Source organism: Coregonus lavaretus, assembly GCF_964263955.1.
Source record: "Coregonus lavaretus genome assembly, contig: HAP1_SCAFFOLD_47, whole genome shotgun sequence".
Classification (NCBI taxonomy): Eukaryota; Metazoa; Chordata; class Actinopteri; order Salmoniformes; family Salmonidae; genus Coregonus; species Coregonus lavaretus.
Genome location: NW_028161510.1, coordinates 950,028 through 1,022,116, shown reverse-complemented (window position 1 = coordinate 1,022,116; position 72,089 = coordinate 950,028). Strand labels below are relative to the sequence as shown.

Here is a 72,089-nt window from a genome sequence, read left to right as displayed (position 1 = left end):
CAGTGCCTTTAGTAAGTAAGTAAACTGTGATTGGACCAAAGAGTTAATCAATGTGATTTTTCCATAAATAGACAAGTATTTACCTCTCCATGGTTGCAGAATCTTATCTATTTTTGCAAACTTTCTATTGAAATTGATTGTGGTAAGTTCATTTATATTGTTTGAAATGTGAATACCAAGTATGTCTACTTCACCATCCGCCCATATTATTGGTAAACTACAAGGTAGTGTAAACACTGTGTCTTTTAATGATCCAATACGTAATATGACTCGTCATAATTAGGTTTTAGTCCAGAGAGGTTAGAAAAGTAACCAAGCTCTTAAATGAGACCGTTCAGGGATCCAGATTGCGGACTTAAGAAAAAACTTGAGTCATCGTCATACATTGACACTTTTGTTTTTATCCCCTGGGTATCTAAACCCTTGATGTTCTTGTTGGATCTAATTTAAATAGCTAGCATTTCAAATGGCCATAATAAATAGATATGGAGACAACGGACAGCCTTGTTTTACTCCTCAAAACTTTCTGAGAAGTAACTATTATTTACTATTTGACATCTGGGGTTGCTGTACATAACTTTAACCCATTGTATAAGAGATTCACCGAAATGAAAGTATATAAATTCTAGTCGTACTTTATCAAACGCCTTTTCAAAATCTGCTATGAAAACCAGGCGTGGTATCTAAGATGTTTCATAATGTTCAATTGTTTCAAGTAATTGTCGTATATTATCTCTAATATATGGTAAAACCTTTTTTATTCTATGTGGTATGCATTTCGCCAGGATATTCGCATCACAACCTTGAAGTGTAAGAGGCCTCCAGTTATTTTTATGGACTGGATCTTTATACTTACCACCTGGGTCCTGTTTTAGTAGTAATGAAATCAGACCTTCTTGTTGAGTACCTGAGAGTCTACCATTTTTATAGGAGTAATTAAAATATGCTAATAGTGGATCTTTGACTACATAAAAAAAGGTCTGATATACCCCTACTGGTATACCATCAAGCCCTGGGGTTTTCCCAGACTGAAAAGATTTAATTGCCTCAAAAAGTTCATTTTCTGTAAGTTGGCCTTCACCCAGGTCTTTCTGTAAATTTGTTAATTTTACGTTATTATTAGGAAATAAATCCTTACAGTTAAAGAAAACATATGCTTAAAATATTTTGTTTCCTCTTTCAAAATATAATTAGGTGAATCAAGGATGAATCCATCATTTGAAACGAGTTTCTGTAAATTATTTTTGGTAGCATTTCTATGTTGAAGATTCAAAAAACATTTTGTGCATTTTTCCCCATTTTCCATCCAACTTGCTTTATTTTTGTAAAACATTACACTTGATTGTTCTTGAACAAGTACCTCCAAATCGTTTTGTTTTTACTCTAACCTATTTTGTACCTCTATAGTCCAGTTTCCATGACATCTAACTGCGCTGTTATTTCCTCTATATCCTTTACGAGTCTAATCTCTTTTGACCTAAACTGCTTTTGTTTTAATGATGAGTATTGTATTGAATGGCCTCTAAATGTACATTTAAAAGTGCCCCATACAACAAGGAGATCGGCTGTACCTATGTTGTGCAGAAAAAAATGCAATGATGAATTATTTTGTCATAGTTAAGAACAAATTGTCATCCAATAGGCTTTGATTAAATTTCCAATATCCCCGTCCACGTGGAAATTCTGTAAGGGTTATATCGAGGCCAATTAGATGGTGGTCAGATCGCATTCGGTCTCCTATTAATACTTTTCTTTTTACTTTTGATGCCAGCAAGAATGAAACCAGGAAGTAATCAAGACAGCTAGCTTGATTAAGCCTCCTCCATGTACAGTTGAAGTCAGAAGTTTACATACACTTAGGTTGGAGTCATTAAAACTCGTTTTTCAACCACTTTACACATTTCTTGTTAACAAACTATAGTTTTGGCAAGTCGGTTAGGACATCTACTTTGTGCATGACAAGTCATTTTTCAAACAATTGTTTACAGACAGATTATTTCACTTATAATTCACTGTATCACAATTCCAGTGGGTCAAAAGTTTACATACACTAAGTTGACTGTGCCTTTAAACAGCTCGGAAAATTCCTGGCTTTTGAAGCTTCTGATAGGCTAATTGACATCATGTGAGTCAATTTGAGGTGTACCTTCGGATGTATTTCAAGGCCTACCTTCAAACTCAGTGCCTATTTGCTTGACATTTTGGGAAAATCAAAATAAATCAGCCAAGACCTCAGAAAAACAATTGTAGACCTCCACAAGTCTGGTTCATCATTGGGAGCAATTTCCAAATGCCTGAAGGTACCACGTTCATCTGTACGCAAGTATAAACACCATGGGACCACGCAGCCGTCATACCGCTCAGGAAGGAGACACGTTCTGTCTCCTAGAGATGAATGTACTTCGGTGCGAAAAGTGCAAATCAATCCCAGAACAACAGCAAAGGACCTTTGGAGGAAACAGGTTCAAAAGTATCTATATCCACAGTAAAACGAGTCCTATATCGACATAACCTGCTGGAAGATGCCACTGCTCCAAAACCACCATAAAAAGCCAGACTACGGTTTGCAACTGCACATGGGGACAAAGATCATACTTTTTGGAGAAATGTCCTCTGGTCTGATGAAACAAAAATAGAACTGTTTGGCCATAATGACCATCGTTATGTTTGGAGGAAAAAGGGGGACGCTTGCAAGCCGAAGAACACCATCCCAACCGTGAAGCACTGGGGTGGCAGCATCATGCTGTGGGGGTGCTTTGCTGCAGGAGGGACTGGTGCACTTCACAAAATAGATGGCATCATGAGGAAGGACAATTATGTGGATATATTGAAGCAACATCTTAAGACATCAGTCAGGATTAAAGCTTGGTCGCAAATGGGTCTTCCATATGGACAATGACCCAAAGGATACTTCCAAAGTTGTGGCAAAATGGCTTAAGGACAACAAAGTCAAGGTATTGGCCATCACAAAGCCCTGACCTCAAACCTATAGAACATTTGTGGGCAGAACTGAAAAAGCATGTGCGAGCAAGGAGGCCTACAAACCTGACTCAGTTACACCAGCTCTGTCAGGAGGAATGGGCCAAAATTCACCCAACTTATTGTGGGAAGCTTGTGGAAGGCTACCCGAAACGTTTGACCCAAGTTAAACAATTTAAAGGCAATGCTACCAAATACTAATTGAGTGTATGTAAACTTCTGACGCACTGGGAATGTGATGAAAGAAATAAAAGCTGAAATAAATAATTCTCTCTACTATTATTCTGACATTTCACATTCTTAAAATAAAGTGTTGATCCTAACTGACCTAAAACAGGGAATTTTTACTAGGATTAAAATGTCAGGAATTGTGAAAAACTGAGTTGAAATGTATTTGGCTAAGGTGTATGTAAACTTCCGACTTCAACTGTAAATTCCTATCAGCAGAGAGACATATTACATGTAGTCCTCATTATATCCTGTTTTATTCCCACAAAAAAAGGAAGAAGAAGAAAGGAACATAGATTCTAACGGTCGCTAATGACAACCAGTAAAAATGTGTCTTAGGCATCAGTCTACCCATTAAGGAACACCTAAGTTTAACTTACAATAGACTCTGACACAGCCCGGTAGCCAATAAGACATGCAGAGTGAGTAAACCTCTATAACCAACCCTCTCTCCACCAACACACATGTAGTTATTATTCCAGGGTCATTGATCTATCACCTCAGCTGTTTTACACCTATAATCATTAGGATCAAGAATATAAAAGGTGGCGTTAATAGCTTATATAGAATTATAAACTGGGTGGTTCGAGCCCTGAATGCTGACCGGCCCGAGAGGCGTGGTACATCAGACCGTACACCACGTGCACGACAAAGCACCCGTTGTTACTGCTCTAATTATGCCGGCAACCAGCCTACAATAGCATTAAGGCACCTCGGGGGGTTTGTGGCATATCGCCAACACACCACTCCGCGTTGCGTCGTGCGTAAGAACAGCCCCCAGCCGCGGCATATTGGCCACACACCACACCCCCCTCGGGCCTCACCGCTTAAATATATAATATACCTCTCGCTTAGAGAAGTGCTTCCATAAGCCAGTTATTGTGTTGGTTCTACCGTTAACTCTAATCCATTTATGCCAGTGTTAACCAGCCCGCCACACACTAATAAAGACAACAACCCTGTTGACAATACGGAATCCATTTGTCGGTGTATATCGGAACAATAATATGTCCTTTACATTTTTTACATTGAGATTTTTTTTTTTTTTACGTAAAAGGATAATGACACCAATATTTTAGAAACGTATCGGCAGGTTATGTATCGGCAGGTTATGTACAGGCCTACTCCAGTAGAGAACCTAGACAGGTTATGTATTGGCCTACTCCAGTAGAGAACCTAGACAGGTTATGTACAGGCCTACTCCAGTAGAGAACCTAGACAGGTTATGTACAGGCCTACTCCAGTAGAGAACCTAGACAGGTTATGTACAGGCCTACTCCAGTAGAGAACCTAGACAGGTTATGTATTGGCCTACTCCAAAAGAGAACCTAGACAGGTTATGTATTGGCCTACTCCAAAAGAGAACCTAGACAGGTTATGTATTGGCCTACTCCAGTAGAGAACCTGGACAGGTTATGTACAGGCCTACTCCAGTAGAGAACCTAGACAGGTTATGTATTGGCCTACTCCAAAAGAGAACCTAGACAGGTTATGTATTGGCCTACTCCAAAAGAGAACCTAGACAGGTTATGTATTGGCCTACTCCAGTAGAGAACCTAGACAGGTTATGTACAGGCCTACTCCAGTAGAGAACCTAGACAGGTTATGTACAGGCCTACTCCAGTAAAGAAATTGGACAGGTTATGTACAGGCCTACTCCAAAAGAGAACCTAGACAGGTTATGTACAGGCCTACTCCAGTAGAGAACCTAGACAGGTTATGTATTGGCCTACTCCAGTAGAGAACCTAGACAGGTTATGTACAGGCCTACTCCAGTAGAGAACCTAGACAGGTTATGTACAGGCCTACTCCAGTAGAGAACTTGGACAGGTTATGTACAGGCCTACTCCAGTAGAGAACCTAGACAGGTTATGTATTGGCCTACTCCAATAGAGAACCTAGACAGGTTATGTATTGGCCTACTCCAGTAGAGAACCTGGACAGGTTATGTACAGGCCTACTCCAGTAGAGAACCTAGACAGGTTATGCATTGGCCTACTCCAATAGAGAACCTAGACAGGTTATGTACAGGCCTACTCCAGTAGAGAACCTAGACAGGTTATGTACAGGCCTACTCCAGTAGAGAACCTAGACAGGTTATGTATTGGCCTACTCCAGTAGAGAACCTAGACAGGTTATGTATTGGCCTACTCCAGTAGAGAACCTAGACAGGTTATGTATTGGCCTACTCCAGTAGAGAACCTAGACAGGTTATGTATTGGCCTACTCCAGTAGAGAACATAGACAGGTTATGTACAGGCCTACTCCAGTAGAGAACCTAGACAGGTTATGTACAGGCCTACTCCAGTAGAGAACCTAGACAGGTTTTTAACTCTGTAATCCTTTATCCTAGCCCTACATTACATCTATTCATATTTATTACGTTTTATCTTAAAAGCGAATCGTTCTGATTCACATTCGGGAACAAGGGCCGCACTATATAACAGTTTTTAAGTCATAATATACCCGACTTCTACAATTAGGCCATATCATATAAAAAAAAATATATATATATATATATGTGGTATTTCTAACGTACTACCGTGCAACCTGGTCCTCTGCAGCTCAATTGGTAGAGCATGGCGCTTGTAATGCCAGGGTAGTGGGTTCGATCCCCGGGACCACCCATACGTAAAAATATGCACACATGACTGAAAGTCGCTTTGGATAAAAGCGTCTGCTTAATAGCATATTATTATATTATTTAAAACTAAAAAAGGTCTTACCCATCTTCCCCTAAATCAAAAACCTGATGTTAAGTCCATATTGTCCTAAGTTCCATATTGCCTAAATATAAAAAGGATAGGTTCATCATACCCATTCTGCATTACCATAAGTCAAACCTTATTTTAAGTCCACGGTTCCATACTGTATGAATACAAATGAATAATATTTTTAAAAAGAGTCCATCATGCAAAAAAATTTTTTGTGTATCGGGGACTACTTCAGCAGGCGGTAGCTATCAGCCACGTTGTAATCTCCAGTCCTCTATCTCTCACAGCCACGTTGTAATCCTCCAGTCCTCTATCACTCACAGCCACGTTGTCATCCTCCAGTCCTCTATCACTCACAGCCACGTTGTAATCCTCCAGTCCTCTGTCACAGCCACGTTGTAATCCTCCAGTCCTCTATCACTCACAGCCACGTTGTAATCCTCCAGTCCTCTATCACTCACAGCCACATTGTAATCCTCCAGTCCTCTATCACTCACAGCCACGTTGTAATCCTCCAGTCCTCTATCACTCACAGCCACGTTGTAATCTTCCAGTCCTCTATCACTCACAGCCACATTGTAATCCTCCAGTCCTCTATCACTCACAGCCACGTTGTAATCCTCCAGTCCTCTATCACTCACAGCCACGTTGTAATCTTCCAGTCCTCTATCACTCACAGCCACGTTGTAATCATCCAGTCCTCTATCACTCACAGCCATGTTGTAATCTTCCAGTCCTATTTCACTCACAGCCACGTTGTAATCTTCCAGTCCTCCATCTCTCACAACCACGTTGTAATCTTCCAGTACTCTCTCTCTCACAGCCACGTTGTAATCCTCCAGTCCTCTATCACTCACAGCCACGTTGTAATCTTCCAGTCGTCTATCACTCACAGCAACGTTGTAATCCTCCAGTCCTCTATCACTCACAGCAACGTTGTAATCCTCCAGTCCTCCATCACTCACAGCCACGTTGTAATCTTCCAGTACTCTCTCTCTCACAGCCACGTTGTAATCCTCCAGTCCTCTATCACTCACAGCCACGTTGTAATCTTACAGTACTCTCTCTCACAGCCACGTTGTAATCTTCCAGTACTCTCTCTCTCACAGCAACGTTGTAATCCTCCAGTCCTATTTCACTCACAGCCACGTTGTAATCTTCCAGTCCTCCATCTCTCACAGCCACGTTGTAATCTTCCAGTACTCTCTCTCTCACAGCCACGTTGTAATCCTCCAGTCCTCTATCACTCACAGCCACGTTGTAATCTTACAGTACTCTCTCTCACAGCCACGTTGTAATCATCCAGTCCTCTATCACTCACAGCCACGTTGTAATCCTCCAGTCCTCTCTCTCTCACAGCCACGTTGTAATCCTCCAGTCCTCTATCACTCACAGCCACGTTGTAATCTTACAGTACTCTCTCTCACAGCCACGTTGTAATCCTCCAGTCCTCTATCACTCACAGCCACGTTGTAATCTTCCAGTCGTCTATCACTCACAGCAACGTTGTAATCCTCCAGTCCTCTATCACTCACAGCAACGTTGTAATCCTCCAGTCCTCTATCTTCCAGTCCTCTATCTCTCACAGCCACATTGTAATCTTCCAGTCCTCCATCACTCACATCCACGTTGTAATCTTCCAGTCCTCTATCACTCACAGCCACGTTGTAATCTTCCAGTCCTCTATCACTCACAGCCACGTTGTAATCTTCGAGTCCTTCAACATTTGGTTGTTTACATACAATTTATCGACCACTAGACGAACATTCTGCTTCTCTGCTCGGAGCCTTTTGAAAGTGGGGTACAGGGCACGTCGTCGCCACTATTTCATGGGGAAATTGTTCATTAATAGAGAACAGGGTGTTCTTCAGTTCCCTACCCTGTTGTAACAAGGCAATTTTCATTTTGTAGTGAGTTAGCATAGCTACGATCGGACCTTCCATCCCCTCTGCCACCGAAACGGTGAGCCCTTTGAAAATCAATTGTATTCACCTGTTTGTCCGTCATTTTGAGATTATGTTTCATGAACACCTTGACTTTTCCTTCCGTTGACCGATAGTTTTCATCCTCCTTTATTCCCATTATAACAATATTATTCTTCATTCTTCTGCACTTTAGATTAAGTAATGTGGCCTTGTTTCAAAGCCAGTGTTTCATAGGAGTTCCCACATATGCTGAGCACTTGTTGGCTGCTTTTCCTTCCCTCTGCGGTCCGACTCATCCCAAACCATCTCAATTTGGTTGAGGTCGGGGGATTGTGATCAGGTCATCTGATGCAGCACTCCATCACTCTCCTTCTTGGTGAAATAGCCCTTACACAGCCTGGAGGTGTGTTGGGTCATTGTAGTCCCATTAAGTTATATTATATTATATACCCTTTTTGAGTACATTTTGGCACTGGAATAAATGTTTCAAACTAATATCAATGCCACATAGGTACTTTTTTTCACAAAATAGAACAGAATAACATATTCAAGTGTTTGTGGGTGATTCCATGACAAGGTCAACCTGAGCATGCCCAAAGAAAGTTCATTTCCAAACGAAACCAGGTTCCAGGGTTTACAGTAACAAAACAAAAAAATGAAGAGAATAAATAAAATGGGCGCCTGACAAATTGTGTCAGATAGAAGAAAATAATAACATTGCAAAATAATGATTTTTATTCATTAATGGAAATACAAGTCAACGTTAATACATTCAGCCTGCCATGCTTATCGGTCTATAGGTTCATTTGCATCATTTAGTGGAATGAAATTGCAGCGTGTGTATTTTTGTTGGTCATAATGCATCTTATTTATCACATGCGCTCAGCATCCAGAGCCTATGAGTGGAATATCACGTGTCAGACAGCGCCAGCGCTGCTGCTGAGAGCCTGCTTCAGCTCTTTAAACAGCTTGTTGCTGCTGGAGTGGACCGTCTGCTTTTAGAAGCCCAGTCACTGCGCAACAATTCGAAATGCAATCACGTGTTCAAAACAATTTAAAAAAAGACCCACAATTTGTATTTCTCAACTGGTAATTGAAGAGCACCCTCCCATTCGCCATTCAAATTCATGTGGTCCTCTGTAGCTCAATTGGTAGAGCATGGCGCTTTTAACGCCAGGGTAGTGGGTATCGATCCCCGGGACCACCCATACGTAAAAATGCATGCACACATGACTGTAAGTCGCTTTGGATAAAAGCGTCTGCTAAATAGAATATTATTATATTATAGGCAATGGTAGACAGGCTATCAGCGCGTCACTCACCACTATGCAATGTGAGCTGGAGGCAGAACGCATTTAGAAAATATATACTTAACTGTTCGAAACGTTAACGTCATATTATGAGGCATGTCTAAGGGGGGTAAAAAGCTGCTAGCGGTCCGTGGTACCGCGTGACAGAAACTGTGCATCACGCCTCGATCACACCTACAGCGTTTTTTTGCTCTTTGGTACACCAGAAGTACATGAATTTCCCGAGGCAGCACGTTCTATGTGGTGCATACGTTGGATTTATCAAACCGTATGCGTAGAAGGCTGGACAGAAATTTACATTTACATTTTAGTCATTTAGCAGACGCTCTTATCCAGAGCGACTTACAGGAGCAATTAGGGTTAAGTGCCTTGCTCAAGGGCACATCGACAGATTTTTCACCTAGTCAGGTCGGGGATTAGAACCAGCGACCTTTCGGTTACTGGCACAATGCTCTTAACCACTAAGCTACCTGCCGCCCAGAAATGGTAGCGGAAGGTGAACGTTGAAAGTTCTGTTGCACACACACATCCAGATGATGCTGTGTACCATTTTGAGCAATGACGCCGAAGGTTTGATCGAGGCGTTAGTTTTCCAGAATCAATGTTCATTGGCTACTCCCGTTTTAGTAGGGTTTAGCCCTTTGCGCTATTTGAGGAGTTGAGACATAAAAAAGGGTTTGTTAGAGAGGTTAAGTTCTCCTCTATTACAGTAAAATAATGTCTCGATGTGTCTCAGTGTCAATATGACTGTTTCTGTTGGACCAAACCTCTAATAGCATGTTGAAACTGCTTGAGGTCAGAGAGGAAGAAGTGATCTTTAGTCTTTGTTGTTGTGAGTGTCAGGGGGAGGGGCTTGGTGTCAGGAGGAGGGGCTTGGTGTCAGGGGGAGGGGCTTGGTGTCAGGAGGAGGGGCTTGGTGTCAGGGGGAGGGGCTTGGTGTCAGGAGGAGGGGCTTGGTGTAAGGAGGAGGGGCTTGGTGTCAGGGGGAGGGACTTGGTGTCAGGGGGAGGGGCTTGGTGTCAGGGGGAGGGGCTTGGTGTCAGGGGGAGGGGCTTGGTGTCAGGGGGAGGGGCTTGGTGTCTGTGTGTGAGTGGGAAGGTGCTCAGTGAACACAGCACAGAAGGAGGAGGAGCTTGGTGTCAGGAGGAGGGGCTTGGTGTCAGGGGGAGGGGTTTGGTGTCTGTGTGTGAGTGGGAAGGTGCTCAGTGAACACAGCACATAAGGAGGAGGAGCTTGGTGTCAGGAGGAGGGGCTTGGTGTCAGGGGGAGGGGCTTGGTGTCCGGGGGAGGGGCTTGGTGTCAGGAGGGGCTTGGTGTCAGGAGGAGGGGCTTGGTGTCACAGCACAGAAGGAGCGAAGGAGATGAGACCAAAAAGACAAACACTCATGAAAACAGGAAGAAAATAAAAAAAAATCTTGATTCTTGCAATACAGGCATTAGGAACATCGCGCTAAAACATACATTCAAATCAATTGATTTGATACTGTATATAGCTCAGCCCTAATTACAGGTAGCCTGAATTAGGCTTGGGCGGTATACCGTATATATGTGGTCCTTTGTAGCTCAGTTGGTAGAGCGCATGGTGCTTGTAACGCCAGGGTAGTGGGTTCAATTCCCGGGACCACCCATACTTAAAGTGTACGCATGACTGTAAGTCGCTTTGGATAAAAGCATCTGCTAAAATTGCAAATATATACCGTATACCGGGGTATTTGGACAAAGCCACAGGATGGTTTTTCAACATTGTTGAAACTATTTCTTTGAAGTTTCTTTTATCAATTGTAATACTTGTGGCTACTTCTTAAGTAAATACCTCCAGTCAAGTTGTGCAATATGTTAGGAGATAAAGAACATTGTGTTCTTCATTTCACCTGTCACATTATTATGTAGCTTATGGTAGTCCCCAGTGTTTGTTTACAAGAACACAACTATGAGAGACCTTAGCCACTCACTGTCGTGTAGCATGCGCCAGGTCATCTAATTACAGTATGGAATTCAGAACTAAATGTTTGCCAGCTAGATATCTTATAACTATTATGTTAACTGTCTAAAATGTGCTAATTGCTCTGCAGTTGTGCATTTGGTTTGCTAATTTAGTAGCTAGCATTCGCTTGGTGACAGCAAAGAATCCCCACCTGGATCAAGAGCCTTGCAGGCTAATATTCATTTTGTGCGTGCAGCAAATTGTGAGTAGCATTTTTTTGTTACTTGTATAGTTTAGGTCAGAAACTGTACAAAATGTTTGCAATGTGCTCGTTAGCATTTACTTAGCATTCTCTATGAGGATTCCTTAGTACCTGTTAGCATTCTGGTAAGTAACATGCTTTGGATATTTGTAAGATTTAAATACAGTCAACTTCTGCACTTCAATGCTAACTAGCGTTAGCACAATGACTGGTAGTCTATGGGTATCTGCTGAAGTCTATGGGTATCTGCTAGCATATACCCATAGACTTCCAGTCGTTTTGTTAACACTCGTTAGCAATTGCGCTAGCGCTAGTTAGCAACTTCCTTCAAACCACTCGAAGAGACATACAAATGATATACACTAGTTCATCTGACTCTGAGGAAGTAGATAAAGGGCCTCACTGCCAAAATACCAAAGTATCTCTTTAAGGATAATTATTTAAGTGGTTTCACATCAAATGTTTAATTTATATATTGTCTTTCCATTCTGTGAGACATTGGGTTGTCTCCCGAGTGGCGCAGTGGTCTAAGGCACAGCATCGCAGTGCTAGCTGTGCCACTAGAGATCCTGGTTCGAATCCAGGCTCTGTCGTAGCCGGCCGCGACCGGGAGACCCATGGGGCGGCGCACAATTGGCCCAGCGTCGTCCAGGGTAGGGGAGGGAATGACCGGCAGGGATGTAGCTCAATTGGTAGAGCATGGCGTTTGCAATGCCAGGGTTCGATTCCCATGGGGGGCCAGTATAAAAAAAAAAATTATGTATGTACTCACTAACTGTAAGTCGCTCTGGATAAGAGCGTCTGCTAAATGACTAAAATGTAAATGTAAATGTTGTGCAAATGTAATATCCATAACGCTGGAATCTCCCATAACTAAAGTAGAATGACACTTTAAAATCACACATCAGTTCAAAAGAAAGAGATATTCAGGGTAATCGGTTCAACAACTACATCGTTTGTGCCCCTGTTTTTAAGACAGTACTCACCGTTCTTCTCTTCTTCTTCCTCCAATGTGACAGTAATCTCCCCCTCCTCCTCTTTCACTCTTAAAGATTCTTCCTCTTCTGTCACTGTAACTTCTTCCTCCTCTTTCACTGTAACTTCTTCCTCTTTCACTGTAACAGCTTCACCCTCTACTTCTATTTTGACAGTAACAGCCTCCTCTACCTTCTCCTCTTTCACTAGAGCTTCTTTCTCCGTCCAGCAGATATCCTCTTCTTTAGCAGGAAGGGATCGACTTAGTGAGCTCATGGTCAGGGATGTTAGATTGTTAGCTAGCGTTAGCGATTAGCTTAGTGCTAGGCTATCTTAACCAGCCAGCTAGCTAGCTGACTAGGTAAATATTAAATGGAGTAACTAGTAAATAAGCAACTAGTGTTTAAAACACTGAGGTTAATACACCCGAATCTTTCGGTTTTATGTTGGCTAGCGAGTTACCGAGGTGGTTGAATCAGTAGCTGTGTTGTTGTTGAAGAAGAAGCGTCCCGTCCCGTCCACCAGATTTTACGTCACGCAAGAAGCGCCAGCTGAAAGACTCACATCGCCATCTGCTGACTGGAGTGGGTAACACAGTTTAGGAAAATATTCACTACATTGTTTATTCTGGCAAACAACGTCATAACAATAGTGGTCTAAGGCACTGCATCGCAGTGCTAGCTGTGCCACTAGAGGTCCTGGTTCGAATCCAGGCTCTGTCATAGCCGGCCGCGACCGGGAGACCATTGGGGCAGCGCACAATTGGCCCAGCGTCGTCCAGGGTAAGGGAGGGAATGGCCTGCAGGGATATAGCTCAGTTGGTAGAGCATGGCGTTTGCAACAGCAGGGTTGTGGGTTGGTTCCCACGGGGGGTATGAAAAAAAATATGTATGCACTCACTAACTGTAAGTCGCTCTGGATAAGAGCGTCTGCTAAATGACTAAAATGTAAATGTAAATATAGCACCTAGCATCAAACTAAATTGACCAAGGTCAGTGTGCGTTCCGAGACGTTAGGCGTTTCTTTCTCACCAAGTAATTTTTTATGACGCATTTCACACCAATTGCGAAATAACGTTAGCTAGTTGGCTAATGTTAGGGCTAAGGGTTATGGTTAGGGGTTAGGTTAAAGGGTTAGGGTAATGGTTAGTAAACATGCTAAGTAGTTGCAAAGTAGCTAAAAAGTAGTAAGTAGTGCAAAGTTGCTAATTAGCTAACAGTTATTTATATTTTTTCACTGTCCCCTCCTCTTCTTCCTTTTTCATTCTGAAAGCTTCTTTCTCTGCTTTCACTATAAAATCCTCCTCTTCTTCTAAGACAATGTTCAGCCCCAGAGCTTCTTTCTCCGTCCAGCAGACCTCCTCTTCTTTAGCAGGGGGGAAGTAGCTTAGTGAGCTCATGGTCCTCTGTAGCTCAATTGGTAGAGCATGGTGCTTGTAACGCCAGGGTAGTGGGATCGATCCCCGGGACCACTCATATGTAAAAATGTATGCACACATGACTGTAAGTCGCTTTGGATAAAAGCGTCTGCTAAATTGCATATTATATATGGTCGGGATGTTAGCTAGTTAGTTAGCTGGTTAGAATGAGCGACTAGCCCCAGTCAAGGTAAATATGAAATAATACTTCGTAACTAGTAAATACACAGACAGTGTGTTTAATGTTACTGAGGAGTGGCTTCTGTCTGGCCACTCTACCATAAAGGCCTTATTGGTGGAGTGCTGCAGAGATGGTTGTCCTTCTGGAAGGTTCTCCCATCTCCACAGAACTCTAGAGCTCTGTCAGGGTGACCATCGGGTTCTTAGTCACCTCCCTGACCAAGGCCCTTCTCCCCCGATTCCTCAGTTTGGCTGGGTGGCCAGCTCTAGGAAAAGTCTTGGTGGTTTCAAACTTCTTCCATTTAAGAATGATGGAGGCCACTGTGTTCTTGGGGACCTTCACTGCTGCAGAAATATTTTGGTACCCTTCCCCAGATCTGTGCCTCGACACAATCCTGTCTCGAAGCTCTACGGACAATTCCTTCGACCTCATGGCTTGATTCTTGCTCTGACATGCACTGTCAACCGTGGGGACCTTATATAGACAGGTGTGTGCCTTTCCAAATCGTGTCCAATCAATTGAATGTACCACAGGTGGACTCCAATCAAGTTGTAGAAACAGCTCAAGGATGATCAATGGAAACAGGATGCACCTCAGCTCAATTTCAAGTCTTATAGCAAAGGGTCTGAATACTTATGTAAATAAGGTATTTCTGTTGTTTTTTTACAAAAAAAATAAAAAAAACTTTGCTATGAGACTTCGCTTTGTCATTATGTGGTATTTTGTGTAGATTACTGAGGAATTTTATTTATTTAATACATTTTAGAATAAGGCTGTAACGTTAGAAAATGTGGAAAAAGTAAAGGGGTCTGAATACTTTCCGAAGGCACTGTACATGGATGATCAGGGCTTTTATTCAGGAACGTTTCTTGGGCTACTTTGATGTGTCAAGTGGGCAAGGTGTGCAGTCTGTGATTGGCTTTGTGAATTCTAAGATGTCTGAGTTTAACTTCATGGAGAAACGTGTTGCCCAAACCTGTGATGGCACTGCTGTAATAGAATTACAGCTAAGTCCCCTCCTGTTCCCTGATTAAGAGGTGATGACCACTCCACTACCAGATTCAACTCTCTCCTGACATGAACTGCAGCCACGTCTCATGTGCCCTCTCATCCACTGGCACATTGAATGTTTCCTCTCCAGGCACTGTAAATAGCCCCCTCTAATTAGGGTATGTAGAGTCAATCAGATACACAAACATAATCTCATTATTACACATTCATGTGATTTTAATCCTTGCTTGGACAAATGGCTCAGACACGCCCATATATTTGCGAACTGAATCTGCGAACGTATTCTTATTATTTTGTCTAACTGTGTTGAGTTCTTGTTTTTTGTCTTCAAATCCTGTCCAAATCCAGGGGAAGAGTTGAGGTCTTCTCCAACACCATTCATCCATGATGAGCCTGTCCTGCACTGAAGCCTCTGAACACCTCAACTCATGCCTCATTCAATCACTCTCTTCCCAACACCGTAAGTATCCCTCTCATTCCCATTCCCCATAATATTCTACTAGAAATGTTTTTATTAACTGCTTTAGGTTAAAATAATGAGTCTTTGAAGATTTTTGAAACAGGCTTTGTCTTCAACACCTATACCACGGGTCTCCTAAATTGTTCATGTCACCAGCCTCCACTGTCCCACGGCCCAGCCAGGGGCAATCCCACGGTAACGGAATTACGCTTTGACTCAGTTTCTTCTTTCTTTTCTACTTGTATTCCAAACAAAAACAAAACATTGATTTAAAAGTTTACCAAACATACAACTAACTCTATAAACAAGGACTACTTTTAACATTTTACAAAAAACGAAATGAATGAAAGAATTGTGCAGATGGAAACTTTGGTAACAGAATTACAGTACGTCTGTTACATATATGGGTTCCTGATCTGTACTACACAGAAATGCATAATGATATTCATATGAATGTCATTCTCCTCATGTTTCACAGCACAGCAGGGTAGAGTTCAGTGCAGTGCAGTGGTGTCCTATTGAGTATAGTTCATTATAGTATAGTACATTACAACAAACTCTACTCTACTCCCTGTTCTGTTCTGTTCTATCCAAACTTGTGAAACATACATGAACCCTACCCCTAAACTGGGTTCATATCCTGTACCCAATCCTACCTCTAAACTGGGTTCATATCCTGTACCCAACCCTAACCGGGTTCATATCCTGCACCCAACCCTATAACTAAACCGGGTTCATATCCTGTACCCAACCCTACCCCAGGTTAATATCCTGTACCCAACCCTAACCGGGTTCATATCCTGCACCCAACCCTATAACTAAACTGGGTTCATATCCTGTACCCAATCCTACCCCTAAACTGGGTTCATATCCTGTACCCAACCCTACTCCTAAACCAGGTTCATATCTTGTACCCAACCATACCCCTAAACCGGGTTCATATCCTGTACCCAACCCTACCCCATAAACTGGGCTAATATCCTGTACCCATCCTACCCCTAAACTGGGTTCATATCTTGTCCCTAACCATACCCCTAAACCGGGTTCATATCCTGTACCCAACCCTACAACTAAACCGGATTCATATCCTGTACCCAACCCTTCCCCTAAACTGGGTTCATATCCTGTACCCAACCCTAACCGGGTTCATATCCTGCACCCAACCCTATAACTAAACCGGGTTCATATCCTGTACCCAACCCTACCCCTAAACTGGGTTAATATCTTGTACCCAACCATACCCCTAAACCGGGTTCATATCCTGTACCCAACCCTACAACTAAACTGGGTTCATATCCTGTACCCAACCCTAACCGGGTTCATATCCTGCACCCAACCCTATAACTAAACCGGGTTCATATCCTGTACCCAACCCTACCCCAGGCTAATAGCCTGTACCCAACCCTACCCCTAAACTGGGTTCATATCTTGTACCCAACCATACCTCTAAACCGGGTTCATATCCTGCACCCAACCCTATAACTAAACTGGGTTCATATTCTGTACCCAACCCTACCCCCTCTTTATTTTTTTATTATCTTCTGTACATCTTTTTAAACCAAATAAAGTTTGTTTTAATTAAGTCAAGCTGAGGATGACAAGAAACTGAACTACAATGCCCCCCACCCTTGTCCCTTGTCCAACCCCAAACCTCATCTGGAAACTAAGAAGGGGGATAGAAGAGGGAATGAAGGCCTGAGCTCTCCCTACAACTCCCAAAGTTCTTTGTCTCTCTCAGGAAAATACATTATTACAAATACATTTTGGAGTTATATTAAAAAAGAAACACAAAGACTGCGTGGGGGCTTTAAAGCCACATTCTCTAATATACATATCCATCGCACATGTAAAAAATAGAGCATATGCTTAACAACTTTTAATGCTTAACAACATATAGCGCTCGATTAACAACATATAGCACTCGATTAACAACATATAGCACTAGATTAACAACATATAATGCTCGATTAACAACATATAGCACTAGATTAACAATATATAGCACTAGATTAACAATATATAGCACTCGATTAACAACATATATCACTAGATTAACAATATATAGCACTCGATTAACAACATATAGTACTCGATTAACAACACATAGCACTCGATTAACAATATATAGCACTCGATTAACAACATATAGCACTAGATTAACAACATATAATGCTCGATTAACAACATATAGCACTAGATTAACAATATATAGCACTAGATTAACAATATATAGCACTCGATTAACAACATATATCACTAGATTAACAATATATAGCACTCGATTAACAACATATAGTACTCGATTAACAACACATAGCACTCGATTAACAACACATAGCACTCGATTAACAACATATAGCACTCGATTAACAACATATACTATACTATAACTGAATCGACATAAAAACTGACATACTCCATATTCAATTAATGTCTTGGGATTTAAAAAAACAAACATACAAATGTATTTCTGAGTAGGCGTTCTCCAATTTGATTTCATATGGCAATAATGGCATAAACAAAACCACAAAGCACCAATTTTCAGTAAAAAATATGAGACAACTGTTGAAGCAATGTGTGTGTTACCTCATGAAATGTAAGCATGTGACATTTCGCGCCCACACTGGGAGCATGGGTGAGGCTTCTCCCCTGTGTGTGTTACCTCATGGTTTTTCAGGTGCCTAAACTAAGTAAATATATTTCTACACTGGGAGCATTCATAACGTTTCTCTCGTGTGGATTCTTTCATGTGATTTCAGTTGCCTTAACCAGGTAATTTCATTCCACACTGGGAGCAGTGGAAAGGCTTTTCCCCTGTGTGTCTTTGCTCATGACCCTTCAGGAAGCCTGATGAGGTTAAACTCTTTCCACACAGAGCAGTGATGTGGCTTTTCTCCTGTGTGTCCACTCATGTGATTTCAGGTTACTTAAGCGGTTAAAACGCGCTCCACACTGGGAACATTGGTAGGGCTTCTCTCCAGTGTGCGTTCTCTCATGCTCTTTCAGTTGCCTTAAATAGCTGAAATTCTTTTCACAATGTAAACAGTGGTAAGGCTTTTCCCCTGTGTGTACTCTTTCATGTTCCTTCAGGTTCCTTAACCGCTTAAAAGTATTACCACATTGAGGGCATTTACAGTGGTAAGGCCTTTCCCCTGTGTGTATTCTTTCATGATCTTTCAGGTTACTTAACCGCTTAAAAGTATTACCACATTGAGGGCATTTGTGAGGCTTATCTCTTGTGTGTATTATCTCATGTGATTTCAGGGAACTTAACTGTGAACATCTCTTTCCACACTGGGAGCATTGGTAGGGCTTCTCTCCAGTGTGTATTCTTTCATGCACCTTCAGTGTCCGTAATTGGGTAAAACTCTTTCCACATTGGGAGCAGTGGTGTCGTCTTGCTGGTTCAGACGTCTCTGGTTCCTCTGAGTCTGGTCTCTCTCCTGCCAAAGACAAACCGTGTTTAATTTAACCGAGAGATCAGGGTCATATTCACTAGAAACTAAACGCAAGCAAACGGGCCGAAATGGGGAGGCACGACTAGCGAAACTTGTCCAATAAGAAACGCTTGTTTTTGCTTGCCATTGCAAAACATTTTGCTACGGTGTTCACTAATGAATACGACCCTGAATTAAACCTCCACATGATAAAACTGTCTTCCTGTGAGGTTGAATCCAAATCAGATCTCTCAATAATCTGAGGCCAAGTTTATCACTAGGACAAAGACAAGCTGGAAACCAAGTCTAGTCTAGAAAAGTAAGTCTGAAAAGTCTAATTTAATACAATACATTTGATCCGTTTTTACATTTTGTTGGTGACTGAACACACAGATTCCATGTGTTTTTCTGGTGCTCATCATATATATTTTATTTGTGTGTGGTTGGAGGTGTGGTTTCAATGTGGGAGTGTTATGTTGCATATTATAAACTGGGTGGTTCGAGCCCTGAATGCTGATTGGCTGACAGCCGTGGTATTGGCTATCTTGTTGCTATGTTGACTTGAGGGACAAACAACAGTAACTGCCAGGGTATGATTAAGCAATAAGGCACCTCGGGGGTTTGGGGTATATGGAAAATATACCACGGCTAAGGGCTGTATCCAGGCACTCTGCGTTGCGTCGTGCTTAAGAACAGCCCTTAGCCGTGGTATATTTTCCATATACCACACCCCCTCGTGCCTTATTGCTTAATCATACCCTGGCAGTTACTGTTGTTTGTCCCTCCAAAGTCACCATAGCAACAAGATAGCCAATACCACCCTTGATGTTCTTGTTGGATCTAATTTAAATAGCTAGCATTTCAAATGGCCATAATAAATAGATATGGAGACAACGGACAGCCTTGTTTTACTCCTCAAAACTTTCTGAGAAGTAACTATTATTTACTATTTGACATCTGGGGTTGCTGTACATAACTTTAACCCATTGTATAAGAGATTCACCGAAATGAAAGTATATAAATTCTAGTCGTACTTTATCAAACGCCTTTTCAAAATCTGCTATGAAAACCAGGCGTGGTATCTAAGATGTTTCATAATGTTCAATTGTTTCAAGTAATTGTCGTATATTATCTCTAATATATGGTAAAACCTTTTTTATTCTATGTGGTATGCATTTCGCCAGGATATTCGCATCACAACCTTGAAGTGTAAGAGGCCTCCAGTTATTTTTATGGACTGGATCTTTATACTTACCACCTGGGTCCTGTTTTAGTAGTAATGAAATCAGACCTTCTTGTTGAGTACCTGAGAGTCTACCATTTTTATAGGAGTAATTAAAATATGCTAATAGTGGATCTTTGACTACATAAAAAAAGGTCTGATATACCCCTACTGGTATACCATCAAGCCCTGGGGTTTTCCCAGACTGAAAAGATTTAATTGCCTCAAAAAGTTCATTTTCTGTAAGTTGGCCTTCACCCAGGTCTTTCTGTAAATTTGTTAATTTTACGTTATTATTAGGAAATAAATCCTTACAGTTAAAGAAAACATATGCTTAAAATATTTTGTTTCCTCTTTCAAAATATAATTAGGTGAATCAAGGATGAATCCATCATTTGAAACGAGTTTCTGTAAATTATTTTTGGTAGCATTTCTATGTTGAAGATTCAAAAAACATTTTGTGCATTTTTCCCCATTTTCCATCCAACTTGCTTTATTTTTGTAAAACATTACACTTGATTGTTCTTGAACAAGTACCTCCAAATCGTTTTGTTTTTACTCTAACCTATTTTGTACCTCTATAGTCCAGTTTCCATGACATCTAACTGCGCTGTTATTTCCTCTATATCCTTTACGAGTCTAATCTCTTTTGACCTAAACTGCTTTTGTTTTAATGATGAGTATTGTATTGAATGGCCTCTAAATGTACATTTAAAAGTGCCCCATACAACAAGGAGATCGGCTGTACCTATGTTGTGCAGAAAAAAATGCAATGATGAATTATTTTGTCATAGTTAAGAACAAATTGTCATCCAATAGGCTTTGATTAAATTTCCAATATCCCCGTCCACGTGGAAATTCTGTAAGGGTTATATCGAGGCTAATTAGATCGTGGTCAGACCGCATTCGGTCTCCTATTAATACTTTTCTTTTTACTTTTGATTGCCAGCAAGAATGAAACCAGAAAGCAATCAAGACAGCTAGCTTGATTAAGCCTCCTTCGTGTACAGTTGAAGTCGGAAGTTTACATATACTTAGGTTGGAGTCATTAAAACTCGTTTTTTCAACCACTTTACACATTTCTTGTTAACAAACTATAGTTTTGGCAAGTCGGTTAGAACATCTACTTTGTACATGACAAGACATTTTTCAAACAATTGTTTACAGACAGATTATTTCACTTATAATTCACTGTATCACAATTCCAGTGGGTCAGAAGTTTACATACACTAAGTTGACTGTGCCTTTAAACAGCTTGGAAATTCCAGAAAATGATGTAATGGCTTTAGAAGCTTCTGATAGGCTAATTGACATATATTGAGTCAATTGGAGGTGTACCTGTGGATGTATTTCAAGGCCTACCTTTAAACTCAGTGCCTATTTGCTTGACATCATGGGAAAATCAAAAGAAATCAGCCAAGACCTCAGAAAAAAAACTGTAGACATCCACAAGTCTGGTTTATCCTTGGGAGCAATTTCCAAATGCCTGAAGGTACCACGTTCATCTGTACGCAAGTATAAACACCATGGGACCACGCAGTCGTCATACCGCTCAGGAAGGAAACGCGTTCTGTCTCCTAGAGATTAATGTACTTTGGTGCGAAAAGTGCAAATCAATCCCAGAACAACAGCAAAGGACCTTTGGAGGAAACAGGTTCAAAAGTATCTATATCCACAGTAAAACGAGTCCTATATCGACATAACCTGAAAGGCCGCTCAGCAAGGAAGAAGCCACTGCTCCAAAACCACCATAAAAAAGCCAGACTACGGTTTGCAACTGCACATGGGGACTAAGATCATACTTTTTAGAGAAATGTCCTCTGGTCTGATGAAACAAAAATAGAACCGTTTGGCCATAATGACCATCGTTATGTTTGGAGGAAAAAGGGGGACGCTTGCAAGCCGAAAAACACCATCCCAACCGTGAAGCACTGGGGTGGCAGCATCATGCTGTGGGGGTGCTTTGCTGTAGGAGGGACTGGTGCACTTCACAAAATAGATGGCATCATGAGGAAGGACAATTATGTGGATATATTGAAGCAACATCTCAAGACATCAGTCAGGATTAAAGCTTGGTCGCAAATGGGTCTTCCATATGGACAATGACCCAAAGGATACTTCCAAAGTTGTGGCAAAATGGCTTAAGGACAACAAAGTCAAGGTATTGGAGTGGCCATCACAAAGCCCTGACCTCAAACCTATAGAACATTTGTGGGCAGAACTGAAAAAGCATGTGCGAGCAAGGAGGCCTACAAACCTGACTCAGTTACACCAGCTCTGTCAGGAGGAATGGGCCAAAATTCACCCAACTTATTGTGGGAAGCTTGTGGAAGGCTACCCGAAACGTTTGACCCAAGTTAAACAATTTAAAGGCAATGCTACCAAATACTAATTGAGTGTATGTAAACTTCTGACGCACTGGGAATGTGATGAAAGAAATAAAAGCTGAAATAAATAATTCTCTCTACTATTATTCTGACATTTCACATTCTTAAAATAAAGTGTTGATCCTAACTGACCTAAAACAGGGAATTTTTACTAGGATTAAAATGTCAGGAATTGTGAAAAACTGAGTTTAAATGTATTTGGCTAAGGTGTATGTAAACTTCCGACTTCAACTGTAAATCCCTATCAGCAGAGAGACATATTACATGTAGTCCTCATTATATCCTGTTTTATTCCCACAAAAAAAGGAAGAAGAAGAAAGGAACATAGATTCTAACGGTCGCTAATGACAACCAGTAAAAATGTGTCTTAGGCATCAGTCTACCCATTAAGGAACACCTAAGTTTAACTTACAATAGACTCTGACACAGCCCGGTAGCCAATAAGACATGCAGAGTGAGTAAACCTCTATAACCAACCCTCTCTCCACCAACACACATGTAGTTATTATTCCAGGGTCGTTGATCTATCACCTCAGCTGTTTTACACCTATAATCATTAGGATCAAGAATATAAAAGGTGGCGTTAATAGCTTATATAGAATTATAAACTGGGTGGTTCGAGCCCTGAATGCTGACCGGCCCGAGAGGCGTGGTACATCAGACCGTACACCACGTGCACGACAAAGCACCCGTTGTTACTGCTCTAATTATGCCGGCAACCAGCCTACAATAGCATTAAGGCACCTCGGGGGGTTTGTGGCATATCGCCAACACACCACTCCGCGTTGCGTCGTGCGTAAGAACAGCCCCCAGCCGCGGCATATTGGCCACACACCACACCCCCCTCGGGCCTCACCGCTTAAATATATAATATACCTCTCGCTTAGAGAAGTGCTTCCATAAGCCAGTTATTGTGTTGGTTCTACCGTTAACTCTAATCCATTTATGCCAGTGTTAACCAGCCCGCCACACACTAATAAAGACAACAACCCTGTTGACAATACGGAATCCATTTGTCGGTGTATATCGGAACAATAATATGTCCTTTACATTTTTTACATTGAGATTTTTTTTTTTTTTACGTAAAAGGATAATGACACCAATATTTTAGAAACGTATCGGCAGGTTATGTATCGGCAGGTTATGTACAGGCCTACTCCAGTAGAGAACCTAGACAGGTTATGTATTGGCCTACTCCAGTAGAGAACCTAGACAGGTTATGTACAGGCCTACTCCAATAGAGAACCTAGACAGGTTATGTACAGGCCTACTCCAATAGAGAACCTGGACAGGTTATGTATTGGCCTACTCCAGTAGAGAACCTAGACAGGTTATGTACAGGCCTACTCCAATAGAGAACCTAGACAGGTTTTTAACTCTGTAATCCTTTATCCTAGCCCTACATTACATCTATTCATATTTATTATGTTTTATCTTAAAAGCTAATCGTTCTGATTCACATTCGAGAACAAGGGCCGCACTATATAACAGTTTTTAAGTCATAATATACCCGACTTCTACAATTAGGCCATATCATATTTAAAAATATATATATATATATATATATACACAGTGGGGGAAAAAAGTATTTAGTCAGCCACCAATTGTGCAAGTTCTCCCACTTAAAAAGATGAGAGAGGCCTGTAATTTTCATCAACTATGACAGACAAATTGAGAAAAAAAAATCCAGAAAATCCCATTGTAGGATTTTTTATTAATTTATTTGCAAATTATGGTGGAAAATAAGTATTTGGTCACCTACAAACAAGCACGATTTCTGGCTCTCACAGACCTGTAACTTCTTCTTTAAGAGGCTCCTCTGTCCTCCACTCGTTACCTGTATTAATGGCACCTGTTTAAACTTGTTATCAGTATAAAAGACACCTGTCCACAACCTCAAACAGTCACACTCCAAACTCCACTATGGCCAAGACCAAAGAGCTGTCAAAGGACACCAAAAACAAAATTGTAGACCTGCACCAGGCTGGGAAGACTGAATCTGCAATAGGTAAGCAGCTTGGTTTGAAGAAATCAACTGTGGGAGCAATTATTAGGAAATGGAAGACATACAAGACCACTGATAATCTCCCTCGATCTGGGGCTCCACGCAAGATCTCACCCCATGGGGTCAAAATGATCACAAGAACGGTGAGCAAAAATCCCAGAACCACACGGGGGGACCTAGTGAATGACCTGCAGAGAGCTGGGACCAAAGTAACAAAGCCAACCATCAGTAACACACTACGCTGCCAGGGACTCAAATCCTGCAGTGCGAGACGTGTCCCCCTGCTTAAGCCAGTACATGTCCAGGCCCATCTGAAGTGCATTTGGATGATCCAGAAGAGGATTGGGAGAATGTCATATGGTCAGATGAAACCAAAATATAACTTTTTGGTAAAAACTCAACTCGTCATGTTTGGAGGACAAAGAATGCTGAGTTGCATCCAAAGAACACCATACCTACTGTGAAGCATGGGGTTGGAAACATCATGCTTTGGGGCTGTTTTTCTGCAAAGGGACCAGGACGACTGATCCGTGTAAAGGAAAGAATGAATGGGGCCATGTATCGTGAGATTTTGAGTGAAACCCTCCTTCCATCAGCAAGGGCATTGAAGATGAAACGTGGCTGGGTCTTTCAGCATGACAATGATCCCAAACACACCACCCGGGCAACGAAGGAGTGGCTTCGTAAGAAGCATTTCAAGGTCCTGGAGTGGCCTAGCCAGTCTCCAGATCTCAACCCCATAGAAAATCTTTGGAGGGAGTTGAAAGTCTGTGTTGCCCAGCGACAGCCCCAAAACATCACTGCTCTAGAGGAGATCTGCATGGAGGAATGGGCCAAAATACCAGCAACAGTGTGTGAAAACCTTGTGAAGACTTACAGAAAACGTTTGACCTGTGTCATTGCCAACAAAGGGTATATAACAAAGTATTGAGAAACTTTTGTTATTGACCAAATACTTATTTTCCACCATCATATGCCAATAAATTCATTAAAAATCCTACAATGTGATTTTCTGGATTTTTTTTTCTCATTTTGTCTGTCATAGTTGACGTGTACCTATGATGAAAATTACAGGCCTCTCTCATCTTTTTAAGTGGGAGAACTTGCACAATTGGTGGCTGTCTAAATACTATTTTTCCCCACTGTATGTGGTATTTCTAACGTACTACCGTGCAACCTGGTCCTCTGCAGCTCAATTGGTAGAGCATGGCGCTTGTAATGCCAGGGTAGTGGGTTCGATCCCCGGGACCACCCATACGTAAAAATATGCACACATGACTGTAAGTCGCTTTGGATAAAAGCGTCTGCTTAATAGCATATTATTATATTATTTAAAACTAAAAAAGGTCTTACCCATCTTCCCCTAAATCAAAAACCTGATAAGTCCATATTGTCCTAAGTTCCATATTGCCTAAATGTAAAAAGGATAGGTTCATCATACCCATTCTGCATTACCATAAGTCAAACCTTATTTTAAGTCCACGGTTCCATGCTGTATGAATACAAATGAATAATATTTTTAAAAAAAGAGTCCATCATGCAAAATAAATGTTTGTGTATCGGGGACTACTTCAGCAGGAGGTAGCTATCAGCCACGTTGTAATCCTCCAGTCCTCTATCTCTCACAGCCACGTTGTAATCCTCCAGTCCTCTATCACTCACAGCCACGTTGTCATCCTCCAGTCCTCTATCACTCACAGCCACGTTGTAATCCTCCAGTCCTCTATCTGTCACAGCCATGTTGTAATCCTCCAGTCCTCTATCACTCACAGCCACGTTGTAATCCTCCAGTCCTCTATCACTCACAGCCACATTGTAATCCTCCAGTCCTCTATCACTCACAGCCACGTTGTAATCCTCCAGTCCTCTATCACTCACAGCCACGTTGTAATCTTCCAGTCCTCTATCACTCACAGCCACGTTGTAATCTTCCAGTCCTCTATCACTCACAGCCATGTTGTAATCCTCCAGTCCTCTATCTTCCCGTCCTATATCACTCACAGCCACGTTGTAATCTTCCAGTCCTCCATCTCTCACAGCCACGTTGTAATCTTCCAGTACTCTCTCTCACAGCCACGTTGTAATCCTCCAGTCCTCTATCACTCACAGCCACGTTGTAATCTTCCAGTCCTCCATCTCTCACAGCCACATTGTAATCTTCCAGTACTCTCTCTCACAGCCACGTTGTAATCCTCCAGTCTTCTATCACTCACAGCCACGTTGTAATCTTCCAGTACTCTCTCTCACAGCCACGTTGTAATCCTCCAGTCCTCTATCTCTCACAGCCACGTTGTAATCTTCCAGTCCTCTATCACTCACAGCCACGTTGTAATCTTCCAGTCCTCTATCACTCACAGCCACGTTGTAATCTTCCAGTCCTCTATCACTCACAGCCATGTTGTAATCTTCCAGTCCTCTATCTTCCAGTCCTATATCACTCACAGCCACGTTGTAATCTTCCAGTCCTCCATCTCTCACAGCCACGTTGTAATCTTCCAGTACTCTCTCTCACAGCCACGTTGTAATCCTCCAGTCCTCTATCTCTCACAGCCACGTTGTAATCTTCCAGTCCTCTATCACTCACAGCCACGTTGTAATCCTCCAGTCCTCTATCTCTCACAGCCACGTTGTAATCTTCCAGTCCTCTATCACTCACAGCCACGTTGTAATCTTCCAGTCCTCTATCACTCACAGCCACGTTGTAATCTTCCAGTCCTCTATCACTCACAGCCATGTTGTAATCTTCCAGTCCTCTATCTTCCAGTCCTATATCACTCACAGCCACGTTGTAATCTTCCAGTCCTCCATCTCTCACAGCCACGTTGTAATCTTCCAGTACTCTCTCTCAAAGCCACGTTGTAATCCTCCAGTCCTCTATCACTCACAGCCACGTTGTAATCCTCCAGTCCTCTATCACTCACAGCCACGTTGTAATCCTCCAGTCCTCTATCTCTCACAGCCACGTTGTAATCCTCCAGTCCTCTATCACTCACAGCCACGTTGTCATCCTCCAGTCCTCTATCACTCACAGCCACGTTGTAATCCTCCAGTCCTCTATCTGTCACAGCCATGTTGTAATCCTCCAGTCCTCTATCACTCACAGCCACGTTGTAATCCTCCAGTCCTCTATCACTCACAGCCACATTGTAATCCTCCAGTCCTCTATCACTCACAGCCACGTTGTAATCCTCCAGTCCTCTATCACTCACAGCCACGTTGTAATCTTCCAGTCCTCTATCACTCACAGCCACTTTGTAATCTTCCAGTCCTCTATCACTCACAGCCATGTTGTAATCCTCCAGTCCTCTATCTTCCCGTCCTATATCACTCACAGCCACGTTGTAATCTTCCAGTCCTCCATCTCTCACAGCCACGTTGTAATCTTCCAGTACTCTCTCTCACAGCCACGTTGTAATCCTCCAGTCCTCTATCACTCACAGCCACGTTGTAATCTTCCAGTCCTCCATCTCTCACAGCCACATTGTAATCTTCCAGTACTCTCTCTCACAGCCACGTTGTAATCCTCCAGTCCTCTATCACTCACAGCCACGTTGTAATCTTCCAGTACTCTCTCTCACAGCCACGTTGTAATCCTCCAGTCCTCTATCTCTCACAGCCACGTTGTAATCTTCCAGTCCTCTATCACTCACAGCCACGTTGTAATCTTCCAGTCCTCTATCACTCACAGCCACGTAATCTTCCAGTCCTCTATCACTCACAGCCATGTTGTAATCTTCCAGTCCTCTATCTTCCAGTCCTATATCACTCACAGCCACGTTGTAATCTTCCAGTCCTCCATCTCTCACAGCCACGTTGTAATCTTCCAGTACTCTCTCTCACAGCCACGTTGTAATCCTCCAGTCCTCTATCTCTCACAGCCACGTTGTAATCTTCCAGTCCTCTATCACTCACAGCCACGTTGTAATCTTCCAGTCCTCTATCACTCACAGCCACGTTGTAATCTTCCAGTCCTCTATCACTCACAGCCATGTTGTAATCTTCCAGTCCTCTATCTTCCAGTCCTATATCACTCACAGCCACGTTGTAATCTTCCAGTCCTCCATCTCTCACAGCCACGTTGTAATCTTCCAGTACTCTCTCTCACAGCCACGTTGTAATCCTCCAGTCCTCTATCTCTCACAGCCACGTTGTAATCTTCCAGTCCTCTATCACTCACAGCCACGTTGTAATCCTCCAGTCCTCTATCTCTCACAGCCACGTTGTAATCTTCCAGTCCTCTATCACTCACAGCCACGTTGTAATCTTCCAGTCCTCTATCACTCACAGCCACGTTGTAATCTTCCAGTCCTCTATCACTCACAGCCATGTTGTAATCTTCCAGTCCTCTATCTTCCAGTCCTATATCACTCACAGCCACGTTGTAATCTTCCAGTCCTCCATCTCTCACAGCCACGTTGTAATCTTCCAGTACTCTCTCTCACAGCCACGTTGTAATCCTCCAGTCCTCTATCACTCACAGCCACGTTGTAATCCTCCAGTCCTCTATCACTCACAGCCACGTTGTAATCCTCCAGTCCTCTATCTCTCACAGCCACGTTGTAATCCTCCAGTCCTCTATCACTCACAGCCACGTTGTCATCCTCCAGTCCTCTATCACTCACAGCCACGTTGTAATCCTCCAGTCCTCTATCTGTCACAGCCATGTTGTAATCCTCCAGTCCTCTATCACTCACAGCCACGTTGTAATCCTCCAGTCCTCTATCACTCACAGCCACATTGTAATCCTCCAGTCCTCTATCACTCACAGCCACGTTGTAATCCTCCAGTCCTCTATCACTCACAGCCACGTTGTAATCTTCCAGTCCTCTATCACTCACAGCCACTTTGTAATCTTCCAGTCCTCTATCACTCACAGCCATGTTGTAATCCTCCAGTCCTCTATCTTCCCGTCCTATATCACTCACAGCCACGTTGTAATCTTCCAGTCCTCCATCTCTCACAGCCACGTTGTAATCTTCCAGTACTCTCTCTCACAGCCACGTTGTAATCCTCCAGTCCTCTATCACTCACAGCCACGTTGTAATCTTCCAGTCCTCCATCTCTCACAGCCACATTGTAATCTTCCAGTACTCTCTCTCACAGCCACGTTGTAATCCTCCAGTCCTCTATCACTCACAGCCACGTTGTAATCTTCCAGTCCTCTATCACTCACAGCCACGTTGTAATCTTCCAGTCCTCTATCACTCACAGCCATGTTGTAATCTTCCAGTCCTCTATCTTCCAGTCCTATATCACTCACAGCCACGTTGTAATCTTCCAGTCCTCCATCTCTCACAGCCACGTTGTAATCTTCCAGTACTCTCTCTCACAGCCACGTTGTAATCCTCCAGTCCTCTATCACTCACAGCCACGTTGTAATCCTCCAGTCCTCTATCTCTCACAGCCACGTTGTAATCTTCCAGTCCTCTATCACTCACAGCCACGTTGTAATCTTCCAGTCCTCTATCACTCACAGCCACGTTGTAATCCTCCAGTCCTCTATCACTCACAGCCACGTTGTAATCTTCCAGTCCTCTATTACTCTCAGCCATGTTGTAATCTTCCAGTCCTCTATCTTCCCGTCCTATATCACTCACAGCCACGTTGTAATCTTCCAGTCCTCCATCTCTCACAGCCACGTTGTAATCTTCCAGTACTCTCTCTCACAGCCACGTTGTAATCCTCCAGTCCTCTATCACTCACATCCACATTGTAATCTTCCAGTACTCTCTCTCACAGCCACGTTGTAATCCTCCAGTCCTCTATCACTCACAGCCACGTTGTAATCCTCCAGTCCTCTATCACTCACAGCCACGTTGTAATCCTCCAGTCCTCTATCACTCACAGCAACGTTGTAATCCTCCAGTTCTCTATCACTCACAGCAACGTTGTAATCCTCCAGTCCTCTATCACTCACAGCCACGTTGTAATCTTCCAGTCCTCTATCTTCCAGTCCTCTATCTTTCACAGCCACATTGTAATCTTCCAGTCCTCCATCACTCACAGCCACGTTGTAATATTCCAGTCCTCTATCACACACAGCAACGTTGTAATCTTCCAGTCCTCTATCTCTCACAGCCACGTTGTAATCTTCCAGTCCTCTATCACGCACAGCCACGTTGTAATCTTCGAGTCCTTCAACATTTGGTTGTTTACATACAATTTATCGACCACTAGACGAACATTCTGCTTCTCTGCTCGGAGCCTTTTGAAAGTGGGGTACAGGGCAAGTCGTCGCCACTATTTCATGGGAAAATTGTTCATTAATAGAGAACAGGGTGTTCTTCAGTTCCCTACCCTGTTGTAACAAGGCAATTTTCATTTTGTAGTGAGTTAGCATAGCTACGATCGGACCTTCCATCCCCTCTGCCACCGAAACGGTGAGCCCTTTGAAAATCAATTGTATTCACCTGTTTGTCCGTCATTTTGAGATTATGTTTCATGAACACCTTGACTTTTCCTTCCGTTGACCGATAGTTTTCATCCTCCTTTATTCCCATTATAACAATATTATTCTTCATACTTCTGCACTTTAGATTAAGTAATGTGGCCTTGTTTCAAAACCAGTGTTTCATAGGAGTTCCCACATATGCTGAGCACTTGTTGGCTGCTTTTCCTTCACTCTGCGGTCCGACTCATCCCAAACCATCTCAATTTGGTTGAGGTCGGGGGATTGTGATCAGGTCATCTGATGCAGCACTCCATCACTCTCCTTCTTGGTGAAATAGCCCTTACACAGCCTGGAGGTGTGTTGGGTCATTGTAGTCCCATTAAGTTATATTATATTATATACCCTTTTTGAGTACATTTTGGCACTGGAATAAATGTTTCAAACTAATATCAATGTCACATAGGTACTATTTTTAACAAAATAGTACATGACAATTTTTTTTCACAAAATAGAACAGAATAACATATTCAAGTGTTTGTGGGTGATTCCATGACAAGGTCAACCTGAGCATGCCCAAAGAAAGTTCATTTCCAAACGAAACCAGGTTCCAGGGTTTACAGTAACAAAACAAAAAAATGAAGAGAATAAATAAAATAGGCGCCTGACAAATTGTGTCAGATAGAAGAAAATAATAATATTGCAAAATAATGCTTTTTATTAATGAATGGAAATACCTGTCAATGTTAATACATTCGACCTGTCATGCTTATCGGTCTATAGGTTCATTTGCATCATTGAGCGGAATGAAATTGCAGCGTGTGTATTTTTGTTGGTCATAATGCATCTTATTTATCACATGCGCTCAGCATCCAGAGCCTATGAGGTGGAATATCACGTGTCAGACAGCGCCAGCGCTGCTGCTTCAGCTCTTTAAACAGCTTGTTGCTGCTGGAGTGGACCATCTGCTTTTAGAAGCCCAGTCACTGCGCAACAATTCGAAATGCAATCACGTGTTCAAAACAATTTAAAAAAAGACCCACAATTTGTATTTCTCAACTGGTAATTGAAGAGCACCCTCCCATTCGCCATTCAAATTCATGTGGTCCTCTGTAGCTCAATTGGTAGAGCATGGCGCTTTTAACGCCAGGGTAGTGGGTATCGACCACCCATACGTAAAAATGCATGCACACATGACTGTAAGTCGCTTTGGATAAAAGCGTCTGCTAAATAGCATATTATTATATTATAGGCAATGGTAGTCAGGCTATCAGCGCGTCACTCACCACTATGCAATGTGAGCTGGAGGCAGAACGCATTTAGAAAATATATACTTAACTGTTCGAAACGTTAACGTCATATTATGAGGCATGTCTAAGGAGGGTAAAAAGCTGCTAGCGGTCCGTGGTACCGCGTGACAGAAACTGTGCATCACGCCTCGATCACACCTACAGCGTTTTTTTGCTGTTTGGTACACCAGAAGTACATGAATTTCCCGAGGCAGCAGGTTCTATGTGGTGCATACGTTGGATTTATAAAACGTGTGCGTAGAAGGCTGGACAGAAATGGTAGCGGAAGGTGAACGTTGAAAGTTTTGTTGCACACACACATCCAGATGATGCTGTGTACCATTTTGAGCAATGACGCCCGTAGGTTTGAGCGAGGCGTTAGTTTTCCAGAATCAATGTTCATTGGCTACTCCCGTTTTAGTAGGGTTTAGCCCTTTGCGCTATTTGAGGAGTTGAGACATAAAAAAGGGTTTGTTAGAGTGGTTAAGTTCTCCTCTATTACAGTAAAATAATGTCTCGATGTGTCTCAGTGTCAATATGACTGTTTCTGTTGGACCAAACCTCTAATAGCATGTTGAAACTGCTTGATGTCAGAGAGGAAGAAGTGATCTTTAGTCTTTGTTGTTGTGAGTGTCAGGGGGAGGGGCTTGGTGTCAGGAGGAGGGACTTGGTGTCAAGGGGAGGGGCTTGGTGTCAGGGGGAGGGGCTTGTGTCTGTGTGTGAGTGGGAAGGTGCTCAGTGAACACAGCACAGAAGGAGGGGCTTGGTGTCAGGAGGAGGGGCTTGGTGTCAGGGGGAGGGGCTTGGTGTCTGTGTGTGAGTGGGAAGGTGCTCAGTGAACACAGTACAGAAGGAGGAGGGGCTTGGTGTCAGGAGGAGGGGCTTGGTGTCAGGAAGAGGGGCTTGGTGTCACAGCACAGAAGGAGCGAAGGAGATGAGACCAAAAAGACAAACACTCATGAAAACAGGAAGAAAATAAAAAAAAATCTTGATTCTTGCAATACAGGCATTAGGAACATCGCGCTAAAACATACATTCAAATCAATTGATTTGATACTGTATATAGCCCAGCCCTAATTACAGGTAGCCTGAATTAGGCTTGGGCGGTATACCGTATATATGTGGTCCTTTGTAGCTCAGTTGGTAGAGCGCATGGTGCTTGTAACGCCAGGGTAGTGGGTTCAATTCCCGGGACCACCCATACTTAAAGTGTACGCATGACTGTAAGTCGCTTTGGATAAAAGCGTCTGCTAAAATTGCAAATATATACCGTATACCGGGGGTATTTGGACAAAGCCACGGGATGGTTTTTCAACATTGTTGAAACTATTTCTTTGAAGTTTATTTTATCAATTGTAATACTTGTGGCTACTTTTTAAGTAAATACCTCCAGTCAAGTTGTGCAATATGTTAGGAGATAAAGAACATTGTGTTCTTCATTTCACCTGTCACATTATTATATAGCTTATGGTAGTCCCCAGTCACATGGTGTTTGTTTACAAGCACACAACTATGAGAGACCTGAGCCAGATGTTTGCCAGCTAGATATCTTATAACTATTATGTTAACTGTCTAAAATGTGCTAATTGCTCTGCAGTTGTGCATTTGGTTTGCTAATTTAGTAGCTAGCATTCGCTTGGTGACAGCAAAGAATCCCCACCTGGATCAAGAGCCTTGCAGGCTAATATTCATTTTGTGCGTGCAGCAAATTGTGAGTAGCATTTTTTTGTTACTTGTATAGTTTAGGTCAGAAACTGTACAAAATGTTTGCAATGTGCTCGTTAGCATTTACTTAGCATTCTCTATGAGGATTCCTTAGTACCTGTTAGCATTCTGGTAAGTAACATGCTTTGAATATTTGTACGTTTTAAATACAGTCAACTTCTGCACTTCAATGCTAACTAGCGTTAGCACAATGACTGGTAGTCTATGGGTATCTGCTGAAGTCTATGGGTATCTGCTAGCATATACCCATAGACAGTGGCGGCTCCTGAAAAAATTCTCAGGAGGGGCAATTTTTCTGATGATTTAGGTGACCTACACACATTTTTAAAAAGATATGTCCAGCAACAACATGAAAACAGGGGCAGCATATAAGTCAATACCAGAAGCATTTATTGACTGATCTGGGGAGATGGATTCCAGTTTCTGTGACAGATTATAAATAATCTCTGATGCCTTTGTTATATTAGCTTTTGGTTGAATGTACTGTCGTAGTAAATATATAATGTTATAGCTTGGTCTGACTAAAATCTTGTGCATGACCCATTTTGTGTTGGGCGTTTGTTTTCAATCAATGCTGTTCCTATCCTATAACAATGAACAAAAGAGTCCTATCTTGTCAGCCTTGTCAGCAGGTGGCCAAGGAGTGGTGATCCTAGCTGACCTAAGACAGGACACTTTTACTTTACTCGCGTGCACGAACGAGTCCGTGCACGCGATTCCAGATATCTTTACCTCTGAATAAACTGCCTTTATTATACCATATCCACCCTGTCCAAAGTCTCTACTTGGTCTCAGTTCTCCAGTAAACTTGTGATTATCAACAGTACACAACGGTAACAAACAATTGGGGGAACTCACGGGGCAGATAGTAACCACATAAAAGGAAGCGATTCCCAAACCTTCCATAACAAAGCCATCACCTACAGAGAGATGAACTTGGAGAAGAGTCCCCTAAGTAAGCTTGTCCTGGGCCTCTGTTCACAAACACAAACAGACCCCACACAGCCCCAGGATAACAACAACAACAACAACACAATTAGACCCAACCAAATCATGAGAAAACAAAAAGAGAATTACTTGACACATTGGAAAGAACAAACAAAAAAACAGAGCAAACTAGAATGCTATTTGGCCCTAAACAGAGAGTACACAGTGGCAGAATACCTGACCACTGTGACTGACCCAAACTTAAGGAAAGCTTTGACTATGTACAGACTCAGTGACCATAGCCTTGCTATTGAGAAAGGCCGCCGTAGGCAGACCTGGCTCTCAAGAGAAGACAGGCTATGTGCACACTGCCCACAAAATGAGGTGGAAACTGAGCTGCACTTCCTAACCTCCTGCCAAATGTATGACCATATTAGAGACACATATTTCCCTCAGATTACAGCGATCCACAAAGAATTCGAAAACAAACCCAATTTTGATAAACTCCCTTATCTACTGGGTGAAAAACCACAGTGTGCCATCACAGCTGCAAGATTTGTGACCTGTTGCCACAAGAAAAGGGCAACCAGTGAAGAACAAACACCATTGTAAATACAACCCATATTTATGTTTATTTATTTTCCCATTTGTACTTTAACTATTTGCACATTGTAACAACACTGTATATATACATAATATGACATTTGAAATGTCTTTATTCTTTTGAAACTTCTGAGTGTAATGTTTACTGTTAATATTTATTGTTTATTTCACTTTTGTTTACTATCTACTTCCCTTGCTTTGGCAATGTTAACACACGTTTCCCATGCCAATAAAGCCCTTAAATTGAATTGAATTGATAGTAAGGTCGCAATGACACAGAAAGCAGTTCAATGTCGGGGTACAGAGTCGCTCTCTTACCAGGATCGCGGTCCGCTCTGACCAGGGTGACCAGCTGTATTGGGATTCCGCTGCCAGCAGCGTTTTCATTATTTAGTCCGTTCGTAGCGGGTATGTACACGATCAACAAGATCAGTCCAAAACCAACCACTGGAAATCCATGGTTGGCAGAATGTTTGTAAACTAAGTCTACAAATTAAAAACATAAAATAACGCCGCACTGCAGGTCGCAACACAGACGCTGCTAGCCGCCATTGTCTTAGTTACGTTCAACGTTACGTCACGTATGACGAAAGCGCGTAAGTGCAAGCCCACAGACACCCATAGAGAATGTATTGAAAGCTTTGAAATTTGAAAAAAATAGATTTTACATGACAGGCTATGAGAGACTTCTGGGCGATTTTCAACTTGACTGAAATCGCCCCAAAAACGGGCGGGGCCATTTGAAGCACGACTTTAGCCTGATTTGACATTTAGTGGCTGGCAGATCAGACGTGAACACTGATAACTACTGTTGCCGTGATATAATTGATTAGAAAAAAAATCCCTTCCTTTTCCCGTTTGGCAGTGCGTCGCCCATATCGCCCTATTGAACAGGCCGTCCATGCCCATAGACTTCCAGTCGTTTTGTTAACGCTCGTTAGCAATTGCGCTAGCACTAGTTAGCAACTTCCTTCAAACCACTCGAAGAGACATACAAATGATATACACTAGTTCATCTGACTCTGAGGAAGTAGATAAAGGGCCTCACTGCCAAAATCCCAAAGTTTCTTTTTAAGGATAATTATTTAAGTGGTTTCACATCAAATGTTTAATTTATATTTTGTCTTTCCATTCTGTGAGACATTGAAGTTGTGATTTTGCGTGCAAATGTAATATCCATAACGCTGTAATCTCCCATAACTAAAGTAGAATGACACTTTAAAATCACACATCAGTTCAAAAGAAAGAGATATTCAGGGTAATCGGTTCAACAACTACATAGTTTGTGCCCCTGTTTTTAAGACAGTACTCACCGTTCTTCTCTTCTTCCTCCTCCAATGTGACAGTAATCTCCCCCTCCTCCTCCTTAATTCCAAAAACTGCATCCTCCTCTTTCACTCTTAAAGATTCGTCCTCTTCTGTCACTGTAACTTCTTCCTCTTCTTTCACTGTAACTTCTTCCTCTTTCACTGTAACAGCTTCACCCTCTACTTCTATTTTGACAGTAACAGCCTCCTCTTCATTCTCCTCTTTCACGATAGCTTCTTTCTCCGTCCAGCAGATATCCTCTTCTTTAGCAGGAAAGGATCGACTTAGTGAGCTCATGGTCGGGGATGTTAGATTGTTAGCTAGCGTTAGCGATTAGCTTAGTGCTAGGCTATCTTAACCAGCCAGCTAGCTAGCTGACTAGGTCAATATTAAATGGAGTAACTAGTAAATAAGCAACTAGTGTTTAAAACACGGAGGTTAATACACCAGAATCTTTCGGTTTTATGTTGGCTAGCGAGTTACCGAGGTGGTTGAATCAGTAGCTGTGTTGTCCCGTCCACCAGATTTTACGTCAGAAGAAGCGTCCCGTCCCGTCCACCAGATTTTACGTCACGCAAGAAGCGCCACCTGAAAGACGCATATCGCCATCTGCTGACTGGAGTGGGTAACACAGTTTAGGAAAATATTCACTACATTGTTTATTCTGGCAAACAACGTCATAACAATAGTGGTCAAAGGCACTGCATCGCAGTGCTAGCTGTGCCACTAGAGGTCCTGGTTCGAATCCAGGCTCTGTCATAGCCGGCCGCGACCGGGAGACCCATGGGCGGCGCACAATTGGCCCAGCGTCGTCCAGGGTAGGGGAGGCAGGGCCGGCAGGGATGTAGCTCAGTTGATAGAGCATGGCGTTTGCAATGCCAGGGTTGTGGGTTCAATTCCCACGGGGGGCCAGTATAAAAAAATATGTATTCACTAACTGTAAGTCGCTCTGGATAAGAGCGTCTGCTAAATGACTAAAAATGTAAAAATGTAAAATGAATGATCTGTTTTGTGTGTTAACACACCACACTATTGGTGGTTTGTTGTGACCAAGTGTTGGCGCTAAACTGTGTGTTTTTGGATGCAAGTGTTGGTGCTATACTGTGTGTTTTTGGATGCTAGCATGCTAGTTAGCTATGGTGTCATAGTTAGCTAGCTGAATAAAGTGGGTTGAGTCTATTCCTTTAAACATTGAACCGCTGTGGTTCACAACAATTCTGATTTCTAAAGGTGGAAGTTGGTAGAGTTTTTGTTCGGGTGGTTCAGTGAAACAATTATAGTTGGTAGACGTTTTTGGTGAGGGAGGCACTGCTCTCTACTGTCCCAGATGTTTAGTTCATTTCATTCCGATCTCCTCTGCATTATTGTAGCCATTTGCTACAGCCTGTCAACTATGCCTCTGCCTATCCCTGTTCTCTCCTCTCTGCACAGGCTACACAAATGCCCCACACCGCGTGGCTGCTGCCTCTCTAACCTGGTGGTCCCTGCACGCACCCCACACCTGGAGTTCCAGGTCTCAGGCAGCCTCTGGAACTGCCGTTCTGCTGCCAACAAAGCTGACTTCATCCCAGCCTATGCTAATCTCCAGTCCCTCGACTTCCTGGCGCTGACGGAAACATGGATTACCACTGAAAACACTGCTACTCCTACTGCTCTCTCCTCATCTGACCATGTGTTCTCGCATACCCCGAGAGCATCTGGTCAGAGGGGTGGTGGCACAGGAATCCTCATCTCTCCCAAGTGGACATTCTCAATTTTTCCCCTAACCCATCTGTCTATCTCCTCATTTGAATTCCATGCTGTCACAGTCACTAGCCCATTTAAGCTTAATATCCTTGTCATCTATCGCCCTCCAGGTTCCCTTGGAGAGTTCATCAATGAGCTTGACGCCTTGATAAGTTCCTTTCCTGAGGATGGCTCACCCCTCACAGTTTTGGGGGATTTCAACCTCCCTATGTCCACATTTGACTCATTTCTCTCTGCCTCCTTCTTTCCACTTCTCTCCTCTTTTGACCTCACCCTCTCACCGTCCCCCCCTACTCACAAGGCAGGCAATACGCTTGACCTCATCTTTACTAGATGCTGCTCTTCTACTAATCTCACTGCAACTCCCCTCCACGTCTCCGACCACTACTTTGTTTCCTTTTCTCTCTCGCTCTCCTCCCACACTACTCACTCTGCCCCTACACAGATGGTAATGCGCCGGCGCAACCTTCGCTCTCTCTCTCCCACTACTCTCTCCTCTTCCATCCTATCATCTCTTCCCTCTGCTCAATCCTTCTCCCTCCAATCTCCTGATTCTGCCTCCTCAACCCTCCTCTCCTCCCTTTCTGCATCCTTTGACTCTCTGTGTCCCCTATCCTCCCGGCCGGCTCGGTCCTCCCCTCCAGCTCCGTGGCTTGATGACTCATTGCGAGCTCACAGAACAGAGCTCCGGGCAGCGGAGCGGAAATGGAAGAAAACTAAACTCCCTGCCGACCTGGCATCTTTTCACTCCCTCCTCTCTGCATTTTCTTCGTCTGTTTCTGCTGCTAAGGCCACTTTCTACCACTCTAAATTCCAAGCATCTGCCTCTAACCCTAGGAAGCTCTTTGCCACATTTTCCTCCCTCCTGAATCCTCCCCCCCCCGCCCCCCCTCCTCTCTCTCTGTGGATGACTTCGTCAACCACTTTGAAAAGAAGGTTGACGACATTTGATCCTCGTTTGTTAAGTCTAATGACACTGCTGGTCCTACTCACACTGCCCTACCCTATGCTTTGACTTCTTTCTCCCCTCTCTCTCCAGATAAAATCCTGCGACTTGTGACTGCAGGCCGCCCAACAACCTGCCCGCTTGACCCCATCCCCTCCTCTCTTCTCCAGACCATCTCCGGTGACCTTCTCCCCTAACTCACCTCGCTGATCAACTCATCCTTGACCGCTGGCCATGTCCCTTCCGTCTTCAAGAGAGCGAGAGTTTCTCCCCTTCTCAAGAAACCAACACTCGATCCCACTGATGTCAACAACTACAGACCAGTATCCCTTCTTTCTTTTCTTTCCAAAACTATTGAGCGTGCCGTCTTTGGCCAACTCTCTTGCTATCTCTCTCAGAATGACCTTCTTGATCCAAACCAGTCAGGTTTCAGGACTGGTCATTCAACTGAGACTGCTCTTCTATGTGTCACAGAGGCTCTCCGCACTGCTAAAGCTAACTCTCTCTCCTCTGCTCTTGTCCTTCTAGACCTGTCTGCTGCCTTTGATACTGTGAACCATCAGATCCTCCTCTCCACCCTCTCCGAGCTGGGCATCTCCGGCGCGGCTCATTCCTGGATTGCGTCCTACCTGACCGGTCGCTCCTACCAAGTGGCGTGGCGAGAAGCTGTCTCCGCACCACGTGCTCTCACCACTGGTGTCCCCCAGGGCTCAGTTCTAGGCCCTCTCCTTTTCTCCCTATACACCAAGTCACTTGGCTCTGTCATATCCTCACATGGCCTCTCCTATCATTGCTACGCTGACGATACACAACTAATCTTCTCCTTTCCCCCTTCTGATAACCAGGTGGCGAATCGCATCTCTGCATGTCTGGCAGACATATCAGTATGGATGACGGATCACCACCTCAAGCTGAACCCTGGCAAGACGGAGCTGCTCTTCCTCCCGGGGAAGGCTTTCTTGATGTGCTCCATTCAGTGACCTCGGTTATTAATCTTTGTGCAACGTCTGGTGGAGGTGGAGATAGAGTGGCTTCTTTGTCAGGAGCTGGAGCTTCTTCCTCTTGAAGTCAGTGGGCTTCTTGTACCTGACATCCGATAGCATAAATTACCTATTAAATAATGCCAGATCAGTGATAAGGGTGCATCGCTTCCGCATTGTCTCCGTGCTGCTCTGCTGTTTGTTGCTACTTGGCTACCTGCCAAACTATTCACGTTTTACTTTTAATAAACGTTTAATCAATCTCTGTGTTCAACAAATTTACCAACTTTTTAGTTTTGTCCTCACTCATCTTTTTTCGTTAAACTTTTTCACCCCGGACGTTTATCCCGAGACAGAATAGTCATTTTCCTGTGCGTTTTAGCTGCCAACTTTACGTTATTTTCCTTTTTTCCATCGCAACTTTTTTCCCTTATTCAACTTTTTCACTCCGGACGCTTTATCTGGACATGGTTCATCAACATCTTCAACAGCCGAAGCTAAGTAGTAACATTAACATGATGTCTTCTAATTGCAGTCGCTGTACTCATAATATACAGGAGAATTCTCGCCTTACGGCGAGAATAGCTGTGCTACAAGCCCAGCTTCAGACGCAATCGTTAGGCAAGAGTATTATCAGTGTAGGAAAGGAAGAAACAGCGTCTGTGCCACCAGTAAGTACAGACAGTAACGTTAGTATTAATCCCCCCGCACAGTCCCTGCAGCCGGACAACTTTCTCATGGCTTCTGGAGGGAAATACTGTTGGAATGCTCAACCGGTGTCGCTCATTCAGCCGACAGAAACCTTCAACCGGTTTTCCCCATTATGTAGCGAGTCGGAGTCTGAGTCTGAGTCTTCTCTAGTCTCTACTCCTCCCGTTACGGGGTCTGAGACGCCGAAGGCTCCCACCATTAGCTCTGACAAATTGAAAACCCTAGTCATTGGCGACTCCATTACCCGCAGTATTAGACTTAAAACGAATCACCCAGCGATCATACACTGTTTACCAGGGGGCAGGGCTACCGACGTTAAGGCTAATCTAAAGATGGTGCTGGCTAAAGCTAAAACTGGCGAGTGTAGAGAGTATAGAGATATTGTTATCCACGTCGGCACCAACGATGTTAGGATGAAACAGTCAGAGGTCACCAAGTGCAACATAGCTTCAGCGTGTAAATCAGCTAGAAAGATGTGTCGGCATCGAGTAATTGTCTCTGGCCCCCTCCCAGTTAGGGGAAGTGACGAGCTCTACAGCAGAGTCTCAGCACTTAATCGCTGGTTGAAAACTGTTTTCTGCCCCTCCCAAAAGATAACATTTGTGGATAATTGGCCCTCTTTCTGGGACTCACCCACAAACAGGATCAAGCCTGACCTGCTGAGGAGTGACGGACTCCATCCTAGCTGGAGGGGTGCTCTCCTCTTATCTACCAACATAGATAGGGCTCTAACTCCTTTAGCCCCACAGTGAAATAGGGTGCAGGCCAGGCAGCAGGCTGTTAGCCAACCTGCCAGCTTAGTGGAGTCTGCCAATAGCATAGTCAGTGTAGTCAGCTCAGCCATACCCATTGAGACTGTGTCTGTGCCTCGACCTAGGTTGGGCAAAACTAAACATGGTGGTGTTCACCCTAGCAATCTTATTAGGATAAAGACCTCCTCCATTCCTGCCATTATTGAAAGAGATCGTGATACCTCACATCTCAAAATAGGGTTACTTAATGTTAGATCCCTCACTTCAAAGGCAGTCATAGTCAATGAACTAATCACTGATCATAATCTTGATGTGATTGGCCTGACTGAAACATGGCTTAAGCCTGATGAATTTGCGGTGTTAAATGAGGCCTCACCTCCTGGTTACACTAGTGACCATATTCCCCGTGCATCCCGCAAAGGCGGAGGTGTTGCTAACATTTACGATAGCAAATTTCAATTTACAAAAAAAAAAATGACGTTTTCATCTTTCGAGCTTCTAGTCATGAAATCTATGCAGCCTACTCAATCACTTTTTATAGCTACTGTTTACAGGCCTCCTGGGCCATATACAGCGTTCCTCTCTGAGTTTCCTGAATTCCTATCAGACCTTGTAGTCATAGCAGATCATATTCTAATTTTTGGTGATTTTAATATTCACATGGAGAAGTCCACAGACCCACTCCAAAAGTCCTTCGGAGCCATTATCGACTCAGTGGGTTTTGTCCAACATGTCTCTGGACCTACTCACTGCCACAGTCATACTCTGGACCTAGTTTTGTCCCATGGAATAAATGTTGTAGATCTTAATGTTTTTCCACAAAATCCTGGACTATCGGACCACCATTTTATTACGTTTGCAATCGCAACAAATAATCTGCTCAGACCCCAACCAAGGAGCATCAAAAGTCGTGCTATAAATTCTCAGACAACACAAAAATTCATTGATGCCCTTCCAGACTCCTTCTGCCTACCCAAGGACGTCAGAGGACAAAAATCAGTTAACCACTTAACTGAGGAACTCAATTTAACCTTGCGCAATACCCTAGATGCAGTTGCACCCCTAAAAACGAAAAACATTTGTCATAAGAAACTAGCTCCCTGGTATACAGAAAATACCCGAGCTTTGAAGCAAGCTTCCAGGAAATTGGAACGGAAATGGCGCCACACCAAACTGGAAGTCTTCCGACTAGCTTGGAAAGACAGTACCGTGCAGTACCGAAGAGCCCTCACTGCTGCTCGATCATCCTACTTTTCCAAATTAATCGAGGAAAATAAGAACAATCCAAAATTTCTTTTTGATACTGTTGCAAAGCTGACTAAAAAGCAGCATTCCCCAAGAGAGGATGGTTTTCACTTCAGCAGTGATAAATTCATGAACTTCTTTGAGGAAAAGATCATGACCATTAGAAAGCAAATTACGGACTCCTCTTTGAATCTGCGTATTCCTCCAGGGCTTAGCTGTCCTGGATCTGCACAGCTCTGCGAGGGCCTGGGATCGGGAGAGACACTTAAGTGTTTTAGTACTATATCTCTTGACACAATGATGAAAATAATCATGGCCTCTAAACCTTCAAGCTGCATACTGGATCCTATTCCTACTAAACTGCTGAAGGAGCTGCTTCCTGTGCTTGGCCCTCCTATGTTGAACATAATAAACAGCTCTCTATCCACCGGATGTGTACCAAACTCACTAAAAGTGGCAGTGATAAAGCCTCTCTTGAAAAAGCCAAACCTTGACCCGGAAAATATAAAAAACTATCGGCCTATATCGAATCTTCCATTCCTCTCAAAAATTTTAGAAAAAGCTGTTGCGCAGCAACTCACTGCCTTTCTGAAGACAAACAATGTATACGAAATGCTTCAGTCTGGTTTTAGACCCCATCATAGCACTGAGACTGCACTTGTGAAGGTGGTAAATGACCTTTTAATGGCGTCAGACCGAGGCTCTGCATCTGTCCTCGTGCTACTAGACCTTAGTGCTGCCTTTGACACCATCGATCACCACATTCTTTTGGAGAGACTGGAAACCCAAATTGGTCTACACGGACAAGTTCTGGCCTGGTTTAGATCCTACCTGTCGGAAAGATATCAGTTTGTCTCTGTGAATGGTCTGTCCTCCGACAAATCAACTGTACATTTCGGTGTTCCTCAAGGTTCCGTTTTAGGACCACTATTGTTTTCACTATATATTTTACCTCTTGGGGATGTTATTCGAAAACATAATGTTAACTTTCACTGCTATGCGGATGACACACAGCTGTACATTTCAATGAAGCATGGTGAAGCCCCAAAATTGCCCTCGCTAGAAGCCTGTGTTTCAGACATAAGGAAGTGGATGGCTTTAAACTTTTTACTTTTAAACTCGGACAAAACAGAGATGCTTGTTCTAGGTCCCAAGAAACAAAGAGATCTTCTGTTAAATCTGACAATTCATCTTGATGGTTGTAAAGTCGTCTCAAATAAAACTGTGAAGGACCTAGGCGTTACTCTTGACCCTGATCTCTCTTTTGACGAACATATCAAGACTGTTTCAAGGACAGCTTTTTTCCATCTACGTAACATTGCAAAAATCAGAAATTTTCTGTCCAAAAATGATGCAGAAAAATTAATCCATGCATTTGTTACTTCTAGATTAGACTACTGCAATGCTCTATTTTCCGGCTACCCGGATAAAGCACTAAATAAACTTCAGTTAGTGCTAAATACGGCTGCTAGAATCCTGACTAGAACCAAGAAATTTGATCATATTACTCCAGTGCTAGCTTCCCTACACTGGCTTCCTGTTAAGGCAAGGGCTGATTTCAAGGTTTTACTGTTAACCTATAAAGCGTTACATGGGCTTGCTCCTACCTATCTTTCCGAGTTGGTCCTGCCGTACATACCAATACGTACGCTACGGTCACAAGACGCAGGCCTCCTAATTGTCCCTAGAATTTCTAAGCAAACAGCGGGAGGCAGGGCTTTCTCCTATAGATCTCCATTTTTATGGAACAGTCTGCCTACCCATGTGAGAGACGCAGACTCGGTCTCAACCTTTAAGTCTTTACTGAAGACTTATCTCTTCAGTAGGTCATATGATTGAGTGTAGTCTGGCCCAGGAGTGTGAAGGTGAACGGAAAGGCTGGAGCAACGAACAGCCCTTGCTGTCTCTGCCAGGCCGGTTCCCCTCTCCACTGGGGTTCTCTGCCTCTAACCCTGTTGCAGGGGCTGAGTCACTGGCCTGCTGGTGCTCTTTCATGCCGTCCCTGGGAGGGGTGCGTCACTTGAGTGGGTTGAGTTACTGACGTGATCTTCCTGTCTGGGTTGGCGCCCCCCCCCCTTGGTTTGTGCTGTGGTGGAGACCTCTGTGGGCTATACTCGGCCTTGTCTCAGGATTGTAAGTTGGTGGTTGGGGATATCCCTCTAGTGGTGCGGGGGCTGTGCTTTGGCGGAGTGGGTGGGGTTATATCCTTCCTGTTTGGCCCTGTCCGGGGGTTTCTTCGGATGGGGCCACAGTGTCTCCGGACCGCTCCTGTCTCAGCCTCCAGTATTTATGCTGCAGTAGTTTATGTGTCGGGGGGCTGGGGTTAGTTGGTTATACCTGGAGTACTTCTCCTGTCTTATCCAGTGTCCTGTGTGAATTAAAGTATGCTCTCTCTAATTCTCTCGTTCTCTCTTTCTCTCTGAGAACCTGAGCCCTAGGACCATACGTCAGGACTACCGGGCATGATGACACCCTGCTGCCCCCAGTCCGCCTGGCCTTGCTGCTATTCCAGTTTCAACTGTTCTGCCTGCGGCTACGAAACCCCTACCTGTCCCAGACCTGCTGTTTTCAACTCTAAATGATCGGCTATGAAAAGCCAACTGAGAGACCTGAGCCCTAGGACCATACGTCGGGACTACCGGCCGTGGTGACTCCTTGCTGTCCCCAGTCCGCCTGGCCTTGCTGCTATTCCAGTTTAAACTGTTCTGCCTGCGGTTATGGAACCCCTACCTGTCCCAGACCTGCTGTTTTAAACTCTAATGATCGGCTATGAAAAGCCAACTGAGATTTATTCCTGATTATTATTTGACCATGCTTGTCACTTATGAACATTTTTGAACATCTTGGCATGGTTCTGTTATAATCTCCACCCGGCACAGCCAGAAGAGGACTGGCCACCCCTCATAGCCTGGTTCCTCTCTAGGTTTCTTCCTAGGTTTTGCCTTTCTAGGGAGTTTTTCCTAGCCACCGTGCTTCTACACCTGCATTACTAGCTGTTTGGGGTTTTAGGCTGGGTCTCTGTACAGCACTTCGAGATATTAGCTGATGTAAGAAGGGCTATATAAAATAAAATTGATTGATTGATTGACTGCCCGTTCCATGATCTCGCCATCACGGTTGACAACTCCGCTGTGTCCTCCTCCCAGAGTGCGAAGAGCCTAGGCGTGACCCTGGACAACACCCTGTCGTTCTCCGCCAACATCAAGGCGGTGACCCGCTCCTGCAGGTTCATGCTCTACAACATTCGGAGAGTACGACCCTGCCTTACACAGGAAGCGGTACAGGTCCTAATCCAGGCACTGGTCATCTCCCGTCTGGACTACTGCAACTCGCTGTTGGCTGGCCTCCCTGCCTGTGCCATTAAACCCCTACAACTCATCCAGAATGCCGCAGCCCGTCTGGTGTTCAAACTTCCCAAGTTCTCTCACGTCACCCCCCTCCTCCGCACACTCCACTGGCTTCCAGTTGAAGCTCGCATCCGCTACAAGACCATGGTGCTTGCCTATGGAGCAGTGAGGGGAACGGCACCTCTGTACCTTCGGGCTCTGATCAGTCCCTACACCCAAACGAGGGCATTGCGTTCATCCACCTCTGGCCTGCTGGCTCCCCTTCCTCTGCGGAAGCACAGTTCCCGCTCAGCCCAGTCAAAACTGTTCGCTGCTCTGGCACCCCAATGGTGGAACAAGCTCCCTCACGACGCCAGGACAGCGGAGTCACTCACCACCTTCCGGAGGCATTTGAAACCCCACCTCTTTAAGGAATACCTGGGATAGGATAAAGTAATCCTTCTACCCCCCCCCCCCCCCTCCCAAAATTGTAAAGTGGTTATCCCACTGGCTATAGGGTGAACGCACCAATTGGTGAGTCGCTCTGGATAAGAGCGTCTGCTAAATGACGTAAATGTGCCCTTGAGCAAGGCACTTAACCCTAATTGCTCCTGTAAGTCGCTCTGGATAAGAGCGTCTGCTAAATGACTAAAATGTAAAATGTAATGAGTCTTCTTGGGTATGACACTACAAGCTTGGAACTCCTGTATTTGTGGAGTTTCTCCCATTCTTCTCTGCAGATCCTCTCAAGCTCTGTCACGTTGGATGGGGAGCGTTGCTTTACAGCTATTTTCAGGTCTACCAGAGATGAAGTCCGGGATCTGGCTGGGCCACTCAGAGACTTCTCCCGAAGCCACTCCTGTGTTATCTTGGTTATGTGTTTTTGGTCGTTGTCTTGATGGAAGGTGAACCTTTGCCCCAGTGGGGAGCCGAGTGCTCTGGAGCAGGTTTTCATCAAGGATCTCTCTGTACTTTTCTCTGTTAATCTTTCCCTCGATCCTGAATAGTCTCCAAGTCCCTGTCGCTTAAATATATCCCCACAGCTTGATGCTGCCACCACCATGCTTCACCGTAGGGAGGACGCCAGGTTTCCTCCAGACGTGATGCTTGGCATTCAGGCGAAGAGTTCAATCTTGGTTTCATCAGACCAGAGAATCTTGTTTCTCATGGTCTGAGAATCCTTTAGGGGCCTTTTGGCAAACTCCAAGCGGGCTGTCGTGCTTTTTACTGAAGAGTGGATTCCGTTGAGCCACTCTACCATAAAGGCCTGATTGGTGGAGTGCTACAGAGATGGTTGTCCTTCTGGAAGGTTCTCACATCTCCACAGAGGAACTCTGGAGCTCTGTCAGAGTGACCATCGGGTTCTTGTTCACCTCCCTGACCAAGGCCCTTCTCCCCCGAATGTGCAGTTTGGCCAGGCGGCCAGCTCTAGGAAGGGTCTTGGTGGTTCCAAAGGTCTTCCTTTTAAGAAGGATGTTGGCCACTGTGTTCTTGGGGACCTTCACTGCTGCAAAATATTTTGGTACACTTCCCCAGATCTGTGCCGTGACACAATCCTGTCTCAGAGCTCTAAGGACCATTCCTTTGATCTCATGGCTTGGTATTTGCTCTGACATGCACTGTCAACTGTGGGACCTTATATAGACAGGTGTGTGCCTTTCCTAATCATGTCCAATCAATTGAATTTACCACAGGTAAGTTGTAGAAACATCTCAAGGATGATCAATGGAAACATGATGCATCTCAGCTCAATTTCGAGTTTCATCGCAAAGCGTCTGAATACTTATTTAAATGAGGTCTGTTTTTTATTTTTAATACATTTGTAAAAAATTATAAAAACTTGTTTTGTTTTTGTCATTAAGGAGTATTGTGTGTAGATTGATGAGTGAAAACATTTTTTAATAAATGTTTTAATCAGGCTGTAACGTGACAAAATATGGAAAAGGTCAAGGGGTCTGAATACTTTCCGAAGGCACTTTATATAGCCATATTATAAAGTACGACTAGTTTCATAGTATGGAATCACTTCAGAGTTTCTGGATTTTGGATTATGAATGTTGGGCCAGTAACCGAAAGGTCGCTGGTTCAAATCCCCACGCCCGCAATGTGGAAAGGCCGTTCTGTACTTGAGCAAAGCAGTTATTCCCCAACAACAACTGCTCCCCGGGCGCTGATGACGTGGAACGTCGATTAAGGCAGCCCCCGCACCTCTCTGATTCAGAGGCGTTGGGTTTAATGAGGAAGACACATTTAGGGTGAATGCATTCAGCTGTGACTGACTAGATATCCCCTTTCCTTTCCATTTTCATCCCAGTCCTCCTTTAAGACTCCATCATGTTTCATCATTAGATGCTACAGTCCTCCTTTAAGACTCCATAATGTTTCATCATTAGACGCTACAGTCCTCCTTTAAGACTCCATAATGTTTCATCATTAGACGCTACAGTCCTCTTTTAAGACTCCATAATGTTTCATCATTAGACGCTACAGTCCTCATTTAAGACTCAAAATTGAACTATCTTGAGTTTTGTTCGCCTGTAGACTACAATATTTATTTACATTTTTACATTTTAGTCATTTAGCAGACGCTCTTATCCAGAGCGACTTACAGTTAGTGAATACATTTTTTTTTATACTATGCCCCCCGTGGGAATCAAACCCACAACCCTAGCGTTGCAAACGCCATGCTCTATCAACTGAGCTACATCCCTGCCGGCCATTCCCTCCCCTACCCTGGACGACGCTGGGCCAATTGTGCGCCGCCCATGAGTCTCCCGGTCGCGACCGGCTGCAACAGAGCCTGGATTCGAACCAGGATCTCTAGTGGCACAGTTAGCACTGCGATGCAGTGCCTTAGATCACTGCGCCACTCAGGAGTCTATTTATCAAGAGCATTTTCATCTATATTTTTCGTAGATGTCTATTTACGAGAGCATTTTCATCTGTATTTTTCGTAGATGTCTGTTTACCACCACAAACCGATGCTGACACTAAGACGGCACTCAACAACCTGTATAGGGCCAAAAGGAAACAGGAAAACACTCATCCAGAGGCAGCGCTCCTAGTAGCCGGGGACTTTAATGCAGGGAAACTTACATCCGTTTTATGTCATTTCTAAAAGCATGTCACATGCGCAACCAGAGGGAAAAAAAACTCTAGAACACCTTTGCCCCACACACAGAGACGCGTACAAAGCTCTCCCTTGCCCTCCATTTTGCAAATCTGACCATAATTATATCCTCCTGATTCCGGCTTACAAGCAAAAACTAAAGCAGGAAGTACCAGTGACTCGCTCAATAAGGAAGTGGTCAGATGACGCAGATGCTAAGCTACAGGACTGTTTTGCTAGCACAGACTGGAACATGTTCGGGGATTATTCCGATAGCATTGTGGAGTACACCACATCAGTCACTGGCTTTATCAATCAATAAGTGCATCGTTGACGTAATCCCCACAGAGACCGTACGTACCCCAACCAGAAGCCATGGATTACAGGCAACATCCGCACTGAGCTAAACGGTAGAGCTGCTGCTTTCAAGGATCAAGGAACAGGCAAAGTGTCAATACAGGACTAAGATTGAATCATACTACACCGGCTCCGATGCTCGTCAGATGAGGCAGGGCTTGCATCTCTATTACACACTACAAAGGGAAGCACAGCCGCGAGCTGCCCAGTGACACAAGCCTACCAGATGAGCTGAATGACTTATAAGCTCGCTTCGATGCAAGCAACACTGAAGCATGCATGAGAGCATCAGCTGTTCCGGACAATTGTTTGATCACGCTCTCCGCAGCCGATGTGAGTAAGACATTTAAACAGGTCAATATTCACAAGACCGCAGGGCCAGAAAATTACCAGGACGTGTACTCCGAGCATGCGCTGACCAACTGGCAAGTGTCTTCACTGATATCTTCAACCTGTCCCTGACCAAGTCTGTAATACCAACATGTTGTTTCAAGCAGACCACCATAGTCCCTGTGCCCAAGAACGCCAAGGTAACCTGCCTAAATGACTACCGACCCGTACCTCTCACGTCTGTAGCCATAAAGTGCTTTGAAAGACTGGTCATGGCTCACATCAACACCATTATCCCAGAAACCCTAGACCCACTCTAATTTTCATACCGCCAGGGGTGCGTGCTCATTCCCCTCCTGTACTCCCTATTCATCCATGACTGCATGGCCAAGCACGACTTCAACATCATCATTAAGTTTACTTACAACACAACAGTTGTAGGCCTGATCACTGACAACAATGAGACAGCCTATAGTGCGTACGGCCCAGTACATCACTGGGGCCAAGCTTCCTGCCATCCAGGACCTCTATACCAGGCGGTGTCAGAGGAAGGCCCAAAAAATGGCAAAGACTCCAGCCACCCTAGTCATACACTGTTCTCTCTGCTACTGCACGGCAAGCGGTACCGGAGCACCAAGTCTAGGTAAAAAAGTATTCTCAACAGCTTCTACCCGCAAGCCATAAGACTCTTGAACAGTTAATCAAATTGCTACCTGGACTATTTGCATTGTTCCCACCCCACCCCCATTTTTATGCTGCTGCTACTCTGTTTATTTTCCATGCATAGTCACTTTACCTCTACCTACATGTACATATTACCTCAATTACCTCGACTAACCGGTGCCCCCGCACATTGACTCTGTACAGGAACCCCCTGTATATTGCCTCGCTACTGTTTATTGTTGCTCTTTAATTCTTTGCTATATTTCATGTCCATAATGTTTTTAGGAAAGGTTTTTGTAAAACATGCACCATACATCAGATCATACTAAATCTAAATTTCATCAAGGTTTTATATAGTCTATTGGTTTCTCTCTTTTCATTGGCAGAATCCTTTTTCAGTGTTATGATATTCATAACATCCATATCCACCAGTCTATCTTCATGTCAACTAATAGAACTCTGCTGGTTGTCCTGGTAACAGATACCAGTGGGCAGATCTATTTTATTTGTTCAAACTAAACTAAAGTACTTACTTTGATGAGTCAAATCTGCTCCTTTCTTCCCTTCTCCTCCTCTCACAGTTCCACTCAGCCCCGTTGTTTTCCTGCAGTCCACCAGCCGCACAGACAACCTCTTCAGACCCAGCAGTAAGGTGCTACTGGGAGAGGTACGACACAGGGACTCTGGGAGGGCGGAAGGGCTAGTGTTGTCCTGGTAACAATATATAGGGGACACAGACACATATCATTATGGATGCTGATGTCACTGTTGTCATAAAGTGCTTTACAGAAACCCAGACCCCGATAGAGCAAGCTGTATGCTAGACCAGACCAAGCTGTACCATCTGGTGTTCTGATCTGGAGAGACTCTTCTCTGCCTCGTCAGTATCAGGATGTTGTTGAGGCTCCCCAGAGGATCCATGAGAGTCGTGTGTCTCCTCTGTGTAAACAAGAACATCAAACAGATGATAAACTTATGACCATCTATTACAATCATAGTCTTACAAGAGGCATTAATATATCTAAACAGGGCCTTAAATTGCCACTTTCATTGTGCTTTTATAAAATATTGTTTGATGCAGATGTAAAAGGGTCTTTCCACGAAATGGGTGCCCTTTGATATTTTAAATAGAAATTATGCACAAATATTGAATTTTAAAAGCCTGTTATATTAGATGAAGTGCACATTAATGTAGACCACATGGAGAATTCAATAAATCTAATTTGAAATTCCAAAAAACATATGTACCAATGGCGGATTGCCCCTTAAACAATTCCTACAGTACTGAACAACATATTGAAGTATATAACTTAAGTAGAATGTCCCTTTAAAACCACACATTAGTTCAAGAACTGCATAGTTTGTGCCCCTGTTTTTAAGACAGTACTCACTGGTGTTAATCTGATATTCTGTCTCCTCCTCCTCCTTTTTCACTCCCAAAACGTCTTCCTGCTCCTCTTTTATTGAGATAGCCTCCTCTTCCTCCTTTACTCCAAAAGGTTCTTCCTCTTCTTTCAATGTTATGGCATCTTCCTCCTTTTTGATTCTGAAAGGTTTTACGTCCTCCTCTTCCACCCTGACAACCACTTTTCCATCTTCCTCTTTCACAGTAATATCAACCTCCTCTTCCTCCTTTTTCATTCTGAAAAACGTATTCCTCTCCTTTCACCAGAGCTTCTTTCTCCGTCTAGTTTAGTGAGCTCAAGCTCCGGGCGATTAACCTAGTGCAGTATCAATTTAACACATTTGCTAATTTAACAAGCAAATTACGTTTAAATGAACTAGTAGACACGTAAACATAATGATGTGCTAAACACTAAGATTACATATACAAGATTGGTCTAAAGAGCTTCAATGTTTCGGTTTTATGTTCGCTAGCAAGCTACCGAGGTTGTTCAAAACACTAAAATGAATATACACAAGATTGGTCTTAAGAGCTTCAATGTTTCGGTTTTATGTTTGCTAGCATCTAACGACGGTTAAATCAGTAGCCTTTTGTCGCTGTTGAAGAAGCCCCCCGTCCCGTCCACTAGATTATACGTCACACAAGAAGCATCACCTGAAAGTCTCACATCGCCATCTGCTGACTGGAGTGGGTAACGCAGATGGGAAAATAAATCTAGCAATGTCATGAAAAGTAATTTAAAAACAACCAGATGTTATGTTTTCTCTTACTTCTTACAGCCAATACTTTCCTCCAGGGCAGTTACTTCTTACAGCCAATACTTTCCTCCAGGGCTGACCTGCCCATTAGGCAGGATTGGGTGACAGATTGACGAGGGTGTCTTATTCCAAGCTGTGTAGCTGTTAGCGATTATGCTAATGACAACCATCTTCTGGTTGATGGAAAAGCTTTCCCAAAAACCTTGTCAATTAAATGTTAACTACAAAGTAGTCTATGCCTACCTGGCAGAATGATATCATGATTATTTGCATCAATCCAGTTGTGATTTGTTCAATAAACTCTGCAATCACGTGTGCAACAGAGACACCACTAACCAAGCAAGGCTCTTGCTGGTGCCTCTTGAATTAAAGGGTATCTACACCCAAAAATGAAAATGTCAAAAGTGGTCTCCTGATGTGGTTTAAGTATTGTTGTGGACTTAAAATGTTGTTGTTTTTCTATTAACAGTGTGATTTTGAGAGCGAAAAACAGAAAAACAGGGACAAATCAGAAACCTGGAAAAACTACACGGACAAAACGTTCAAACAAACAAACAATGTAATTAGGTAAAACATTTAACAGATTTGATAGGGCCCTAAATATTCTATCCATTTTCTCTCATTACTGGATTATCTAGGGATAGTGTAGAGTAACAGCTGTATCCCTGCAGTGACCTTTAACCTCCCTGCCCCTCAATACTTCTTCCACTGGATCAAAGCTTCAGCCAGGTAGGATACATGATAGTGGCAACACATGGAGCTGGGTTGGATATAGTCATGGTAGGATACATGATAGTGCAACACATGGAGCTGGGTTGGATATAGTCATGGTAGGATACATGATAGTGGCAACACATGGAGCTGGGTTGGATATAGTCATGGTAGGATACATGATAGTGGCAACACATGGAGTTGGGTTGGATATACACCTCCAGGCTCTGTCGTAGCTGGCCGTGACCGGGAGACCCATGGGGCGGCGCACAATTGGCCCAGCGTCGTCCAGGATAGGGGAGGGAATGGCCGGCAGGGATGTAGCTCAGTTGGTTGAGCATGGCGTTTGCAACGCCAGGGTTGTGGGTTCAATTCCCACGGGGGGCCAGTAAAAAAAAAAATATATATATAAAAAAAAGAATGATGTATGCACTCACTAACTGTAAGTCGCTCTGGATAAGAGCGTCTGCTAAATTACTAAAATGTAAATGTAAATATACAGTTGAAGTCGGAAGTTTACATACACCTTAGCCAAATACATTTAAACTCAGTTTTTCACAATTCCTGACATTTAATCCTAGTAAAAATTCCCTGTCTTAGGTCAGTTAGGATCACCACTTTATTTGAAGAATGTGAAATGTCAGAATAATAGCAGAGAGAATGATTTATTTCAGCTTTTATTTATTTCATCACATTCCCAGTGGGTCAGAAGTTTACATACACTCAATTAGTATTTGGTAGCATTGCCTTTAAATTGTTTAACTTGGGTCAAACGTTTCGGGTAGCCTTCCACAAGCTTCCCACAATAAGTTGGGTTAATTTTGGCCCATTCCTCCTGACAGAGCTGGTGTAACTGAGTCAAGTTTGTAGGCCTCCTTGCTCGCACACGCTTTTTCAGTTCTGCCCACACATTTTCTATAGGTTTGAGGTCAGGGCTTTGTGATGGCCACTCCAATACCTTGACTTTGTTGTCCTTAAGCCATTTTGCCACAACTTTGGAAGTATGCTTGGGGTCATTGTCCATTTGGAAGACCATTTGCGACCAAGATTTAACTTCCTGACTGATGTCTTGAGATGTTGCTTCAATATATACACATCATTTTCTTTCCTCATGATGCCATCTATTTTGTGAAGTGCACCAGTCCCTCCTGCAGCAAAGCACCCCCACAGCATGATGCTGCCACCCCCGTACTTCACGGTTGTGATGGTGTTCTTCGGCTGGCAAGCTTCCCCCTTTTTCCTCCAAACATAACGATGGTCATTATGGCCAAACAGTTCTATTTTTGTTTCATCAGACCAGAGGACATTTCTCCAAAAAGTACGATCTTTGTCCCCATGTGCAGTTGCAAACCGTAGTCTGGCTTTTTTATGGCGGTTTTGGAGCAGTTGCTTCTTCCTTGCTGAGCGGCCTTTCAGGTTATGTGAATATAGAACTAGTTTTACTGTGGATTTAGATACTTTTGTACCTGTTTTCTCAAGCATCTTCACAAGGTCCTTTGCTGTTGTTCTGAGATTGATTTGCACTTTTCGCACCAAAGTACGTTCATCTCTAGGAGACAGAACGCATCTCCTTCCTGAGCGGTATGACGGCTGCGTGGTCCCATGGTGTTTATACTTGCATACTATTGTTTATACAGATGAACGTGGTACCTTCAGGCGTTTGGAAATTGCTCTCAAGGATGAACCAGACTTGTGGAGGTCTACAATTTTATTTCTGAGGGCTGATTTCTTTTGATTTTCCCATGACGTCAAGCAAAGAGGCACTGAGTTTGAAGGTAGGCCTTGAAATATATCCACAGGTACACCTCCAATTGACTCAAATTATGTCAATTAGCCTATCAGAAGCTTCTAAAGCCATTACGTCATTTTCTGGAATTTTTCCATGTTCTTTAACGGCACAGTCAACTTAGTGTATGTAAACTTCTGACCCACTGGAATTGTGATACAGTGAATTATAAGTGAAATAATCTGTCTGTAAACAATTGTTGGAAAAATTACTTGTGTCATGCACAAAGTAGATGTCCTAACCGACTTGCCAAAACTATAGTTTGTTAACAAGAAATGTATGGAGTGGTTGAAAAACGAGTTTTAATGACTCCAACCTAAGTGTATGTTAACTTCCGACTTCAACTGTATAGTCATGGTTGGATACATGATCGTGGTAACACATGGAGTAGGGTTGGATATAGTCATGGTAAGCTATAGTATTTCATACAATATTCTATTTTGACTGAAATTGTGTTAATGACATCCTCTCTGGATGCTCTCACCATATTTAGTGTGTGATTAACGAACAGTTCAAACAGTTTGGTACGTTTTGTAGTGACCTTGTTGAACTTAAAGAAATGTGTTTGAAGGCCTGAGTTTGAACTGTTCGAACAGTTGGTAGGTTTTGTAGTGAACTTGTGGAACTGCTGTGTCGTGAGCTTGTGACTCCTTGTAGAATGAACAGGAACAAGTCCTTTCAGGGAAGGTCTGCCTGAGTATAAGTAAGTCTTGGGCTTGTCCTGTGAACACTACGAGAGAGAAGAAACCTCCAGAGAGAGAAACCACAGACAACTCGTGGGGGTTATAAGCAGACAAGGGCCATGCTCATTATACATTTTTTCTAAGAAAGGAATTAAAAACACTTTCCCAAAAAAAGAAAACATATATTGTGTAGTAATGTGTAGTATTGTGTAATAATAACATGTATGATCTATATAAAGATCTTTAGTAATAAAACATTACTGACATGGTTTAACATTTCCGCTCGGCTGCCCGGAGCCCTGTTCTCTGAGCTCGCAATGAGTCGTCAAGCCACGGAGCAGGAGGGGAGGGCCGAGCCGGCCGGGAGGATAGGGGACATAGAGAGTCAAAAGATGCAGAAAGGGAGGATAGGAGGGTTGAGGAGGCAGAATCAGGAGATTGGAGGGAGAAGGATTGAGCAGAGGGAAGAGATGATAGGATGGAAGAGGAGAGAGTAGCGGGAGAGAGAGAGCGAAGGTTACGACGGCACATTACCATCTGAGTAGGGGCAGAGTGAGTAGTGTTGGAGGAGAGCGAGAGAGAAAAGGATACAAAGTAGTGGTCGGAGACTTGGAGGGGAGTTGCAGTGAGATTAGTAGAAGAACAGCATCTAGTAAAGATGAGGTCAAGCGTATTGCCTGCCTTGTGAGTAGGGGGGGGCGGTGAGAGGGTGAGGTCAAAAGAGGAGAGGAGTGGAAAGAAGGAGACAGAGAGAAATGAGTCAAAGGTAGACGTAGGGAGGTTAAAGTCACCCAGAACTGTGAGGGGTGAGCCATCCTCAGGAAAGGAACTTATCAAGGCAAGTCTTTAAGGTTTCATTAAGGTTTCGAGGCTGACGTTTGGCAACTCGAACCTTCAGCTCCCTCCACAGATTTTATATGGGATTAAGGTCTGGAGACTGGCTAGGCCACTCCAGGACCTTAATGTGCTTCTTCTTGAGCCACTCCTTTGTTGCCTTGGCCGTGGAGTGGAACAAAATCCCTCCTGAGATGTGTGCAAACCTGGTGGCCAACTACGAGAAACGTCTGACCTCTGTGATTGCCAACAAGGGTTTTGCCACCAAGTACTAAGTCATGTTTTGCAGAGGGGTCAAATACTTATTTCCCTCATTAAAATGCAAATCAATTTATAAAAAATTTTACATGCGTTTTTCTGGATTTTTTTGTTATTCTGTCTCTCACTGTTCAAATAAACCTACCATTAAAATTATAGACTGATCATTTCTTTGTCAGTGGGCAAACGTACAAAATCAGCAGGGGATCAAATACTATTTTCCCTCACTGTATAAGCATGACTATGCATTTGTGTCTGTATAAAAGGAGAGTCTGATGTTCTGCTGATCATCTCGGCTTTCATTGCGTCGTGTAATAAAAGTATATTTTCATTCTACAAAAACTCTGGAAGAACTTTTGATTTTTAACAAGTATAGTGATAATTATCCACGACAGAATTCCTCAGGGCAGCTGTCTTACAACACTTAACAAAGAGCTGCAGTTAGTTTTCGGAATGTGTGGCAAGGAATAAGTTAGTCCTGAATATTTCCTAAACTAAAAGCATTGTATTTGGGTCAAATCATTCACTAAACCCTCAACCTCAACTACATCTTGTAATGAACAATGTGGAAATTGAGCAAGTTGAGGTGACTAAACTGCTTGGAGTAACCCTGGATTGTAGACTGTCATGGTCAAGCATATTGATATGGATTGTAGACTGTCATGGTCAAAGCATATTGATACAACAGTAGCTAAGATGGGGAGAAGTATGTCCATAATTAAGCGCTGCTCTGCCTTCTTAACAACACTATCAACAAGGCAGGTCCTACAGGCCCAAGTTTTGTCACACCTAGACTACTGTTGCGTAGTGTGGTCAGGTACCACAAAGAGGGACTTGGGGAAATTGCAGTTGGCTCAGAACAGGGCAGCACGGCTGGCCCTTAAAAGTACATGGAGCGCTAACATTAATGACATGCATATCAGTCTCTCCTGGCTCCTGCTTATTTTGTAAGAGGTGTCGTCGATAAGCTGAATGTTCCGAGCTGTCTGTTTGGAATACTGGCACACAGCTCGGACACCCATGCATACCCCACAAGACATGCCACGAGAGGTCTCTTCACAGTCCCCAAGTCCAGAACAGACTATGGGAGGCGCACAGTACTACATAGAGCCATGACTACATGGAACTCTATTCCACATCATGTAACTGATGCAAGCAGTAGAATCAGATTTAAAAAACAGGTAAAAACACACCTCATGGAACACCGGGGACTGTGAAGCAACACAAACACAGACAAATGCACACAAACACATGATAACATACGCAGTGTACACATGGATTTTGTGTTGTAGATATGTGGTAGTACAGTAGATGCCTGAGGGCATACACTTAATATGTTGTGAAATCTGTTATGAATGTATTGTTTTTAAAATGGATAACTGCCTTAATTTTGCTGGACCCCAGGAAGAGTAGCTGCTGCCTTGGCAGGAACTAATGGGGATCCACAATAAATACAAATGTTGGACTGGACAGCTAGCTAACTGGCTACCGATCAACCTATTTTGTGTATTGAACATTCATATTGGACTCAGCCTTACCTATAGAGTAGCACCACCACCCATCAGCCAGTTCTCTTCTTGACGTCAACGCCTCAGTGTATTGTTGCTACAGGAGTTTTTGTTTAATAATCCTATTTATTTCAAGCCACACTAAGACGTCACCATACTATTCCTTATAAATCTTCAGTGGGCCACCAACTTACAGTGCTATGAAAAAGTATTTGCCCCCTTTCTAATTTTCTCTACTTTTGCATATTTGTGATACTGAATGTTATCAGATCTTCAACCAAGAGAATGTCAGACCATCCTTCTGTGAGCTGAAGCTGAAGCGCAGCTGGGTCATGCAGCAAGACAATGATCCAAAACACAAAATCAAGTCTACATGAAAATAGCTAAAAAGCAACAAATTGGACGTTTTGGAATGGCCTAGTCAAAGTCCAGACCTAATCCCAATTGAGATGTTGTGGCAGGACTTGAAACGAGCAGTTCAAGCTTGAAAACCCACACGTCACTGAGTTAAAGCAGTTCTGCATGGAAGAGTGGGCCAAAATTCCTCCACAGCGACGTGAGAGACAGTTCAACAACTACAGGAAGCATTTGGTTGGAGTCATTGCAGCTAAAGGTGGCACAACCAGTTATTGTGTGTAAGGGGGCAATTACTTTTTCACACAGGGGAATTGGGTGTTGCATAACTTTGTTTATGAAATAAATATGTAATTGTTGTGTTATTTGTCCACTTATGTTCCCTTTATCTAATATTAGGTTTTGGTTGAAGATCTAATAACATTCAGTATCACAAATATGCAAAAGTAGAGAAAATTAGAAAGGGGGCAAATACTTTTTCATAGCACTGTAAATGTAAACAATGGAGCAAATGCATCACATGTAAATATCATTTGATTATCAGAGGGGTATACTACGAAGCCAGATAGAACTACTGAGACATTCCAAATCAGGCTTCATCCATATCATGAAGGTGGATGTTGATCCAACCATTTCAAAACTAATGACGTGGCTGATGGAAACAGGATATGCGGGTACAATTGTATAAATGCCGACAGACAATTTGTTCGGTCGTTTTACATGGTGGGGTCTTTGTGTGCCTGTAAAAATGTATAGATGAGAAATGGCGGTGGAAACTCCTTTACACGCAAATATTGATATAATAACCATCATATCGAAGTTAACTTGGAGTCATGCGATGATATGTTGTGTGGTCCTCCCACTACGACTTGGGAACCCATGCAGTTTATTAGGCTACAGATGAAATAAGTTATGAACTTCACAGGGTGGTGAAAGTGCAAGTGATTAGCTTGATGCTCCGTTCCAATACATTTTGAGGGTCTTATTCTGGTGACATGATGATCGATGCTTGGTTGCCATTTGACATATAAAATAATATCGCTCTTATCCATAATAATCTCATCATGTAGGTAGCCTACCCGCACTGTATCTGTGAGCTGTTGGCTACAGTGCACGTGCCAAGAGCACGTTTGCTATGTAACGCAACAGTTTTTTCAAACCATCAGCAGAGTTGAAAATGCAGCAAAAGTATTTTTTGTGCACTATGTCATCACGCAAAGCCTTTGATCCGCAATAAGTCTGTTAGATGGAAAAACTTCTGGTGGGAAAATGTGTATATTGTTTTATGCAGATTTTAGAATATTCACATGAAAATCTACCAGTGCCAGGCTCGTAAATGCCCACAGGAAAGTCGAACGAGGAACTCTTCATTGAGACAATGATGAAACAGCAATCTGTGGACGAGTTGTGGTGGATATTATAAAATAAGGATCTGCTGGAGTCTAAGTCGAACCAAGATTCTTTATTTCTGAGCTCAGAGAGAATAACAGAGTTACACAGTGCAGTGTAGACAGTATGAATTCCAAAGCATTGGGTGATGAGCACATATCTTTATAGTTTCCTGTTCCTGGGCAGGACTTTATTTATACAAGAACGCAGGTGGAAGCTGGTTGTAACACAGGATGATACTCCCAAGAACAGGAGATTATAATAGGACAGTTTCACAAGGTTAGTCACATACTCAGTTATGTGGACACCATACAATTAAAATGTTCCATTACAGAGTCAGATAACATTTATTTAATTAAATAATCAGTGGGCCAACAATGCAAATGTAAACATTGCATCACATGTAAGTCAAATGCATCACATCAAATATAATTTGATTATTAGGTTTAAAAAAGGACCATTTAAACACATGGAATCTGATCGAGTCTATATTCAAACTGACTAACTATGTTCAATGAATGTTTTCTAATTAAAAAAAATATATATGTTTAAGTATACTTTGTATAAACACATTTCATATGGTATAAACAAGTAAACACAATCTCAGTCAACAATATAAGACAATGGGAGCACTGTGTATGTCCTCTGATGAACTTTAAGTCAATGTGATGTGAAATATCAATTTATACACTAGGATAAGTAATTATTCTCTCCTGTGTGGATTCTCAGATGAGCTTTCATGTTTCCTAAGCGGTTAAAACTCTTTCCACACTGGGAGCAGTGGTAAGGCTTCTCCCCTTTGTGGATTCGCTCATGAGCTTTCAGGTGTCCTAAATGACCAAAACTATTTCCACAATGGGAGCAGTGGTAAGGCCTCTCCCCTGTGTGGATTCTCGCATGACTTTTCAGGTTGTCTAACCGGTTAAAACTCTTTCCACAGTTGGAGCAATGGAAAGGCTTCTCCCCTGTGTGTATTCGCTCATGAGCTTTCATGTTTCCTAAGTGGTTAAAACACTTTCCACACTGGGCGCAATGGTGTGGCTTCGCTCCTGTGTGTGCCCTCTCATGTCTTTTCAGGGTGTCTAACCGGTTAAGACTCTTTCCACAATGGGAGCAGTGGTAAGGCTTCGTCACTGTGTGTATTTGCTGATGAGATTTCAGGTTGTTTAATCGGTTAAAAGTCTTTCCACACTGGGAGCAATAGTATGGCTTCTCTCCTTTGTGTGTTCGCTCATGAGCTTCCAGCTTTCCTAACGCTATAAAACTCTTTCCACACTGGGCACAATGGTATGTCTTCGCTCCTGTGTGTGCCCTCTCATGTCTTTTCAGGGTGTCTAACCGGTTAAGACTCTTTCCACAATGGGAGCAGTGGTAAGGCTTCGCCACAGTGTGTATTTGCTGATGAGATTTCAGGTTGTTTAACCGGTTAAAAGTCTTTCCACACTGGGAGCAATGGTATGGCTTCTCTCCTTTGTGTGTTCGCTCATGAGCTTCCAGCTTTCCTAAAGCCTTAAAACTCTTTCCACACTGGGCACAATGGTGTGTCCTCTCATGTCTTTTCAGGCTTCCTAACTTGGCAAACCTACTTCCACACTGGGAGCAGAGGTGTCGTCTTGCTGGTTTGGACGTCTCTGGTTCCTCCGACTTTGGTTTTTCTCCTGTCAAAGACAGTGTTTATTTAAAGAGAGACCTGAATGAAACCTCCACTTAATAAAACCGCCTTGCTATGAAATGTAATCCAAATCAGATCCCTCAATAACCTGAGGCCGGTTTTCAAACATTTCATCAATTAAAACAATCATAGTGTGATTTCGAAACAAATGATGTTTTAGAGCTTCCTGGTAATTACTGATAAGTTTTCATTCATTCTGTTTTATAAGTCAGAACACAAAAAACTAGACAGTTCTAGGACACTCAAGACAGACATCTCTGGATTCATATTGTGCAGGTGGTTGTAAATGTATAACCTTAATAGCTGTATGATACAGAATGAGACCTACACATTTCCTTCAACCTAAAGTAAGTAAAGAAGTAATTTTGAGTGGAAGTTTTTTTTTTGCATTGGAGACAGGCACAAAGCACATCAGTAACATCTCCCCATTGTCGAAAGAGTTCGACACTGCTGTTTAAATGGCAATTTTTCTGATTTAGAAATTCATTTTTAACATTTTGACAATCACTAATTTCATGATATTTTGGGTAAAGTCAAAAAGAATGTGAAATATTTTGTTCCTAAAAATATGTAAAGTGTTGGTCCCATGCAGGAATATCCACTGGAAAATTGAATGTTAATTTCTCTACCATAAGCCAACTCCAACGTCTTTTTAGAGAATTTGGCAGTACATCCAACCGGCCTCACAACCGCAGACCACGTATAACAACGCCAACCCAGGACCTCCACATTGGCCTGGCTCCCAAGTGGGTTGCCCAACCCCCCTCTTCCTGGAGATGTACCGTCCTGTGGGTTATCAGTCCAGCTCTAATTTAACACACCTGATTCTACTTATTAGCTGCTCAACAAGACCTTAACAAGCTGAATCAGATATGCTAAATTAGAGTTGGACTGAAAACCTACAGGAAGAGGGTTGGGCAGCCCTGGCTTATATGAACTGTAAATCGTTGAAATGGTTGCATGTTGCATTTATATTTTTGTTTAATAAATATACACTACCAGTCAAAAGTTTTAGAACCTACTCATTCAAGGGTTTTTCTTTATTTTTACTATTTTCTACATTGTAGAATGATAGTGAATATATCAAAACTATGAAATAACACATCACAATCATGTTAGTAACCAGAAAAGTGTTAAACAAATCAAAATATATTTTATATTTGAGATTCTTCAAAGAGCCACCCTTTGCCTTGATGACAGCTTTGCACACACTTGGCATTCTCTCAACCAGGTTCATGACCAGGTTCAAATGCATTTCAATTAACAGGTGTGCCTTCTTAAAAGTTAATTTGTGCAATTGATTTCCTTCTTAATGCGTTTGAGCCAATCAGTTGTGTTGTGACAAGGTAAGTGGGGGTATACAGAAGACAGCCCTATTTTGTAAAAGACCAAGTCCATATTACGGCAAGAACAGCTCAAATAAGCAAAGAGAAACAACAGTCCATCATTACTTTAAGACATGAAGGTCAGTCAACACGGAACATTTCAAGAACTTTGAAAGTTTCTTCAAGTGCAGTCACAAAGACCATCAAGCGATATGATGAAACTGGCTCTCATGAGGACGGCCACAGGAATGGAAGACCCAGAGTTACTTCTGCTGCAGAGGATAAGTTCATTAGAGTTACCAGCCTCAGAAATTGCAGCCCAAATAAATGCTTCACAGAGTTCAAGTAACAGACACATCTCAACATCAACTGTTCAGAGGAGACTGTGTGAATCAGGCCATCATGGTCGAATTGCTGCAAAGAAACCACTACTAAAGGACACCAATAAGAAGAGACTTGCTTGGGCCAAGAAACACGAGCAATGGACATTAGACCGGTGGAAATTTGTCCTTTGGTCTGGAGTAAAATTTGAGATTTTTGGTTCCAACCGCCGTGTCTTTGTGAGACGCGGTGTGGGTGAACGGATGATCTCCGCATGTGTATTTCCCAACATAAAGCATGGAGGACGTGTTATCGGTGAGGGTGCTTTGCTGGTGACACTGTCTGTGATTTATTTAGAATTCAAGGCACACTTAACCAGCATTGCTACCATAGAAATCTGCAGCAATACACCATCCCATCTGGTTTGGGCTTAATGGGACTATCATTTGTTTTTCAACAGGACAATGACCCAACACACCTCCAGGCTGTGTAAGGGCTAATTTACCAAGAAGGAGAGGGATGGAGTGCTGCATCAGATGAACTGGCCTCCACAATCCCCCAACCTCAACCCAATTGAGATGGTTTGGGATGAGTTGGACCGCAGAGTGAAGGAAAAGCAGTCAACAAGTGCTCAGCATATGTGGGAACTCCTTCAAGACTGTTGGAAAAGCATTCCAGGTGACTACCGCATGAAGCTGGTTGAGAGAATGCCAAGAGTGTGCAAAGCTGTCATCAAGGCAAAGGGTGACTACTTTGAAGAAACGTATATAAAATATATTTTGACTTGTTTAACACTTTGTAGGATACTACATGATTCCATGTGTTATTTCATAGTTTTGATGTCTTCACTATTATTCTACAATGTAGAAAACAGTAAAGAAAAATAAAGAAAAAAACTTGAATAGTAGGTGTGTGCATTCGGAAAGTATTCAGACCCCTTGTCTTTTTACACATTTTGTTACGTTACAGCCTTATTCTAAAATTGATTCATTTTTTATTTTTAATTTCCCCCTCATCAATCTATACACAATACCCCATAACGTTAAAGCAAAAACAGGTTTGTATGAATTTTTGCACATTTATTCAAAAAGAAAACTTTAAATGTCACATTTACGTAAATATTGAGACCCTTTACTCAGTAAATTTTTTGAAGCACCTTTAACAGCTATTTTCAGGTCTCTCCAGAGATGATCGATCGGGTTCAAGTCCGGGCTCTGGCTGGTCCCGAAGCCACTCCTGCATTATCTTGGCTTTGTGCTTTTGGTCGTTTTCCTGTTGGAAGGTGAACCTTTGTCCCAGTGAGGTGCTGAGCACTCTGGAGCAGGTTTTCATCAAGGATCTCTCTGTACTTTTCTCTGTTAATCTTTCCCTCGATCCTGACTAGTCTCCAAGTCCCTGCCACTGAAATACATCCCCACAGCTTGATGCTGCCACCACCATGCTTCACCGTAGGGATGATGACAGGTTTCCTCCAGACGTGACGCTTGGCATTCAGGCAAAGAGTTCAATCTTGGTTTCATCAGATCAGAGAATCTTGTTTCTCATGGTCTGAGAATCCTTTAGGTGCCTTTTGGCAAACTCCAAGCGGGCTGTCATGTGCTTTTTTCTGAGGAGTGGATTCCGTCTGGCCACTCTACCATAAAGGCCTGATTGATGGAGTGCTACAGAGGTGGTTGTCCTTCTGGAAGGTTCTCACATCTCCACAGAGGAACTCTGGTGCTCTGTCAGAGTGACCATTGGGTTCTTGGTCACCTCCCTGACCAAGGCCCTTCTTCCCCGATTGCTCAATTTGGCCGGACGGCCAGCACTAGGAAGAGTCTTGGTGGTTCCAAACGTCTTCCTTACAACAAGGATGTTGGCCACTGTGTTCTTGGGGACCTTCACTGCTGCAGAAATGTTTTGGTACACTTCCCCAGATCTGTGCCGTGACACAATCCTATCTCGGAGCTGTAAGGATCATTCCTTCGACCTCATGGCTTGGTTCTTGCTCTGACATGCACTGTCAACTGTGGGACCTTATATAGACAGGTGTGTGCCTTTCCAAATCATCATGTCCAATCAATTGAATTTACCACAGGTAAGTTGTAGAAACATCAAGGATGATCAATGGAAACACTGCAAAGGGTCTGAATACTTATGTAAATAAGGTTTTATTTTTAATAGATTTGCATTTATTTATTTTTTTTAACTGTTTTCGCTTTGTCACTTCAGGGGTATTGTGTGTAGATTGATGAGGGAAACATTTATTTTTATCAATTTTAGAATCTGGCTGTAAAGTAACAAAATATGTAAAAGGTCAAGGGGTCTGAATACTTTCCGAAGGCACTGTATTTAGCCATATTATTATTATTACAGTCCTCCTTTAAGACTCAAAATTGAACTTTCTTGAGTTTTGTTTGCCTGTAGACCACACTATTTATCAAGAGTGTTTTCATCTATATTTTTCGTAGATGTCTGTTTACCACCACAAACCGATGCTGGCACTAAGACAGCACTCAACAACCTGTATAGGGCCAAAAGGAGGCGGTGCTCCTAGTGGCCGGGGACTTTAATGTAGGGAAACTGTGCAACCAGAGGAAAAAAAAACTCTAGACCACCTTTACTCCACACACAGAGACGCGTACAAAGCACTCCCTCGCCCTCCATTTGGCAAATCTGACCATAACTCCATCCTCCTGATTCCTGCTTACAAGCAAAAACTAAAGCAGGAAGTACCAGTGACTCGCTCAATAAGGAAGTGGTCAGAGGACGCAGATGCTAAGCTACAGGACTGTTTTGCTAGCACAGACTGGAATATGTTCGGGGATTCTTCCGATAGCATTGAGGAGTACACCACATCAGTCACTGGCTTCATCAATAAGTGCATCGATTACGTCGTCCCAACAGAGACCATACGCACCCCAACCAGAAGCAATGGATTACAGGCAACATTCGCACTGAGCTAAAGGGTAGAGCTGCCGCTTTCAAGGAGCAGGACTCTAACCCCGGCTTCGATGCTCGTCGGATGTGGCAGGGCTTGCAAACTATTACGGATTACAAAAGGAAGCACAGCCGCGAGCTGCCCAGTGACACGAGCCTATCAGACGAGCTAAATGACTTATAAGCTCACTTCGAGGCAAGCAACACTGAAGCATGCATGAGAGCATCAGCTGTTCCGGACGATTGTGTGATCACGCTCCCCGTAGCCGATGTGAGTAAGACATTTAAACAGGTCAACATTCACACGACCGCAGGGCCAGATGGATTACCAGGACATATACTCCGAGCATGCGCTGACCAACTGGCAAGTGTCTTCACTGACATCCACAGATGGTGCAATCTCTATTGCACTCCACACTGTCCTTTCCCACCTGGACAAAAGGAACACCTACGTGAGAATGCTATTCATTAACTACAGCTTACCGTTCAACACCATAGTGCCCTCAAAGCTCATCACTAAGCTAAGGACCCTGGGACTAAACACCTCCCTCTGCAACTGGATCCTGGACTTCCTGACGGGCCGCCCCCAGGTGGTAAAGGTAGGTAACAACACATCTGCCATGCTGATCCTCAACACAAGGACCCCTTCAGGGGTGCGTGCTCAGTCTTCTCCTGTACTCCCTGTTCACCCATGACTGCATGGCCAAGCACGACTTCAACACCATCATTAAGTTTGCCGACAACACAACAGTGGTAGGCCTGATCACTGACAACAATGAGACAGCATATAGGGAGGAGGTCAGAGACCTGCCAGTGTGGTGCCAGGATAACAACCTCTCCCTTAATGTGACCAAGACAAAGGAGATGATTGTGGACTACAGAAAAAGGAGGACTGAGCACACCCCCATTCTCGTCGACGGGGCTGTAGTGGAGCAGGTTGAGAGCTTCAAATTCCTTGGTGTCCACATCACCAACAAACTATCATGGTACAAACACACCAAGACAGTCGTGAAGAGGGCACGACAATGCCTACTCCCCCTCAAGAGACTGAAAAGATTTGGCATGGGTCCCCAGATCCTCAAAAGGTTATCCAGCTGCACCATTGAGAGCATCCTGACTGGTTGCATCACCGCCTGGTACGGCAACTGCTCGGCCTCCGACTGCAAGGCACTACAGAGGGTAGTGCATTTTGACCCAGTACATCACTGAGGCCAAGCTTCCTGCCATCCAGGACCTCTATACCAGGCGGTGTCAGAGGAAGGCCCTAAAAATGGCAAAGACTCCAGCCACCCTAGTCATAGACTGTTCTCTCTGCTACCGCACGGCATCGGTACCAGAGCGCCAAGTCTAGGTAAAAAAAGGTGTCTTAACAGCTTATACCGCCAAGCCATAAGACTCTTGAACAGTTAATCAAATTGCTACCCGGATTATTTGCATTGTTCCCACCCCACCCCCATTTTTACGCTGCTGCTACTCTGTTTATTATCCATGCATAGTCACTTTACCTCTACCTACATGTACATATTACCTCAATTACCTCGACTAACCGGTGCCCCCGCACATTGACTCTGTACAGGAACCCCCTGTATATTGCCTCGCTGCTGTTATTTTATTGTTGCTCCTTAATTATTTGCTATATTTCTTTTTTTAAACTGCATTGTTGGTTAAGGGCTTGTAAGCATTTCACTGTAAGGTCTACACCTGTTTTATTCGGCGCATGTGACAAATAACATTTGATTTGTTCTAGAGTATTGTAAAGATAGGGGGTTGACTGGGACAGGCAATGTAACATCCATAATGTTTTTAGGAAAAGTTTTTGTAAAACATGCACCATACATCAGATCATACTAAATCTAACTTTCATCAAGGTTTTATATAGTCTATTGGTTTCTCTCTTTTCATTGGCAGAATCTTTTTTCAGTGTTATGATATTCATAACATCCATATCCACCAGTCTATCTTCATGTCAACTAACATAACTGTCTACTGTGGTGGAAATATACCAGTCTATCTTCATGTCAACTAACAGAACTGTCTACTGTGGTGGAAATATACTATTTTATTTGTTCAAACTAAACTACAGCACTTACTTTGATGAATCAGATCTGCTCCTTTCTTCTCTTCTCCTCCTGCTTTTTCAGTGTAATGATATTCATAACATCCATATCCACCAGTCTATCTTAATGTCAACTAACAGAACTCTGCTGGTTGTCCTGGTAACAGATACCAGTGGGCAGATCTATTTTATTTGTTTAAACTAAACTACAGCACTTACTTTGATGAGTCAAATCTGCTCCTTTCTTCTCTTCTCCTCCTCCTCTCACAGTTCCACTCAGCCCCGTTGTTTTCCTGCAGTCCACCAGCCGCACAGACAACCTCTTCAGACCCAGCAGTAAGGTGCTACTGGGAGAGGTACGACACGGGGACTCTGGGAGGGTGGAAGGGCTAGTGTTGTCCTGGTAACCATATAAAGGGGACACAGACACATATCATTATGGATGCTGATGTCACTGTTGTCATAAAGTGCTTTACAGAAACGCAGACCAGAGCCCAATAAAACAAGCTGTATGCTAGACCAGACCAAGATGTACCATCTGGTGTTCTGATCTGGAAACATCAGCATCAGGATGTTGTTGAGGCTCCCCAGAGGATTCACGATAGTCATGTCTCTCTCCTGTGTGAACGAGAACATCAAACAGATGGTAAACGTATGACCGTCTATTGCAATCATAGGGTCTTACAAAAGGCATTAATATATCTAAGCAGGGCCTAAAATGGCCACGTTCATCATTATTTTATAAAATATTGTTTGTGATGCAAATGTGAAAAGGTAGTTCCACGAATTGGGTGCCTTTTGCGTCCCTTTGATATTTTAAGCAGAAATTAAGCACCAATATTGAATTTCAAAAGCCTGTTATATTAGATGAAGTGCACTTTAATGTAGAACATTAAAGAATTCAAAAAAAAGATTGACCCTTTAACAACTCCTACAGGACTGAACAACATATTGAAGTATATAACTTCAGTAGAACGCCCCTAAAAAACCACACATTAGTTAAACAACTGCATAGCTTGTGCCCCTGTTTTTAAGACAATACTTACTGGTGTTAATATGATCTTCTGTCTCCTCTTCTTTCACCCCTAAAACGTCTTCCTCCTTCACCTTCATTGAGATAGCATCCTCTTCTTCTTCCACGGTGACAGCCTCTATCCCCTCTTCCTCTCCAAACGGAACTTTCTCTCCTTTCACTGTAACATCCTCCTCCTCTTCTTTCAATGTAATATCCTCCTCTATCGTTTTGAAAGCTTCTTCCTCTCCTTTAACTGTAATATTCTCATCTTCTTCTTTCACGACAATGTTCAGCGATAGGGCTTCTTTCTCCATACAGCAGACCTCCTCTTCTTTAGCAGGGGAGGAGTAGTTTAGTGAGCTCATGGTCAGGGATGTAAGCTAGTTAGCTAGTTAGCATTAGCGACTAGCCTAGTGCTAGGCTCAGTATCAACTTTAACAAGTTTGCAAATTAGGTTAAAGTTACCCAGTAGATAATGTTACGTCAACAGAAATGTGTTTAAAACACTGAGATTAGCTAATGTACATAAACATGGTCTAAAGCCTCAATCTTTCGGTTTTATGTTGGCTAGCAAGCTACCGAGGTGGTTGAAAGAGTAGCCGTGTGGTTGTTGCTGAAGAAGTGTCCCGTCCAGGCCATTATACGTCACGCAAGAATCATCACCTGAAAGACGCACATCGCCATCTGCTGACTGGAGTGGGTAACGCAATTTGGAAACAATATTTACTACATTCTTGGTATTGGCAAAGAATGTCGAGGTGGATGGGTCTAGCAACGATTGTTCAGACAGCTTGGTGTATCTCTGGTTTGGTAGCTAGCCAGTTTGAGTTGGGGAGCGTCTTCAGCGAAAAGACAAGCAGTTGGAAAGGGAGTAAGTCCCGATGATAGTGAGGATAACAGCTCCGATGAGGGATCGGAAGACGATGGTAATTCAGGAGAGGAGGACAGCGGATCAGAAGAGGAGAGCAATGAAGAGGTCAAGGCCGAGGATAGAATAGAATAGACGCCGGAAGGGAAAGGAGGAGGAAAATGGAGTCCTTAGAGAAGGCAAGAAACAGATATAGGTTTGGAGAAATGCAGTATTATCATAAGGATACGTATACTTACATTTTACATTTACATTTTAGTCATTTAGCAGACGCTCTTATCCAGAGCGACTTACAGTTAGTGAATACATATATTTTTTTTATACTAGCCCCCCGTGGGAATCGAACCCACAACCCTGGCGTTGCAAACGCCATGCTCTATCAACTGAGCTACATCCCTGCCGGCCATTCCCTCCCCTACCCTGGACGACGCTGGGCCAATTGTGCGCCGCCCATGAGTCTCCCGGTCGCGGCCGGCTGCGACAGAGCCTGGATTCGAACCAGGATCTCTAGTGGCACAGTTAGCACTGCGATGCAGTGCCTTAGACCACTGCGCCACTCAGGATACTTACTTGGATGAATGAGGAGGAATGGAGGGAAAAAGAGAGGCAGAGGAGGTCTAAGGAGGAAGATTGTGAGTTTGAGTCAGTTAAAAATGGCGGGAAAAAGGGAGAAGGTTTGTTAAAGAAGAGTGGTAGGAAATGTAAGCAAAGTGAGCTGAAGACAGGAGGAGAAATGGAAGTGAATGAGGGTGATGTATCGGAGGTGGAAGGTGTGATGAAGTACTCGGAGCCCGAGGATTACACAGCGGGTCAGAATAAAGATGTGTCTGTGACAGTAGGAGTGAAGTTTGTGGGAAAAATTGATCCTTGCCTTTTGGCTGATCCAATTGTGGTTTCAAGATGTGTGAAAAGAGCGTTGGGTATAGTAGAATCGGTGAGGGTAACCAGAAGTGGTCTAGTGATAATTGTTTGAGTTTCTGTTGGGCAGAGGGAGAAGGCGCTCAGAGTTAAACAAATGGGGGAAAGAATTGTGAATTGTTTTGCTCTTAAGAAAAGTGTACCATTGAGAGGAGTGATTACTGGAGTAGTTGTGAATGTAAAAGTTGACCAATTGAAGGAGATGATTCCCGGTGTGTGTGATGCTCGTCGTTTGGTGCGACGTAAACAGAGTGGCGAGAGTGGGGAAACAGAAGAGTCATTGTCTGTTCTTTTGAGTTTTGAAGTTGAGTCTTTGCCTGAGAAAGTGAGGTTAGGATATATAAGTTATCCAGTGAGAGCATATGTGCCGAATACCTTAAGATGTTACAGGTGTCAAACTTATGGGCATGTGGCAGCAGTGTGTAGGAGGGAGGTTCCAAGGTGTGAGAAGTGTGCAGAAGGACATG

At 43.2% G+C, this 72,089-nt stretch overlaps 3 protein-coding genes across 3 annotated transcripts in view; all 3 read right to left on the bottom strand.

Annotated features, from left to right (window-relative positions):
- The window catches only part of LOC311120606 (uncharacterized protein), a 16,561-nt gene extending 3,871 nt beyond the window's left edge, over positions 1–12,690 (bottom strand). Inside the window, exon 1 of the mRNA XM_084195192.1 lies at positions 12,329–12,690. Within this exon, the coding sequence (XP_084051318.1) occupies positions 12,329–12,593 (265 nt within the window). The 5' untranslated portion in view covers positions 12,594–12,690. The remainder of the gene's footprint in view (positions 1–12,328) is intronic.
- A 4,558-nt stretch (positions 12,691–17,248) lies between these two features.
- Positions 17,249–52,854, bottom strand: LOC311120474 (uncharacterized protein). Its single transcript, XM_084195058.1, has 4 exons — positions 52,234–52,854; positions 51,684–51,781; positions 51,376–51,553; positions 17,249–18,829 (listed from the first exon to the last, which is right to left on the bottom strand). The coding sequence occupies exons 1-4, from the start codon at positions 52,481–52,483 to the stop codon at positions 18,243–18,245; spliced, it is 1,113 nt and encodes a 370-aa protein (XP_084051184.1). The 5' UTR covers positions 52,484–52,854; the 3' UTR covers positions 17,249–18,242.
- An 8,281-nt stretch (positions 52,855–61,135) lies between these two features.
- Positions 61,136–70,475, bottom strand: LOC311120499 (uncharacterized protein; the record flags this gene model as incomplete). The annotated part of the gene is made up of 3 exons (XM_084195085.1): positions 61,136–62,186; positions 69,041–69,221; positions 70,416–70,475. The coding sequence occupies 3 exons, from the start codon at positions 70,473–70,475 to the stop codon at positions 61,219–61,221; spliced, it is 1,209 nt and encodes a 402-aa protein (XP_084051211.1). The 3' UTR covers positions 61,136–61,218.
- Between the last annotated feature and the right edge of the window lie 1,614 nt (positions 70,476–72,089).

Excerpts from the sequence above, each read along its gene's own strand:
- LOC311120474 (XM_084195058.1), bottom strand. The coding sequence starts at position 52,483 with ATGAAAAAGGAGGAAGAGGAGGTTGATATTACTGTGAAAGAGGAAGAT. Across the intron at positions 51,782-52,233 it reads AGAATATCAGATTAACACCA|AGGAGACACACGACTCTCAT; the intron begins GTGAGTACTGTC and ends TTGTTTACACAG. Across the intron at positions 18,830-51,375 it reads AGCAGATTTGACTCATCAAA|GAGAGAGACCAGACTCAGAG; the intron begins GTAAGTACTTTA and ends TGTCTTTGGCAG.